General features: G+C 41.5%; 2 protein-coding genes across 4 annotated transcripts; one reads left to right on the forward strand and one right to left on the reverse strand.

The window, feature by feature from the left end:
- Positions 1–12,651: 12,651 nt before the first annotated feature.
- LOC306905028 (alpha-1-antitrypsin homolog) lies at positions 12,652–21,298 on the forward strand. 3 transcript variants are annotated; one of them, XM_079475359.1, is made up of 5 exons: positions 12,652–12,850; positions 19,432–20,141; positions 20,263–20,533; positions 20,628–20,772; positions 20,897–21,298. In XM_079475359.1, the coding sequence occupies exons 2-5, from the start codon at positions 19,469–19,471 to the stop codon at positions 21,083–21,085; spliced, it is 1,278 nt and encodes a 425-aa protein (XP_079331485.1). In that variant the 5' UTR covers positions 12,652–12,850; positions 19,432–19,468; the 3' UTR covers positions 21,086–21,298. The 3 variants fall into 3 exon arrangements, with proteins under 3 accessions (XP_079331485.1, XP_079331484.1, XP_079331483.1); XM_079475358.1 differs by lacking the exon at positions 12,652–12,850 and adding an exon at positions 18,985–19,240 and having other exon boundaries at positions 19,462–20,141; XM_079475357.1 differs by lacking the exon at positions 12,652–12,850 and adding an exon at positions 19,001–19,240.
- Positions 21,299–26,172: 4,874 nt separating this feature from the next.
- On the reverse strand, positions 26,173–51,734 carry psmc6 (proteasome 26S subunit, ATPase 6). The gene is made up of 14 exons (XM_079475361.1): positions 51,549–51,734; positions 51,058–51,137; positions 50,915–50,954; positions 50,785–50,837; positions 48,678–48,745; positions 47,349–47,463; positions 47,169–47,256; positions 45,647–45,708; positions 45,331–45,454; positions 45,183–45,244; positions 39,889–40,009; positions 39,728–39,808; positions 27,699–27,770; positions 26,173–27,507 (listed from the first exon to the last, which is right to left on the reverse strand). The coding sequence occupies exons 1-14, from the start codon at positions 51,631–51,633 to the stop codon at positions 27,389–27,391; spliced, it is 1,170 nt and encodes a 389-aa protein (XP_079331487.1). The 5' UTR covers positions 51,634–51,734; the 3' UTR covers positions 26,173–27,388.
- Between the last annotated feature and the right edge of the window lie 20,355 nt (positions 51,735–72,089).

Here is a 72,089-nt window from a genome sequence, read left to right on the forward strand (position 1 = left end):
ACAAAGGGACTGAGAATCCAGAGAAGAGAAATTCGAAAGATATACACCCGGGAATTCAGGGACATTAGATGTATATGTGCCTAACATAGAAGTAGTACCATTTGCCATTGTGCCAATGTGTTCACGAAGGTCCTCAGTCTTAGTGGTGAAAAATTCAAGAAACCTGCGACAAAGATGATCCGACCCAGGAATATTGCGGAGACTATTATTGTTGAGCAGGGTGTTAATTGATTTAAATCGTTTTTTGGCATTATCTTGATTTGTGACAATTATTTGGGAAAAATGGGCAGACCTAGCAGATGTAACTTCAGCCTTATATTCGAGTAGGCTGTCTTTCCAGACCCGTTTATGCACCATTAAGCCCATCAGATGCCATCTATGTTCCATTTTGCGACAAGACGCCTTCTTAGCTCGCAGGTCTTTGTTATACCAAGGTGCAGAGCGTTTGAAATAGACAGATCGTGATTTCAGAGGAGCAAAATAATCCAGGCCGGATGAAAGAAAAGAGTTCAATTTAAAAACTTTGTCATCTAGTGCATCGGACGGTAAAACACAACTTGAGGAAGAGTAAATAAAATCAGAAAAGACAGATGGCTTAATAGCTTTCCATTTGCGATAATTGATAATGTGAGGAGCAGAAGTATTAATGGACGGGAGATCCATATAAAATGAAATGGCACAATGATCAGACAGCCCTGAACCATTTGCAATCACAAGATCTAAAATGTGACCTTTGTTGTGGGTGGGACAGTCCACAAATTGGTTTAGTTCAAAACAATCCAATAAAGATGTGAAGTCTCTTGTCTCAGTTGTGACCTAGTGGTTAGATCGTTGGGCTTGTGATCAGAAGGTTGCTGGTTCAAATCTCTGTGCCAGCAGGTCATGACTGAAGTGCCCTTGAGCAAGGCACCTTACCCCTTTTAAGTCGCTTTGGATAAAAGCGTCTGCCAAATGAATAAATGTAAATGTACTCAGAACAAGACATTCAAATGTGTTGAACTGGGGCACCTCCACAGGACTCAAGCTATATTGATGTTTGTGCAACACGATGATACCCCTGCCTCTACCAGAAGATCGCGGATGATCACATAAGACATAGCCATCAGGAGTAAGTTCATTAAAAAGAAGACCATCTGACTCTTTATGCCAGGATTCTGCTAAGCATATTATGATCATATCTTGATCTAAAATAAAGTCAGATAAAATCGCAACTTTGTTGTTAGCAGAGCGTACGTTTAGCAGCGCCGATTTGAGTGGACGCGACTGAGCAGACGAGCCCGAAACCTCCTTTTAAAAAACTGCCAAGTTTGTAAGATTAGCCCTCGCCGGTCTCCACAGCGGTCTTTGCAGTTTGCACAGATATGTCGGGCGAGTGAAAGGTTTAACTAACGAGTGTGACAGACAACGCCGTGATGATCGATGTATATATCGCCTAACTTTAACTCGCAGGATTCCAACATTACTACAAGCGCGTCTGTCTTGTCCAAAAACAGAGTTACTCTTGAGGTTCAACAGCTGGCGAGCAGAGTACCTGAGAGCCATTCTGGGGGAATCCATGCCAGCAGCAGCGTCACGGAAGCGCAAATCCTGGTACACACAGCCGTTGATTAAAATTCAAAGGATATCCAGAGATAAAAGCAGTAGTGTGAATACAGCGGGTGCGACGCGATCCAACATTGCGATAATACAATAACTCCTGCAATAACTCCTGCGGTTAAAGAGCACAGAGGCCGCATTAAACATTCATAAAACATCAAAATGATCGTAGTAAGGAGCGGCAGCCAAAACGCTTCAGCGTGCCCTCACCACTGGACGTGTTGATCTTGATGACAAAAAAAAAATTCTCAGAATGACCGGGACCATATACAGCAAGGTGGATGGGTCGTCGGTTCGCCAAGGTGGAGAAATGCGAGTTTCACGCAGGGTCGTTTCTGTTTCTGGGGTTCATCTTGTCGCCTGAGGGTATTTGCATGGATCCTACCAAGGTGGAAGCAGTTGCAAATTGGCTGACCCCTGAGAGTCGCAAAGAGGTCCAACGATTCCCGGGGTATGCCAATATCTACCGGCGGTTCATTTGAGGGTTAAGTCAGATTAGTCTCCCTCTATCCGAGCTCACCTCCACTCTCAGACTGCTTTCTCTAAACTCAAGTTGCTCTTTTCGTCTGCTCCTATTTTGGTTAATCCTGATCCATCACATCAATTTATTATGGAGTTTGATGCTTCTGAGGCAGGGGTAGGAGTAATACTCTCCCAACACGCCTCGCCAGACAACAGGGTACATCCTTGCGTTCTTCACCCGCCGGCTCACATCCTCAGAGCGGAATTACGAAATCAGTAATAGGGAGTTATTGGCCGTCAAGCTTGCATTGGAGGCGCGTGGCACCACTGGTTGAAGGGCACCTAAATTCCCTTCCTGGTTTGTACTGACCATAAAAACTTAGAATACATACACTAAGTTAAACGGCTTAATTCTCGACTGGCTCGCTGGGCTCTTTTTATTTTTTACAGAGCAGATTTTGGATATCTCTTTTTTTTTCAATTAAAAAATATTAAAATGTGATTAGCGCCATATTTTTAACGCACAAATGGTATGTAAATTAGCTGAAAACATTTAATTGATAAATCCTTTTGTAATAACCTTCAGAATAGAACTAAGAATGAACATGAAAAGTATGGCCAAGGTAAGTGCTACACAAGTTGACATTTTTGGTTTAGAATGTTGAAAAAACTAATTTTGAGAAAACGTTTCGTTTTTATAGATTGAAAAAATATAATTTTTTAACAGTAACTCATTTAACATTTCCCCAAAGCTATACTACACAAAGTAATACATATAAAGACTGGGTTTGACTTCTTTGTGTCATTTATGAGAGGAAGGCAAATAAAGGAGTAGTTAGGAGCAGAAAGAGGATAGCAGTGGTGGAGAGAGGAGAGGTCCGAACTCAATCTGCCATGCCTGCCTCAAATTTTGGACCTTGTTTTAGCTCTTGCGTGAGTCTTTTGACTTTTTTGTCTATGTCACAGCTCTTTCTTTTACGTTTTGCACAGGCAGAAGTCACAGAATCAGCTTTTCTTATCCGAAGCTCGTCTACACTTTTGATTGCACTAACTGTGACCTCTGTGGTCTCAAGCCACAATCTGTCCATTACAGATAACAGGGCAGAAGCACCTTCATTGAATGTTGAAATAGCCATACTGGCTGCTGCCTAAAGTCTAATTTTGCCAACAAATACAGTTTTAGGACACCTTGAACAAATGACAGAATTTAAGCGCTCATTTGCATTTTGGGTACCCGCATCTTGCATTGTCTGCAGTAGGCTATCACTTGACATCGTATGATATAATGGAATAAGCTTTTTGCCAACATCTTTTTTTCTGAAAGCAGCCTGAATGCTTATTGTGACTCTCTGGTGTAACACCATTTTCCTCAGGTTTCCAGTACCAGCAACATGAGAGTTTGCATCTGTTATGCAGGGGATTCTCATCAGTTGACATGGAGTGTAGGAGGCTAGCCCAAAAAGCAGTTCTCATTTGTTCTACATTGCCCTGATTATTAAGTATTGCCCCTCTATAATAATTTTGCAGCTGTGAGCTTGCCTGCTCCTTTCCCGCCCAATTTACCCTGTGCACTAAGTTTTCTTAGAGCTGAACCCATACGTTTGTGTGCATGGTTGATGCATTCTAGTTTTGTTATTTCATGTCCCGGATAAGGATTCAGAGCAACAACCTCCCTAAATGCAGTTATGTCTCCATCAGAAAGCCTCTGAGTTGTAGTGCAGCTGATGCCGGCTTATAGATCTCCCCCACATGCGCTTAGCTGATTCCTGCTCCATGGCTTTACTAGAACCGGAGAAGTTCTTTGTACAGTCATCGTGCTTTTCCTCCTATATGTTGTACTCTTCCTCTGTGATGTTTTTTTCTCTCCTAGAATTTTTTATATTGTCTTTATTCATTGACTGATCATCTCTACTCCCCACCCACCTGGTCTCTGTTTTAGCTAATCAAATCATTGTCATTACTCACACCTGTTCCCCATAACGGTCTCCTTATTTATGCCACACGGTTCTCTCACTAGTTGTGGCGTTGTATTCTTTGCGCTTCACCCAATTGGATTACGATTAGTTTTTGGTTGGTATCCTCTGCAATGTTTGCTGAAGCCCGTTTGTACCTCTGGGATGCCGGTTTTGGACGTTTCTCTCCCATTCAGCTACTCCCTCTAGCATATGGACTCGCCGCATACTCGCCCTCTCTTGATTATATTGCTGTTTTGTTTTTTGGGTTTTCGGGTCATGAGTACCCTGTCCCCCTGTGTTCCGGATTATTCACCATTATTTAAATAAACCTTTTTGTTGCCTTCATAACGTTTCAAATTTTCTTTGCTATTCGCCAAATTTTTGTAATATATAAATTCTTTTCACTTGACCAGGATAATATACTTAATTATAACCTTTCTAATTATCTTGTTTGCTGCATATACTTATACCTCCAATACAATGTTGTCTACTTATTGGTGCAGTGTTAGGATATATTATAATTTGTTGATCCATTGTAATTAAAGTTTTAGGGATAGCCTTAACAATTGAGTTCGAATTCATTAACTTGGCAATGAGAATAAAAGATATAAAAAATCCTCCATACTGCAGCCGGTTACCCGCCTTATCCATTAACTGAGTTACCGACCAAATTTCTTTTTTCCAACCCTTCAAAAATTAAGATATTTTTTTACTTAAAATGTATCTATTGTTTCATAAGGGAGTATTTTGTGGGTTAAAATTATGTTTGAACATTAAATTCCAATACAAAATAACCTATTAATGAAAGTAGCAGTTTATAAAAATCATAATCACAGAGTAATAACAAATCCAAATTCCACCCATCCCTTTAAATATTGCATTAGGTATGGTAAACCAAAATGAATTTGCAAGCACAATGTCAGACACTGTAATATTCTCTGGCCCCCTCCCTGCTTACCGTGGTGATAAGATACATAGCAGATTATCATATCTAAATGGCTGGTTGTCTGAGTGGTGCCTGCAGAATGATATTGTTTGTATAAATAACTGGAAGAGAGCAGACCCGACCTGTTGAAAAGTGATGGTCTCCACCCCTCCTGGGCTGGAGCTTTTCTTCTGTATAGAAATATGGCACATAGTCTAAACGCTAAAACTTTGCTCACCTCACTGGGGCCCAGGTCAGGAAGCAGACAGAATGGCATAACCAACGGTCTGCTTGCCGTCTAACGTCGCAGAAGACACAAAATGCACAACATGCGATAATCCTTTCTCCCAAACATCATAAAATAGAGACTGTGTCTGTCCCCCGGATTAGCAAACATAAGATAATGTGTATACCTCTCAAAGGTAATTTATATAACGTTAAACTAATTAAACATGAACAAAATACAGATAATCATCTGTTACGACTTGGATTACTAAATATAAATTTTCTCTCTAATAAAGCACTTTTTGTTAACGAAACATCCTTAAAATGCATTCTGGCTATTGTATATAGGCCTCCAGGGCACCACACAGATTTTATTAAAGAATTTGGTCGGTTCTTCTCAGAACTAGTACTGGCTGCAGACAGAGTCCTTGTTGTTGCTGACTTTAACATCTATGTAGATAACGATACAGCTGCTTTAGGAATGGCTTTTAAAGACACTCTTAACTCCATGGGCGTTAGACAACATGTGTCAGGACCCACTCACCTTTGTCTTACGGTATAAATGAGGACAACGTAAAAATCCTTCAGCAGAGCGAAGACATTTCGGATCATTATCTGGTATCATGCTTGCTTCACTGGCCTATGGCTGCTAATATGGTACAAATATGGTAGAACAATAACTTCGACAACAAAAGGTGCATTTCTGTATAATTTGCCTGAATTGTCTCAAATCTCTAGCATGAGTAATAACGTTGAAGATCTTGACTTTACCATTGAAATTTTTAACGCCACCTTCTCGTAAACGCTAGACACAGTTGCTCCTCTGCGCTTAAAGAAGATAAAAAATGACAGCCCGACACGTGGTATAAAGAACAAACTCGGGCTCTAAAGAAAGCGGTGCGGAAAATGGAGCGCAACTTTAAGAAAATTTAATTAGAGGTATTTCGTATAGTATTATTCGAAAATACAGGAAAGCCCTAAAAACGTCTAGATCCGCCTTCCTTTTTTCACTAATAGAAGAAAACCAGCACAACCCTAGGTTTTTATTTAACACAAAAGACGCATCTTTTTAACCTTGCATACACTACACTATCATAATATATATACAGTCTGAAGGTTTAGGCTGCACTAGTTAGAGGTTACTAGAACGGGCAGGACACAGTCCAAGGTTACCAGAGCGGGCAGGACGCAGTCCATGCCCAGACCTGACAAAGGCTGTGATGATAGAGCTGGACAAAGGACGTGGCAACTCTACAAAATTATTAATTAAGACATTTTTTATATTTTGCCTTGTTGTGCAAGCACTGTCAAGCTTTTGTCAGAGGGGATATGGAATCCCCTGGTTAGACCAGTTTTTTTTCTCCTCCAATGGAGTTTTGGGTTCCTCGCCACTATTTGCATACTGTTTTGCACTGTTTGCCTGGCCGGGGGGGCTGCTAGAATTGGATAGTTTTATTTAATTAACACTGCATATAGGAATTTATAGTCCCGTTGTATATATTGGCCGTTGGTCTGCGAATAAAAGGAGAGGAGAGGCTAGCAGTGCCACCAATCTGCTTGCAGAATTTTTTCCAAAACTGGGAAGTGAGCTGAGGACCCCTGTCGGACACAACGTCAACTGCTAACCCATGGAGACGGAAGACATGATCCACCATCAGTTGAGCGGTCTCCTGGGCGGAGGGAAGCTTGGGCAGGGGAATGAAGTGGACAGCTTTGGAGAAGCGGTCTACCACTGTCAGAACGACAGTGTTAACCCCCGGAGAGAGAAGGCCGGTCACAAAGTCCAAGGCGATGTGAAACCAGGGGCGGGAGGGGATGGGCAGAGGACAGGGCAGAACAGCAGGAAGGTTTGTTTTGCGCACAGACTGAGCACGCCAACATGAACTGCCCGATGTCTTTGGCCAGTGACGGCCACCAATACCTCTGGACCACCGAAGCCAGGGTTCCCCGATTGCCTGGATGGTTGACTAACCTAAAGGAATGACTCCACTGAAGGACTTCAGGGCGCAGTCGGCATGAACAACCGATCCGGCGGCCATCCCCACGGCGCCTGCACCCCCTGTCTGGCCTCCTCTACTCGCCGCTCGAGTCCCTAGGTAAGAGCCATGACCACCCTCCCCTTGGGGTTTCAGTCGCAGGCTCCCCCCGAGTGCCACAAACAGACAAGAGAGTGCATCTGGTTTGACGTTCTTAGTGCCGAGCCGGTACGAGAGGGTGAAGGCAAATCGGCCGAAGAACAGAGCCCACCGAGCCTGTCACGAGTTCAACCTCTTGGCCGAACTGATATTTTCAAGATTCTTATGGTCTGTCCAGACCAAGAAGGGCTGCGCTGACCCCTCCAACCAGTGACGTCACTCCCCCAGAGCCAGTCGAACTGCCAACCGCTCCCTGTTACCGATATCATAGTTCCGTTCTGCAGGGCTGAGGCGGTGGCAGAAGTAGGCGCACGGATCCACCTTCCCGTTGTTAGCCGCTTATTAAGAAAGAAACCGCGCCTACCCCGACATCGGATGCATCTTCCTCCACAATGAACCGCCGTTCCGGATCTGGAAGACAAACCGGGATTTGAGATTATCAAAGGCTACCTGTACTTAAGGATTCCACTTGAACAGGACCTTGGTGAGCGTGGTGAGTGGCACAGCCACCTGGCTGAAACCCCGGATGAATCGCCGGTAGAAGTTGGCAAACCCCAGGAACCGCTGCGATGCCTTACGGGAGTCAGGGACAGGCCACTCAGCGACGGCCATGATCTTGAGCAGATCAGGTTCAATGCCTCTAGGGGACATTATGTGACCAAGGAACGAAACTGAATCGGTGTGGAATTCACACTTCTCCGCCTTGACAAAAAGTTGGTTCTTGAGAAGACCAAGATGGTGCGTGAGGGCGGTGAGGAAGTAGGGATGGCGCACATGCAGATTCCCCGAACTATGTGTTGGCGCATGCTTTTACTGGACACTGGATGGCTTGATGCCCCCGACTTCCGCAGTATAGGCACAACCCATGCATGATCCGGTGCTCCTTCTGCTGAGGAGTGAGACAGGTGCGCCCGAGCTGCATGGGTTCGGGTTCCATGGAGGGTGTAGCTGCGACCGGTGACAACGGGGTGTCACGGATGCACCAAGAAGGTGGCGAGTGTTGTCTGAGGCAACAGCGCTTGAGTCGGTTCTCCACTCAGAGGCACAGGTTGGTGAGATCCTCCAATTCCTCAGGAAGGTCGAGGGTGGCGACCTTGTCGGCGATCAAGTTGTGGAGCCCCTCCAATAATTGAGCCCGCAGAGCAGCTGCTTTCCAGCTGCAGGCCGCCGCCAAGGTCTGGAACCGAATTGAGTAGTCGGTGATGGACGATTTCCCCTGGGAAAGACGGGAGAGCTGGAACGCCGCCAGGTTAGGCCTGGTCTCCCTCTGAGGTTTTTTTTCTCCTCCAATGGAGTTTTGGGTTCCTCGCCACCGTTTGCATACTGTTTTGCACTGTTTGCCTGGCCGGGGGGGCTGCGATAATTTGATAGTCTTATTTAATTAACTCTGCATATAGGAATTTATTGTGTGTCTGATATTTGACCTGTGTTTTGACTTCCATAACCTTTTATGATTTACTTATAGTCAATGTTTTCTTGTGCAGCTGCTTTGTAACAATGAAAATTGTAAAAAGCGCTATATAAATAAAGCTGACTTGACTTGACTTATCACCTCGGGCTGATCGGTCGAAGAGACGGGTCATTTCGAACACGAGGCCACACTGGGCCATGGATGTGGGGCTCCGGTGGGATGGGCAGAGAGGTGGTGGTTGATTCTCAACCGCTGGCGATGGGCCCCCTGGACCTCCTGCAGAACGGCGTGTAGTTCCGTCATCTGACCGGACAGGAACTCCATCCCCTGGGAGGTGGCGGTTAGGCGAGTAGCTAGCTATCCAAATAGGACCCCCTGTTGCTGGATAGCCATCCGGGTGGGGTCCGCCTCCACTGGGTCTCGGGTGTGGTCGGTGCATTCTGTCATGCTGGACGAACGAAGTGAGACCCAAGTGCGGTGGTAAAAGATGACTTTATTAGACTCGGTCCACGGGTAACACGAGAGAGCATACAAAACCCAGAAGGGAGAGACTGCTGATCACCCCGAAGGGAGATTACACAGATGATCCCTGAGCGACAGCGTCCGCAGCACTGGAGAGTTCCACACCCGGAGAACCAGGGTTCTAGACGGCGGCTGCAGACGCAACGCTTGAGGCAGGATCAGGCGGTTGGCCTGCACGCAGGGTTCCCAGATAACGTGACTGGACCGGGTCCCGTGGACTGGTGGAAGATGTTAAGTGAGGAGCAGATGCGGGGTGAAACTGGAGCGCCAGTGGGAAACTAGAGGGCAGAGGAGGACAACGTAATAATAATGAAGCTAAAATGAATAATGAACACTAAAACTAGGGGACTAACTAGCCTAGAAAAAGAAGACACAATTGGAACAAAAAGCAAGAGCAATATGCTAGCTGCACAGGACACGACTAGACAAGTCAGCTTACTGCAGTACTCAGAGAAACACAGAGAAAGATATTTGGATGAATGCTTGTAACCAAACAGTTCTTGGAGCCCATTGACTACCATTGTAGGAAAAATTACAATGGTATCTTTTGCATTATTTTTTCTTAAAGGGGTAGATCACCCAAAAATAAAAATTATATCAGTAATTACTCCCCCTTAAGTACTTCCAAACCTGTATAAATGTATTTTTTGGTGGAACACAAAGAAATATATTTGGAAGAATGTTAGCAAATTGATTTCTGGGGCACCATTGACTAACATAGTAGAATTTTTTTCCTCTGTTGAACACAAAAGAAGATATTTGGAAAAATATATAACATTCCTCCAATTATTTTTCAAAATTCACAAATTCACATAATGTTTATACAGAGTTTGTCTTTGCAATCAAAGAATGACCATATGAGTGACACTAGACCCTAAGGTAGATAAAACAAGCTAAACGGTCCACTATGGTAGACAACAGCTTCTAAGAAAGTGTGATTGTTTACCTTTAAGTTCAGGGTCACTAATCAATGTCAATATCTTTCAACATCTCAAACAGGAGTTTGGCCAGTTACATGTATCACTATATTCTGCGTAAAAGTGCTACAAAATGTTTTGAAGTTGTGTTTACGCAACTGGCCTAGCTGCTAATCTTCTGTTCTTCAAGGCAATTGGGCAAGCATAAGATATAGCAGTTGTTAAATCAAATGAAGTACCTTGTGTTTGGTTTGTGTGATGCTCTTATGCTCTCGAAGGATAAACTGAACGAAAATGTTTGTCGACTGTGCTCTGCCCAAGTAAATATAACAAAGACATCTCATGGTCTCACATAGACTAAGAACCATTTGAGCAGTTGGGCTTCTGTTTACCAAATACTTTTCTGTTCCTTTCAAGACCTGGGGAAGCACAGAGTGCAAATGGCCAAATAATGTGTCCCGCTCAGTATTACAACAAACATGCTGCTGAATGAAAACTAAACCAAGAACATAAAAAGACTGCTGACACCACAGGCTCTGTTCTCAGTTACTAGAAATCATATGTCCATTCCAATAGGAAATTAAGGTTTTAAAGTTTGTGCCTCCAAAGCCACCTTTAGAGACTTTGAACACAGCATGTCAAATGAACTTTGAACATGCTGAAAAAGCGTTTATCAATAAAAATAAACTAAATGTAGGTAAGTGGGATCATTGGTGAATAAAGGGGAGGTGGTACAGCTAAGGACATTCATTGGACTACTGTATAGTGAAGCTTCTGCACACAGAGAGTGGCCTGTCTATTGCTGTGCCACAAGGGCTTTTTAACCTATAATAGCTTTTCAACCTAAAGCCTGAACACATGGATTATCTACCCTACACTCTACATGTCTGTGTATTAGAATAAATGAGGATGTAATCCAGTACAGAAGAAGCTGTATTAAATTGAAAGTTTTATGGCCACATGCAGCTCTGTAAACAGCCTTAACAAGCTGTATTGTGAATTCATTTGTTGTAAACATGGCATTCAAATAGATACAAACTAAAACTAGATTGTCTAAAACATTGATTTTCTTTCTTCCTATGAAATGTTAGCAGAGATCTGAGAACAAAAACTTAATTCAGGGACTCATTCAGAAGCCTAGCTGTTCAACCTATGTTCGCCAATCATACAAATGTTTCAGGTGAGGGGACTGTTTTTTAACCATTCTGAAAACTCAAGATATAGAATGAATGTAGTTCATGTCATAACATTTTCTTTCAAAGAAATGAAAGAAATAATTGAGTCAATGCTTTTTAAACTTATGATACTGTTTCTTTAGTTAATTTAAGTTTACTTTAAAATTTCAGGTAAATTATTTTCATGACAGACCCTCATGTTTAATGTGTATGGAGGCATTTATGGCCCTTATGGCTTGCCATACGCTCTCTCTGGTGTGGTCTCTGTTCCCGCCCTCTTGTCTCATTAGTTATTACATGCCCTGCACCTGTTCCCCTCTTGATTGGTTCCCTATTTAATACCCTTGTGTCTTCTGTCTTGTGCTGCATCACTTTTGCCTTGTGTGTCCCTTGTTGCCCTCCTGGTTTGTAGTGTTAATCTAGTTGATTTATTTGTAGTTAATTACTAGTGCTGTATTGTCTTGTCTAGTGTAGTTAGTCTATGTTCATGTTTACTTCATGTTATACCCATGTTATGTTGTTTTACCTCCTTGTGGGTTTTTGTTTTGTATATTATTAAATAAGTCTTGCCTGCTGTCTGCGCCTGGATCATCTGTCCTTGTTCCCTCCACGTTTGTGACACTTGTCTATTTATGACCAACTGTATGTCACTGGGAACTCTGCTGTTTAAAGGAACATTCAGTGAAATCTAGCGTCAAGGTTGTGAATTGCAAACAGCTCACTCCACCCCCTTTCAGAGCACTACGATGGCTGACACATGGCGAAATACATGCTAGAATAGAAATAGCTCATTCTAAGGTAATAAAAACATAACGCTTCATGGATGAAGTAATAATGGAATGTATAGTTGATATAAAAAACTGGATGAGTAACAACTTTTTATTGCTAAACTCGGACAAAACAGATGTTACTTATTGGACCATACGTAACAACCGAGAATACTGCTTTACTTATTGAGGGATGTTCCATAAAACCCTCATTGTCAGCAAATAATCTTGGCATTTTATTTGATAGTAATCTGTCTTTGAGAGCCATGTTGCCAACTCCTGAAAAATTTTGTTTTTCCATTTAAAGTGGCCCTGCAAATGTGTATCATGCATTCAGACTTATTTACAATGTTAAACGTGTTGTCTTTTCATGCTTGACATGGTCAACTCGTCAAAAAATAAGTTTGACTGTGACGTAGTATTTCTGTGCTCAATACAATCCCCCAGTGTTCGTAGAGGTTTCCAGTGGTTTCTTTCAAACATGAAAAATCGTTACTTAACCCTTATTGAACAATTCTCCTGGAAAAGCATGCATCAACCAGGAAGAGCGGGAGAAGCAGCATACGCACAAGTCATTTTCACTTGTGTGCAGGAGAGAGAGAGAACTACGTTCGCAAAGCTCAGCTGTGTTTGTCTGTTCACTGCCTTTGGGTGATGAATGTTATAAACGGTGGCTATTGCTGTATTTGGAAATTGTTTGAAACCGATAGATGGAGCAATGTTCCCAGCCCTAAACGACGCCGGACATGAACTGCACGCGGTAAGTGAAGTTTATGAGTGAAGTAAACTGTGTTTTGTAGACAATGTGTGGCAATTTTGTTCCACCTCCTTCTCAAGCCCCCCCCCCGTGAATAATCTTACAGCTGTATCTATCTTTTAAAAATTGGATCAAACTATAGAAACACAGAGTAGTGTAAACTTCAAATATCAGTAAGTACTCAAGATTAACATTAGATATGCAAAAACTGCATGAGTTATGGCCTCTTTAAGAATATATCTATTATCCTATTTTAGAAAGACAACATGACAAGCAGTGAAATATACAACTATCAGATATAGACTCCCACACCAAATGCCCGGTTAAGTAAATGTCCTTTTAAATTATCTTAAAATTATCTAAAGATGCACAGCGTCTGATTTCCAGTGGAAGGTTGTTCTAGAGCCGCAAACCGAAAAGGCATGGCCTGGGGAAAACAGTGACCTGTTTCTTGGTCCCAGTTAACAATCTAGTTGCAGCATTTTGTAATCGTTAAAGACTGTACTTCGGAATTCCTGTGGTTCTCATGAACAAAGACGTATGCTTTGAACCGCCAGCCTGACAAGCGGGTCTGTGACCAGCGCCGTCATGGCTGCAGGACCGGATGGCTGCTTGCTGGAGCTGGATTACTTCCCCTGTTGCAAATCTTGTCTATGGTGTATTGTGTGCTTGTTTTTCTCCTCACCTTCCCCATGTTATGCTGTATTTTTCTTCTTACTACATTTCGTTACACTGTACTTGTATATGTGTAATGACAATAAAGTTGAATCTAATCTAATCTAATAATAATCCAGTCTTGACATAATAAAAGCATGTATAACATGATTCAAATCCTCAAACGACAACATTCTTTTGCAATATTACTTAAATGGAAATATCCCGCCTTAACAGCAGAGTTTACTTGCTTATCAAATTTAAGCTAAGAGTAAAAAACAACAACCAGGTTTCTGACTTCCTTGTGCAGATTTGGGACAATAAGACCTAGATCAGAGAACGTGTGTACAGACAGTGTGATAAAACAAAATATTAGGCATCCTGTTTTAGCTTCATTTAATTGTAAAAAGTTCTGAGGCATCAATGGGTTAATCTTGTGACAGCAGGTCAGTAAATCACCTAACTCATCATCATGACCTACTTTCAGTGGAAGATAAGGCTGTGCATCGTCTACATAAAATGGTATGCAATATTGAATTTTTGACAGATAAACCTGAGTCGAATCAGACATTAGGAAAATAAGATGGGCCCCAGAATTGATCAGTGGGGAACCCCACAACAGGAAGCGCTAAAGTCAGAAAATGTATTTCCCATCTGAACTACAGAACTTCTGTTTTTAAGTAGGCACAGAACCATTTAAGAGCATTTCCTTGAATAACTACCAGTTGACTTATTCAATTTAAAAGAATATTATGATCAATGGTATCGAAAGCTGCCGTAAGGTTGAAGAAAATCAAAATAGCTCCCTTTCTTGAATTAGTAGCAAGCATTAAGTTATGTACTTTTAAAAGGGCAGTCTCTGTATTGTATTTTGATCTGAAAGCAGATTGAAATTCATAAAAACTTTTTATTTATAAAAAGAAGATCAGCTGATGATAGACAGCCTTCTCTAATATTTTTGATAGAAATGGAAGCTTAGAAATGGGACAATAATTATTTAAAACCAAGGGATACAAACGAGGCTTTTTCAAAAGAGGATGTGTTATGGCATGCTTTAGTCGTTGGCATGCTTTAGTCGTGATGGAACTATAAAATTTACTAGCCTACTGTGGATAATGTTGACAATGTCTGGACCAATGACATCTAAAACTTAAATAAATAGACGAGAAGGAATGACATCTGATTCACAATTTGTAAATGCTGAACTATGTTTACTAGATTACAAAGTGAGATTGGCTTCAAATCATAAAAAAACTGCGGATCCTAAGAAAGGGTCTAAAAAATAATCAGATTTAGGCCGAATGCTAGCTCTGATTGTCTTGACTTTACGGGTAAAGATTTTCAGGAAACTATCACAGGCTTCTTTAATAGGTTCTGGATAAGTGCCTGTTAATGGATTTAATACAGAATTTATTGAGCTAAACAGAACTCTTGAATTATTAGCATATCTATTTATTAAATCAGAAAAGTGACAACTTATCATAAGGTTTTTAACAATCTCATAAGATACTTGTACATTCATTAAACCCTGGTTGATGTCTGCTTTTTGGAGATACCATTTTTGCAGGGACACACACATTTATAATATCAGTACATGTTGCGTTCCATCCATCCATTTTCCATTCCGCTTTATCCGGGGCCGGGTCGCGTGGGCAGCAGTCTAAGTAGAGATGCCCAGACATCCCTCACCCTAGATACTTCCTCTAGCTCTTCCGGGGGGACACCGAGGCGTTCCCAGGCCAGCCGGGAGACATAGTCCCACCAGCGTGTCCTAGGTCTTCCCCGGGGTCTCCTCCCGGTCGGACGGGTCCGGAACACCTTCCGGGGAAGGCATCCGGAACAGATGCCCAAGCCACCTCAGCTGGCCCCTCTCGATGTGGAGGAGCAGCGGCTCTACTCCGAGCTCCTCCCGGTTGACCGAGCACCCTTTGGAGGAAGCTCATTTCGGCCGCCTGTATCCGGGATCTTGTCCTTTCGGTCATGACCCAAAGCTCATGGCCATAGGTGAGAGTAGGAACGTAGATTGACCGGTAAATTAAGAGCTTCGCTTTGCAGCTCAGCTCTTTCTTCACCACGACAGACCGGTACATCGACCGCATTACTCCAGAAGCTGCACCAATCCGTCTGTCAATCTCCCGTTCCATCCTTCCCTCACTCGTGAACAAGACCCCGAGATACTTAAACTCCTCCACTTGAGGCAGGAACTCTTCACCAACCTGAAGTGGGCAAGCCACCCTTTTCCGACTGAGGACAATGGCCTCGGATTTGGAGGTACTGATTTTCATCCCAGCCGCTTCACACTCGGCTTTAAACCGTCCCAGTGCATGCTGAAGGTCCTGGCTTGAAGGGGCCAACACGACAACATCATCCGCAAATAGCAGAGACGAAAACCTGACACCCTCCGGCCCCTGGCTGCGCCTAGAAATTCTGTCCATAAAAATTGCGAACAGAACCGGTGACAAAGGGTGTCCGACATGCACTGGGAAACAAGTCCGACTTACTGCCGGCAATGCGAACCAAGCTCCTGCTTCTGTCGTGCAGGGACCTGATAGCCCTTAGCAAAGGACCACCGACCCCTTACTCCCGAAGCACCCTCCACAGGATGCTGCGAAGGACACAGTCGAATGCCTTCTCCAAATCCACAAAACACATGTGGATTGGTTGGGCAAACTCCCATGAACACTCCAGCACTCTGTAGAGGGTGTAGAGCTGGTCCAGCGTTCCACGGCCCGGACGAAAACCACACTGTTCCTCCTGAATCCGAGGTTCTATCGGCCGTATTCTTCTTTCCAGTACCCTGGCATAGACTTTCCCGGGGAGGCTGAGAAGTGTGATCCCCCTGTAGTTGGAACACACCCTCCGGTCCCCCTTCTTAAAAAGAGGGACCACCACCCCGGTTTGCCATCGCAGAGGCACTGTCCCCAACCGCCACGCGATGCTGCAGAGGCGTGTCAGCCAAGACAGCCCCACAACATCCAGAGACTTGAGGTACTCAGGGCGAATCTCATCCACCCCCAGAGCCTTGCCACTGAGGAGTTTCTTGACTACCTCAGTGACTTCGGCTTGGGTTATGGACGAGTCCACCTCTGAGCCCTTGGCCTCTGCTTCCTCAGTGAAAGACGTGATGGTGGGATTGAGGAGATCCTCGAAGTACTCCTTCCACCGTCTGACGACATCCCCTGTTGAGGTCAACAGCTTCCCACCTCCACTGTAAACAGCGTTGGTAGGGCACTGTTTCCCTCTCCTGAGGCGCCGGACGGTTTGCCAGAATCTCTTCGAGGCCAGTCGATAGTCCTTCTCCATGGCCTTACCAAACTCCTCCCAGGCCCGAGTTTTTGCCTCCACAACCACCCGGGCAGCAGTCCGCTTGGCCTGCCGCTACCCGTCAGCTGCCTCAGGAGTCCCACAAGCCAACCAGGCCCGATAGGATTCCTTCTTCCCCTTGACGGTTTCCCTTACTTCCGGTGTCCACCACCGGGTTCGGTGATTCCTGCCTCAACAGGCACCGGAGACCTTACGGCCACAGCTCCGAGCGGCCGCTTCGACAATGGAGGTGGAGAACATGGTCGACTCGGACTCAAGGTCTCCAGCATTCCTCGGGATCCGGTTGAAGCTCTGCCGGAGGTGGGATTTAAAGATCTCTCTAACAGGAGACTCGGCCAGGCGTTCCCAGCAGACCCTTACAGTACGTTTGGGTCTGCCGAGTCTGTCCAGCTTCCTCTCTTGCCATCGGATCCAACTCACCACCAGGTGGTAATCAGTTGACAGCTCCGCCCCTCTCTTAACCCGAGTGTCCAAAACATACGGTCGCAGGTCAGATGAAACGACCACAAAGTCGAGTCATCGACCTGCGGCCTAGGGTGTCCTGGTGCCACGTGTACTGATGGACACCCTTATGCTTGAACATGGTGTTCATTATAGACAAACTGTGACTAGCACAGAAGTCCAATAACTGAACACCGCTCGGGTTCAGATCAGAGGGGCCGTTCCTCCCAATCGCGCCCCTCCAGGTGTCACTGTCGTTGCCCAAATTGGCTTTGAAGTCCCCCAGTAGGACAATGGAGTCCCCGATCGGAGCACTTTTTAGCACCCCTCCCAGAGACTTCAAAAAGGTCGGGTACTCTGCACTGCCGTTCGGCCCGTAGGCACAAACAACAGTGAGAGACCTAACCCCGACCCGTAGGCGCAGGGAAACGACCCTCTCGTTCACCGGGGTAAACTCCAACACATGGCGGTAGAGCTGGGGGGCTATAAGCAAACCCACACCAGCCCGCCGCCTCTCACCATGGGCAACTCCAGAGTGATGAAGTGTCCATCCTCTCTCGAGGTCGCTCCTTCGGGCAGAGCCCGGCCGGACCCCTTGGGGAAAGGCCCGGCCACCAGGCGTTTGCATACGAGCACCGACCCCAGTGTTACATGTGATCTAGAGGTTACAGAAATATTATATGCGTCTACAAACTGACTGGCAGTAAAGCCGTTTCCCTACAGGCTTGCCAATCTGACAGTGAAACATTAAAAAAGGTGTTAAGAATGACAGGTTTATGATCCGATAGAGAGGTGTCAACAGTGTTCACATTATTAATGGAAAAACCAAGAGATACAATTTTGTCTAAAGTATGCCCATGGATATGATTAGGCTCCAATACTGACTGCATAAGACTAAACGAACCACAAGATTTAAGAATTCTTTAGTCAAAAGTGTATCTGGGCAACAGACATGAATATTAAAATCACCCAGGATTAAAAGACTATCAGTAATAGGAATCACACTTGATAAAAAATCTGATAACTCCTTTATAATTGTTTAGCATTGTTGTGTTTGGTTGGCCTGTTAATAAGCGCACAAATGACTGGAATTACCAGATCCATCTTAAACATCTATACCTCAAAATTCTACAAAATCCAACTGGACAAATTCGACATTTGAAGTGTTATCTAAAAAAATGTGGAAACCCCTACACCCCTGCCCTCCTCCCTGGGAGTATTTAAAAAGGACATTGACAGGTGTCTTGACTTCACTCTCCTCGAGATGGGAAAGACACATTTTGAGCAATAATAGCTTAGAGAAGTCGAGCCAGGTAATGATGAAGGCATCTCACTAAACATCCGGCACGGCAGAAATCTCTCTGTGTGTATGTCTTCTGAGATTTACTGTTTCCAGTAATGCTCTTCCTAAAATGAAAAACACCTTTTTTGTTTTAACTTTAAATGTTTTGCTTAAAGTCAATATGTTTCATGTACAGCTGCTTTGTAACAATGAAAACTGTAAAATGCACTGTATAAATAAAGTTGACTTGACTTGAATACATAGTTATGTATATTACATTGCATATCTGTCAATAGATCATCCAAAAAAGTACACGCTGGTCCTTTTTTACCTTTAAATTTGACCAAATAGTTAATTTTAAGAAACTTCAAATGGCTTTTGATTGCTGGGCAATTCGTCATCAGGATAAAACAAGCAGACAGCTTTATAAAAGACTAGTTGATCTAAGTGGTATTGACAATCTATATTTTTCGAATAAACCTCAACAAACACACAACTTCAGCATTGAAACCCCTGATGCAGAAGTCCAAAACCGTGTTGCATCACTAGATGTAGAGTAGATAACCATTAGTGATTGTGTTCATAGAATGGGGTGGAAACTGGTTAATGTTTAAAGTTTTCAGTCAGCTGATACTTGAAAAACTATAAATTGACAAAGCACAGTCCAAAGAGTCGCCTGACAACAGGACTTGGTAAGTGATGTATCAAAATTGACAATACATGTTTTTTAGGTATTACCTACCACATCAAATATAATAGTTACATTTAGCAGATGCCTTTATTCAAAGCAATTTACAAAAGTGAGGTTAAAGGATTAGATTATTAGATAAATACTCTTTTTTTCAGATAATGCATAAAACCACATTACATTTTGTTTTTACAGTATTGTGCTGTTTGATTCTAAAACATCTAGGTGAAAAATGAGAGAAAAGGTATACTGCTGTGTAATTGCTGCGCTGCTTGTGGCAACTGCCTGGGCTGCACCCCATGATGGCCATGACCACAGTGATCATTCAGCAGATCACCACCACCATCTTCACCATGGGAAAGATGAACCCCACCCCAATCATGAGGGAAATGATGCCTGCCATCTACTTGCCCCACACAATGCTGATTTTGCCTTTGCTCTCTACAAGAAACTAGCTCTCCATCCCGAAGCCCAGGGCAAGAACATTTTCTTCTCTCCTGTTGGTATTGCCATGGCTTTGAGCATGCTGGCTCTTGGTGCCAAGAGTGACACTCATTCCCAGATATATAACAGTCTGGGTTACAGCAATTTGCAGCCTCAACAGGTCAATGAGGGTTATGAGCACTTGCTCCACATGCTTGGACACAGCCAGGATGCTATGCAGCTTGAGGCTGGTGCTGGTGTGGCCATTGGAAAAGACTTCAAAGTGATTGATAAATTCCTTAAGGACATTCACCATTACTTTAGCAGTGAAGCCTTCAGTGTTGATTTCTCCAAGCCTGATACTGCAGCACAAGAGATTAACAAGTTTATTGCCAAGAAAACCCATGACAAGATAACTGATATGGTGAAGGATGTGGACCCAAGCTTGGTGATGATGCTGATAAACTACATGTACTTCAGAGGTGAAACACTGTATATAATATTTGCTTTCAGATAAATTGTTAATATATATAGGCCTACATACTGATCTTTGTAGAAATCTTGTTCTGTTGACTGACTTTGAGTTGCATTTTGTCCTTGTAGGAAAATGGGACAAACAATTTGATATAAAGCAGACACACAGAGCTAATTTCCATTTGGACAAGGACACCACGGTAGAAGTAGACATGATGAAGAGAACAGGGCGCTATGACATATATCAGGACCATGAAAACCACACTACAGTTTTGATGGTACCCTACAAAGGCAATACTTCTATGATGATCATTCTTCCTGATGAAGGCAAGATAAAGGAGGTGGAGGACTCCATCTGCAGACACCATCTAAAGAACTGGCATGAAAAACTCTTCCGAAGGTATCACTAGCTATAGCTTTAAAATACTGCTTCTGTACTCTGACCTTTTCTTCGGTTTTAAATGTGTGACCATATATAACCTTTCTGCCTGTAGCTCCGTGGACCTGTATATGCCCAAATTCTCCATCTCTGCAACATTCAAACTAAAAGAGACTTTACAGGAAATGGGAATAGTCGATGCATTCAGTGACAAAGCAGATTTCTCTGGAATCACAGAGGTCAAAGTCAAGGCATCGCAGGTATGTTGGAAAAATTTGTCTCTGTTATTATCAGTGGCTGGTGGCGAATTAAGGTAAGATTAAACATAATTTGAATACACTTAAAATGTCTAGAGCATTTCTCACATTTTGACCCGATCTTCAGGTTGTCCATCAAGCAGTTCTCAGTGTGGATGAGAAAGGCACTGAGGCAGCAGCTGTAACTACAATAGAAATAATGCCAATGTCCCTGCCAGACACTGTGACCCTCAACAGGCCTTTCCTGGTGTTGATTGTAGAAGATAGCACCAAGAGTATCCTCTTCATGGGCAAGATCTCCAATCCAGCTAAATGAGATCCTTTTTAAAACAGAATGTGCTGCCCCTCACCATAAGCCTGCTAATCTTTGTAAAGATATCATTGTAAACCACAATAAATGTTTATGATGCTAGCCAAATTAGTTGCCCAAAGTGTAATATTTCAATTTATTATTTAATCGGTTAATGAGCGAGAGCAATTTATAACAGTCATAGGTGTTCTGTTGGTTGATAAAGGCACTGTAATTCTTTCTGTTGTTGGCTTATCTCCATTGCTCAGGTGTCAGGTATTTTGACTTGCAACACTCATGGTTTGCTGCCTATAGGCAGTGTCATTTACTTACTACATTTACATTTATTTATTTGGCAGACGTTTTTTTCCAAATACATATTTACAATAAGTTAACCGTAAAGTAAATACATATTTACATAAACAATTTCAGGAATATAGGTTTTGCTTGCACAACAGAGTGAAATTTGACATAACCCCTAGTTTATTCCCCTCTTTGAATTTTAACCTTTTAATAGAGCATTTGATAGAATAGTGTGCTCAATCAATACCATATCCTCAACTAATCCACCAGTGGTTGCAAAGCCGTTTGAAGCATGTCTTCTTCAGGTGAGAGATAAAATGCATAAAAAAGAATGCATCAATTATTGTGTGTGGTATGATAGAAAACAGATCACATCCGTTTTTTGAAACAAATACTGGGAAAATGTTCTGGGCTGTCTACCCATGTTTCTCAGATTTTAAGTAATAATAATAATTATACTAATATAAAGTACATACATACATTAACAAATATGTGAAAAAAACAAAAAACAATTCATTTTGTGCTAAACACTCGATAGCTTTATAGAATATTTGTTTCTGGACTATGAAACTCTTCTGTTTGGTGTTTCTGTCTGTATTGCAAAACTTACAACATAGCTACACTTGCACTCAAGCCTACCTTTGCACAAGCAAACACTACCCCCACACCAATGATTTTTCAATTGTAAAGTGACCTTTTGCTTTAAGCAAGTTGTGCCGGATCCCTTATATTAAATGCAACAGAATTTAATAAAAACAGATCTGATATAAATCAGATTTTTTTTCCCAGCCACCCCGTGGTGGCACAGTTGTTTCTTTCTTCAAGACACTGTAAACAAGAAACTGAGATCACGCTGGTCTCCTAGATCCGCAGATGTACATCTTTCTTCAGTTATTGTCTCAAGTTGTCAGTTATCCCAATTCACTAAGCATTTCAAACCGCTAATGACTTTCATGCTCAGTAAGGCTCACACACTGAGCATTAAGAGACAAACCCTCAATACCACATGGGACATGCCAGGTGAATAACACGCGAAGGCAGTTTTCCTGATGGCAAATTAATGAACTCTGCACTCACAGCATAGACTGCCAGCAGGTACATTCACATATGGGTATGGAGGTGATGGTCATCATATGGCCACAGCAGAGCACCAGCAACAAGCTACAAAAATCAAGTCCAAAATTCTTTATCACATGTAGATCATGAAAAACGTTTAATCCAAAAAGCTAAAGGCAGCGAATAGTCACCAGAAGTCTGCCGTAGTGCGTGAGTGCTATTTACCCTGCTATCTTGTTTTAACTGCTGAACTGGACTGTGGCTGTTGTTATTTAAGAGTATTACAGCTTGTTTTTTGAATTACTCGTTGACTGAGTGTTAAGGTGTTAGTCTTTGTTGTTTCGTTTGAGTACTGTGATACTGTAGTTACATTAAGTTGCCGTTAGCCGCTCGTTACGGCTAGACATTATAGTTTTTCACTTAAAAGCACAGAGCTAGTTGATTGCTTTAAATTTGAATAAAATTAAAATTAAAGGAATTTCAAATCACATGAGCCAATATTTTATTCACAATAGAACATAGATAACATAGCAAGTGTTTAAACTGAGAAATTGTACAATTTTATCCACTAAATTAGCTAATTTAAAATGTAATGCCTACTACAGGTCTCAAAACAGTTGGGACGGGGCCATGATTACCATGGTGTAGCATCTCCTTTTCTTTTCAAAATAGTTTGAAGACGTCTGGGCATTGAGGCTATGAGTTGCTGGAGTTTTGGTGTTGGAATTTGGTCCCATTCTTGCCTTATATAGGTTTCCAGCAGCTGAAGAGTTCGTGGTCGTATACAAGTATCCTTCCCTGAAATAGAAGTCGTTTGGAAGGAAGCATATGTTGCTCTAAAACCTTTATATGCCCTTTCAGCATTCTCTACTCCATACCATCAGAGATGCTGGCTTTTGAACTGAACGCTGATAACAAGCTGGAAGGTCTCCCTCCTCTTTAGGCCGGAGGACACGGTGTCCTTGATTTCCAACAAGAATATCAAATTTGGACTTGTCTGACCATAGAACACTATTCCACTTTGAAATAGTCTATTTTAAATGAGCCTTGGCCCACAGGACACGATGGCACTTCTGAACCATGCTCACATATGGTTTCCTTTTTGCATGATAGAGCTTTAATTGGCATCTGCTGATGGCACGGTGGATTGTGTTTATTGACAGTGGTTTCTGGAAGTATTCCTGGACCCATTTAGTAATGTCATTGACAAAATCATGCCGATGAGTGATGCAGTCTACTTCTGAGAGACTCTGCTTCTCTAAGACATCCCCTTTATAGCTAATAATGTTACAGAACTGATATTAATTAACTAAATTAGTCACTAGATGTTCTACCAGCTGAATCTCTTCAAAACTGCTTGCTTTTTTAGTAATTTGTTAAAAAACGTCCCAACGTTTCCGGAATTCGGGTTGTATTTTAGCACTTGTCATTTTTGGTTTAATGCTCTGCCCAAAATGGTCTTGAGTTCATCAATATTATTAAAATATTGAATAAAAATATTTAATTTGAATTATTTTTATTTTATTGAATGTTGATGGATGGTGGGTGACATTGCAGTCTCATGTTTGACTGTAATCATAATACAACTAAGACATAACTTAGTCTTAGAAATTGTCTCACTATATCACATTTTCTATGAATGTCTTAATATTTATTATTTTATATTAGTTGTCTGTAAACACTGTTTTTATGAAATTGGCAACCATAACAGCATACAAATGAGATATATTTTTTATTTTGTCCTGATACCAGAATCTATTCAAAGCTCTCTTACAATGCAGTATGCATTCTTCATGTCAATATTCAGATTTAAAATTGGTCCACTCTAAATGGATTCCTGAAACAGTCCTAATCATACCCTAGTTTTGGAATATTATTAATTTGAGGGACAACATGCATAAAAGAAAATATGTCCATGCCTAAATTCGCATAGAAAGCTTTAGATTTTTTTAGATTCTTTGCATTTAAAGCGTCACTAAACGAATTTAAGCTGTTGTTTGTATCATTTTCATGCGTTTTATTTTGAAACCGCTGCTTTTTTTAAATGTAATTTGCCTTTAATGTATTCAGTCTTATAAATTTAGGATTTGGGGATGTTTCTGCCAAGAAGTTGGTCGACTCCATGCAACACAGATGTGAAGCAATCTGTGAAGCAGTCTAAGAAACCGTGGCTATACAACTAAATATCAGTTCAGTGCTTCACAAGAGCTCTAAATCTTCAATGTTTTTCATTTTATATAGTACAGTATTTTTGACTTTGTAAAGAAAAAATCAGACACTGCTATTTTTTGAACAGCCTAACATTCTTTTTTCTTCACTTTCTGTAGTAATTACAAATCCGATACCGTTTTCTTCATGTTTTGATTTAGAATAGAATGTGCAGTGTTCCCAATGCATTTGTGTATTGAAATAAGTTATTATATGGATTTTGAGCTTTACTTACTTTTTTAAACACACTGCTACTATTTTGAACACAACTATATATACAGTGAGGGAAATACTTATTTGATCCCCTGCTGATTTTTTAAGCTTGCCAGCTTACAAAGAAATTAAGGGTCTATCATTTTTGATAGAAACCAAATATCAACCAAAAAATCTGGGAAAAATAGAAAGGTTATAAATTGATTTGCATTTCAGTCAGTGAAATAAGTATTAGATCCCCTACCAACCAGCAAGAATTCCGCCTCCACAGATTGGTTATGTGCCTATATGGACCACAGATTAGCCCTGTCATTTTAAGAAAGTGCTCCTAAATCAGCTTGTTATGTATATAAAAGATCCTACCAACAGAATTTGTATCTTCCATTTCAACCTCCACCACCATGGTCAAGACCAAATAGGTTTCAAGTGATGTCAGGGACAAGATTGTAGACCTGCACAAACCTTGAAGGCTACAGATAGAAGTTTGGTGAGGAGACGACAACTCTCAGTGCGATTATTTGAAAATAGAAGAAATACAATATAACTATCAATTGTCCTTGATCTGGAGCTCCCTGCAAGATTTCCCCAATGGGGTAAATATGATCATGAGAAAGGTTAAAGATCAGCCCAGAAATACACGGAAGAAGCTTATAATGAGTTAAAGATAGTTGGGACCACAGTTAGCAAGCAAACCATTGGTAACACCCTATGCCACAATAGATTGAAATCCTGAAGCACCCGCTAGGTCCTCCTGCTTTGGGAGGGGGGGGGGTTTGTACAGGATTACTTCACCGCATTGAGGAGCTGAGGCACGGGCACGTGTACCGTAAAATATTGGGCATGAACCACCTCCCCTTAACTAGATCACAAAAGATGGGTCATGGATGTGCCTTTAACATGACAACAACCCAAAGCATATCGCCAAGACAACCAAAGAGTGGCTCAAGAAGCACATTCAATTTCCTAGCCAGTCTCGAGACCCCAGTGCTATAGACAATCTGTGATGGAGGCTAAACTCCAATTTAGTGAGCAACAACAAAGAAAACCTTAAAGATTTACAGAGGAGTGGACTAAAATGTATGTGCAAACCTGAAATGACTTACCTCTGTGCTTGCCAACAAGGTTTTCTCCACTACGTACAAGGTTATGTTTTGCTCGGAGATCAAATAATTATTTCACTTACTGAAATTCAAATCAATGTATATCCTTTAAAATGTTTATATTCCGTTTCTATCAGTTAAAATAAACCGACCATCAAATTATAGACCCTTCATTTCTTTGTAAGCAGGCGAACTTACAAAATCAGCAGGGATCAAATAATAATTTCCCTCACTGTATGAAGAAAATGCATTTTATTCAACTGAAAATAGGTGCATTTTTTTAATAATTATACTATTATTTAAAAGTGGCAGGGCCTCATTTCAATACTAATTTCACCATCAAACTCCATCATGCTGATATCACAAGACCTTGAAAAGAAATCTGGTCACATTAAAATTTTGCGAGTAGACATCCTTTCGCTTTTAAGGACACTCATGGGAAAACTATTCAGTGTCACTATCAGTTGGCTAACCACTAACAACAAGTTATACAATTTTAGTATCTTCTCTTTACTGGACTTTAAAAAGATGTGGACTCTATTGTTGCAATAAAGAATGGAATATTTCCCTAATTATATCAGTCAAAATAATATCCTGCATCTATATATGTAACATCAAATTAGATTTAAATCAAAAGTAGTCTTGATGTAATCCTAAAGTAGTCAGATTACGTTACCAAAAATATATTTTCTAAACTATTACGTTACTGAATACAAATTGTGCCATTTGTAATCCGTATTCGATTACAATGCATAAATAATCTACCCAGCTCTGTGTGTGTAATATATATATACACACACGCACGCGCGCACGCACACCTTGATTACATTGTGCTCCTCCCAAACTTTTGAAAATAAACCATTAGCTTCAGTATGAGGCAAATTCTGTAGTTAGGGTCACAATCCTCATTTTGCAATCATCTTCGGTTTTCCTCTCACTTGTGACTTTCCTTTTCATCTAATTATCATTAAACCAGGGTTAATATATTTTATAAATGACCTCCAATAATTTATTTTCCCAATGGATGGCATGACTGGTCAAAAATATAGAACAAGATCATGTTAACACCACATTAAAAACAGCCCTAGGAAAACAGCATTATGTTTGAAGCCAAAACCTGAACTTGAAATCAGACCGCCTTCTTAGAAACAACATGGAAGTGCTTCATCCGTTACTCTCTTTTATAATGCAAGCAGCAGACCAGGCACACAGTGTTTTAAACGAGTCTTCACAAAGATTTCTAATATCATATTTTTAGTTTAACATACATGGCAAACAGGTGATATTTTTGATCAAATTGGAGCTACACAATTAAACAATTGTTACTTAAAGGTAAAAATGGAAATACAACATCAGAATGCTCTTAAATGTTGAAAATAATGTGTCCGTGGTCAGTATATTGATTACTGAACAAAAACCCTGACGTTTTTACTTCACACAAAATGTGGTTTTATACAGGTTTGTAGTCCAACTTGGACTCCAGCTTCTTAGAATCTGCCACCTTCCTAACAGCCTTCATGAAATCCTCTTGAGTCACATAATCACGATCAGCACGAATGGCAAACATTCCTGTTGGATGTAATGGACAAGGTCATTATTCATTCTGGGGTTTCAATAACTGATTTAACTAGACGTGTTTGGAAATACTAGCTATCTGCATGCTGCACCGCATGAAATATGACACTTGCTGCATTAGGACAATATAAAGTGTACAAGACAAATGTGGGAAATGCTATTCCAATGAGTTAGATATGTCTTACCAGCCTCAGTACACACATTCCTCAAATCAGCTCCATTAAAACCATCAGAGAGTTTGACGATTGCTTCATAATCTGGGAAACCAGAAAGAAAATGACATTTATTAAAAACAGGAAGCACACCAGTGAAAGAAGTCAAAGATGCAATATAAGGTGTTTTAATAAAATACAATTGTGCCTAGTAAAAACTGTGTTACACGTTAACATAAACATGTTAGAAAATTAAATCAGAGAAAATGTTTTCCATGTCCACAAAGTATTGTAGTTCAACTACATTAAAGGTTGACCCAAAATCTTTATTTATGCCATAATTTACTGGCATTAGATGATGTCCCATTTTTTTAAAAGTGTTTTTAAGACACAAAATGTGAACACTTAACGCGTCAAAGAGTGGAGAGCTATGGGGTCAAAATTGGTGGATTATCCTAAATAAATTTGTGATTTGTAGATCGCTCACAGAGCATTTGTAGATTTTGAAACATTTCTAACATCAAGGCGTGCACACAATCAACAAATACAGTCGTGGCCATAAGTTTTGGCAGTCACAGATTTGTTGTGCACAGTTTGCACCTACTGTATTTGTAGATTATTTTGTTTCTATGGTATACTGGAAAACAATGATAAGCATATCTCATGTTATTTCCAATACATGCCTTTAAACATTGACTCTTTGGATATTATCACAAAATAATTCATTATTATTATTGAGTAGTTTTGAAAATAGTTGAGGCAAGATCTGGTCCAGTAAGTGGCACAGCATTGTTACGTGATGTTAAAGGAAAATGTCCATTCATTTTCAGAAATTTTGCCTAAACTTTTATTTTTCACATTGTGACTTGAATCTGGATTTTTTTTATTTTGATTTATTACAAAGTTATATTTTCTTATAAACAAATTCAGTAAAATAATGTCCGATTGTTTTTGGTGCATCTCTGTTGCGCTGCACTTTGTAAATCAATAAATCCTTAATCCCCTTGAGTGGAGTGAGTTCGGTGTTTGACAAAGTGGGGTAAATCATTATTTGATCCCCTGCTGATTTTGTAAGTTTGCCTGCTTACAAAGAAATGAAGGGTCTACAATTTTTAACTGATAGAAACCAAAATGAACCAAAAATATCTAGGAAAATGTTTTTATATATAGGTTATAAATTGATTTGCATTTCAGTCAGTGAAATTAGTATTTGATTGGATATATGGACCACAGATTAGTCCAGTCACTTTAAGAAAGCATATCAGCTTGTTATGTATATACAGTAAAAGATGCCTGCCAACAGAATCTGTAGCTTTTGTGTCAACCTCTCCACTACCATGGTCCAAGACCAAATACATCTCAAATGATATCAGGGACAAGTTTGTAGGTCTTGCACAAACCTTGAATAGGCTACAGACAAATGCTTGGTGTGGAGACAACTGCAGATGTGATTATTTATTATTACTTGCTATTGTATATAGGCCTCCAGGGCACCATGCAGATTTTATTAAATAATTTAGTACTGGCCGCAGACAGAGTCCTTGTTGTTGGTGACTTTAACATCCATGTAGATAACGATACAGGTGCTTTAGGAATGGCTTTTAAAGACGCTCTAAAACTCCATGGGTGTTAGACAATATGTGTCAAGTCTAAAGTATGATTACGAAGGTGAGTGGGTCCTAATACTGTTTTACGGTATAAATGTGCAAGACGTTGCAATCCTTCAGCAGAGTACAGACATTTCAGATCATTATCTGGTATCATGCTTGCTTCATTATCCAATTGCTGCAAATCCATCTCCTAGTTACAAATATGGTAGAACAATAACTTCAACTACAACATGAGCTTTTCTTGATAATTTGCCTCAATTTATCTCAAATCTCTAGCATGAGTAATAATGTTGAAGAACTTGACTTTACCATTGAAAATGTTAATGCCACCTTCTCGGAAACGCTAGACATAGTTGCTCCTATCTGCTTAAAGATTAAAAATTACAGCCCGACACAGTGGTATAATGAACAAATTTGGGCTCTAAAGAAAGCGGCACGAAAAATGGAGCACAACCTTAAGAAAACTAAATTAGAGGTATTTTGTACAGCATGGAAGGATAGTATTCGAAAATATAGGAAAGCCCTAAAAACGCCTAGATCCACCTACCTTTGATCACTAATAGAAGAAAACCAGGACAACCCTAGGTTATTTAACACAGTGGCTAAATTAACGAAAAAATAATTTTCAGCGACTTCTGATTCTGTATACCAGCATAGCAGTGATGAATTTAAAAATCATTAGATCATCTAAATCAACTTCATGCATGCTAGACCCTAAACCTACAAATCTACTGAAAGAGATGCTCCCAGAAATTATAGATCCTCTTCTTATCATTATTAACTCATCTGTGTGCCCAAAGCATATAAGGTGGCTGTTATAAGGCCCCTTGTCAAAAAAACCCATCTCGACCCTGGAGAACTAGTTGACTACAGACCTATTTTTAATCTACCTTTCATATCTTAAATTCTGGAAAAAGTAGTCTCAAGTCCTCCTAAGGAATGACATTAAATCCAGACTGGAAATCTTCAGAATTGGAGCACATCACAGTACAGAGACTGCTTTGATCAGAGTTACAAATGATCTGCTTATGGCGTCTGACCGAGGTTGTATCTCCTTATTGGTGCTGCTAGATCTTAGTGCTGCATTCAACACTATTGACCACAGCACGCTCCTACATAGACTCGAAAATGATGTCGGTATTAAGGGAATAGCTTTGAAATGGCTTAGATTGTATTTATCCAACCGTTTTCAATATGTAGCAACATATTGAAAACAGCATGGTGTACCACAGGGCTCAGTCTTAGGGCTTATGCTCTTCGCATTATACATTGTACCTCTTTGAGATATAATAAAGCGACACATCATCAGCATAACAGTGAAAGCTAACATGAAGCAACTTTATTCAATGAAAGTTTCATAAGGCTTCGAGGAAATATAGTGGAATGCATAGTCGATATAAAAAAGTGGATGAGTAACAATTTATTATTACTGCACTCGGACAAAACTGAAGTGTTACTAAAACTCCATACATAACATCCAAGAATACTGCTCAACTCCTGATGGATGTTCCATAAAACCCTCATCTTCAGCAAAGAATCTTGGCGTTGTATTCGATAGTACTCGGTCATTTGAGAAACAAGTCGCAAACACCTGTAAAACGTTTCCATCTAAACTACGTCAGATGCAGAGAAGCTAATTCATGCCTTTATGACATCAAGACTATATTACTGTAATGCACTATTAGGTGGTTGCCCTGCAGGCCTATTACAAAAACTCCAACTGGTCCAAAATGCGGCAGCTCGAGTTCTTACTCATACAAAAAATATGAGCATATTAGCCCGGTTCTGTCAACCTTGCATTGGTTACCTATAAAGCATCACGTTAACTTTAAAATCGTGCTTATTGCCTATAAAGCCCTGCATGGTTTAGCTCCTCACTACTTGAGTGAACTTCTCTCGTATTACAGTCCTTCACATGCACTACGCTCTCAGGCATCCGGTCAGTTGGTAATACTTCCTATCTAGCACCTAAACTTTGGAACAGTCTTCCCCGCACTGTCCGGGAGGCAGACAGACTGTCAGTTTAAATCTAGACTAAAGACGCATCTTTTTAATCCTGCATGCACTACACTATCATAATATATATATATATATTCAGAAGGTTTAGGCTGCACTAGTTAGATCAACCACAACCAGGAACACTTCCAATAACAAAGAGCATCAAAAGAGTGCTGTGCTCTGCTCTGCTCTCATCATTCCAAGGTTACCAGAGCAGGCAGGACGCAGTCCAAGGTTACCAGAGCGGCCTGACGCAGTCCATGCCCAGACCTGACAAATGCTGTGATGATAGAGCTGGACAAAGGAGGTGGCGACACTAGAAAATTATTAATGATGATCTTAAATCTAATAATTTTTTCAATTTTGCCTTGTTGTGCAAGCACTGTCAAGCTTGTGCAGAGGCTGCAGCTTTTGCCAGAGGAGAACTGGAATCCCCTGGTTAGGCCTGGTTTCCCACGGAGGCTTTTTTTCCTCCTCCGTTTGCATACTGTTTTGAACTGTTTGCCTGGCCAGGGGGGCTGCTAGAATTTTTGAGTTTTATTTAATTAACACTGCATATAGGAATTTATAGTCTGTCTGATATTTGACTCGTTTTGACTTGCATAACCTTATGTTTTGCTTAGTCTATGTTTTCTTTTTCAGCTGCTTTGTAACAATGAAAATTGTAAAAAGCGCTATATAAATAAAGCTGACTTGACTTGGAAATAGAAGAAATACAAAGTAACTAAATTGAGAAAGGTTAAAGATAAGCCCATAACTACATGGAAAAAGCTTGTTAATGAGTTCAAGACAGTGGGGAACACAAACCATTGGTAACACGCTATGGCACAATATACTGAAATTCTGAAGCACCTGCAAGGTCCTCCTACCCAAGAAGGCCCGCCTGGCTCATCTGAAGTTTAACAATGAACATCAAATGATTCAGAAAGGGCTTTGGAGAAAGTGTGTGGTCAAACAGGAAGAAAATTGACTGGAGGTAGAGAAATGCTGACCCCAAGAACACCATCCCTACAGAGAAACATTATGCTTTTGGGCTTTTTCTCTGCTACAGGTACAAGATTACTTCACCGCAGTAAGGGGCCGAGGGACGGGCCCATGTACTGTAAAATATTGTGCAAGAATCTCCTCCCCTTAACTAGATCACTGTCATGCTAAAGGAACATCCACGACCCATCTTCAAAGACCCAAAACATATTGGCAAGACAACCAGAGAGTGGCTCAAGTAGAAGCACATGAAATGTCCTAGCCGGTCTCTAGATCCTAGACCTACAGAAATTCTGTGGAGGAGGCTAAAACTCCAAATTGCTGAGCGACAGCCAAATAACCTTAAAGATTTACAGAGGAGTGGACTCAAATGTATCCTGACACATGTGTAAACCTGGTGGTCCGACACTAGCGGACATTGATGTTTGTGGTTCAGTTTTTAGGAAATTGCAAAAGATAGAAGTTAACATGGAAAACACATTTTTCTTTAACACTTATCAGGAAAGAAAAGGCAACATGTTTTTGAGCACATTCACGCCCAGCTGTAATTCAGGTAAAAAATATTCTCAGAATGGGCCACGTGAAACATGGATTATGTCTTCCGACCTTGCTTTTGAGTAATGTGTGAGGGGGAGAGACCGTTGTGTTCGACTTCGTTAAGCACTGCACAGAATGATTGAATATGAAATCAATGTTCCATGAGAGCATTTCAAAAGCATATTGAGGAGTCTGTCCCAAATTGCTATTATGCCAATTGGTCTGCGCGACACAGAATATAGTAAGAATCACACTTTAATTTGAAGACAGAGTGAGTGCACTAGTTAAATCAAATCACATTTTAAAGGTGGGATAACACGCTATGTCATGCATTCTGACTTTACACGTTTGAACGTGCAGGCTTCTCATGCTTAACATGGTCAGAAAATGTTAAAAAAATTTGTTGGACGTATGACATAGTATTTCTGTGCTTGATCCCCAGCACTCCAACTTTCAGAAACAATTTTTTTTAAAAACTCTGGATGCCCGTTTTGTAAAAGGTATCCTATTCTTTTTATTGGGCAATTCAGCAGGAAAAGCAATAGTGACACAGGGCTATAGACTCATTTTTTCCCACTGGTCGAACACAAATATAACCAGTCACTCTTTACAAACCTTCTTTATTGTCCTCTTTGCAAAAAGCTGAAATTTTGCCACTGGCCTTCCCAAAAGATAGAAGTTAACAAGGGAAACACAGGATAGGATTTTTTCTTTATGTCAGCTTTATGTGCGGAACACTTGCCCATTGCCAGCTGCAATTCAGGTAAAACTATTCGCTGAATGCGCCACGTGAAACATTGATTCTGTCTTCCAACCTTGCTTTTGATTAAAGTGTGAGGGAGAAAGACAGTTCAGAAACCGACATGTTTAACTTCATTAAACGCATAATGATCGGAATATGAAATCAATGTTCAGTGAGTGTTTTGAAATGCGATGCGGTCTCTTGATGATTTTAGGCTGTTCGATCTACGCAACACCAAAAAAATCTTTCCTGCACTAATCACAACCGTGTTCATAGCTAAAAAAACACATAAAATGTTCAAATAAATCTTTGGCGGGGCAAAACTTTGTTTTAAACACTCAATGCGTCTGTGATGGCCCCGATGTAGCCACACATCAGTGAGCAGTGATGTTGCACACGCACATACCTACAAACCCCATTACTCATTATGTTTAGGTAATTTATCTTGCACATTCTTTAGTATTTCGTTTTATTTCAATAGTTTGTTTATATATGTATTTGGCAAATAAGACGTAGACACTGTGTATTTCTCATTAAGATATTTATTAGTTGCATCACTGACTGGTTGAAGTGCACACAATTCTAGTTGGTGTGGTGCAGTACACGCATCTATTAATAATTCTTTGAGTTTAAGTTACCGCTGTGTTGGCTAAAGGCTGGATGATTGGAGCTTCGTCTGGCGATCGGCTAGTTCCGTTTGTGGCCCGCTCGAATTAAGGGCCGGCAGGCCGTTTCACCTGCTATTTTAGTTCCACTTGCTGCTACCAACCAGCAGATTAACTGGGGGGTTTCTCGAATTATTGTGTTGGTATTTTCTTTTCTAGTTGTTTGTTCTTTTTCCTAGATTTATTATTTGTGTTAAAAGATGCACTTAATTATAGTGTAATCATTTAATAAGCGTGGGTATTGACTTTGTCGTTGTATGAGTGAAGTTGTTGGTTTTGTCTTCCCTTATGTGTTAATGTGGACTAGTCCGTTTGTATAAATGTGTCCCTGATGTTTAGCATGGAGATCAGTTCAGTTTGTCTTTACACATACTCAATTGTTGGAGTTGTAGTTTGTTCTGTTGATCTCTTTTATAGGCCTGACATTTGTTTTGATTATTTGGACTTTGTTTCCTTGTTTTTTGAAACTTTTGTACCTGATTTTTGTGAGTTCAGTAAAATATATATTTATTGGAAATCTATTTCTATGGCCCTCATTCCTTGACTGCTTGTGCGAGGTTTAATGTCACAGGGATGCTGTGAGAGACCGTTATAAAAACACGATCGCATTTTGGTGCATTTTGGTCCCAGTCTAGAGCCCCGAGTGACAAGTTAAGATGTGTTTGTTTGTTCACAGCATTTCAGTGATGGATGTTATATTAACGGATATAACGCTGGATTTGGAGATCATATGAAACCGATAGATGGCGCAGTGCCAGTGCTAAAACATGCCGGACATGAACTGCACGCATTAAGCCAAACTAAATGACATGTCTGTGTTTTTTTGGCAATCCTTGCATACGTGAAAAATATAAACACCAGGAAGGGATAATGCAATGATGTATTGTGTGCTTGTGCTGTAGTTCCGTCCCTCTGCCTTCCTCCAGCAGCTGGTCTTTTTCTGGAAATTATCATACAGCTTTACAGTAGGTAGTCAACCAGATTGTCTACTACCACCGCCGCGTTTAGTGCCGCTGATGGGGTCTAGTTTTAAGTAGACAAGTGTCAGTATTTTTTTATAATTTATAATAATGCATGTTTTATTTAGTTATTATCTTGTTTTTGTCAGTGAAAACATGTTTTTGACAAATAATTTTCATTATTTTTTTTTCAACGAAATTAACACTGTTCTACAGAATCCCTAAACAGATAAACTGCTCTACTGAACGCGTTTCATAAATACGTCATCTCTTGTGGGAAAGAAGCGAAAACATGAAGGCATCCCTCCATAGTGCAACACAGCATCTTTAAATGTCAAAGATGTTCTTTTTAAAGCAAAATAAATACTTGTTCATATATGTATTGGAACATGCAGAACAACTAACAATGAGACAAGACTGCAAACTACTACAACCCAGCCAGCTTAATCTGAAAATACGAATTAATGTTAATATATAAAAGCAAATTGTTTAGGCTTATTTGGTGCAAATTAACAGAGCCTCAGTACAAACTGAGTTAAGTGTACCATCATAATTTGTATGGATGCTTTGTAAATTTGCATCCTATGGAGAATCTTGCGAGCTTCTTCGAGGGGTAGCACGAGCACCGCAGATACACAGATTTTTACAGCTGGTAAGCATGATCAAGTTTACTAAAGCACTTTATATTTTTCTGTTCGAACATTCAGATTAAAGAAATATTAAACTTAAAACTTGTGCACTACAAACTGAAACACAGTATTCACTGTAAAAATTATTATTAAAGCTACAAAAGTTACTGTCAAGCTTTTCCCATTTTTTGCACAGTTTTCCCCACTTGAACGGGAAAGACACCACCAATGCAGATCTGAAGTGGATTTCACTCCTTTTTTTATTCAAGGTGAAAAACCTTTAAGCAAACAATATTTTTCTTTATCATATTAGGGATGGGCGATATATTATTGTTTGCGATATACCGTAGAAAAATTCTCATTGCGGTAAAAATGTGTCTCATCGCGATAATAATGATAAGTCTAGTTGATGACGTAGTTTTGTGCGTGACTGACTCACTGTTCAGGGGCCTCATTTATAAAACTGTGCGTAGGAACCTTACTAAAAGTGTACGTACGCACAAAAGCCAAAAATAGCGTACGCAAAAAAAAAATCAGATTTATAAAACTGTGCGTACGCACAACTGCACGCAATTTTCACTTTATAAATCACAGTCTACCTGATAATTTGCGCACGTGAAAAAAATCGACATCCCGCCCTCAACCCGCCCCTTTTCAACCATATATAGCACATGCAAATCACCTCATGAATGGCCGTGCATCTTAATGAGCAAGAGGTTCTGTATGCGTGATAATAGCAGCAATGGAAACTAAGGGGAAAGAGAGAAATTTCACAGACACAGAAACAGAGAGGTTCTTGTGACTGAGGTGGAGGAAAGGAAATTTATTTTGTTTGGTAGCCATAGTATTGGCGTCACGAACAACTTGCACATTTATGTAATGCACGTTTCGATTCACATAAATGTACTCGTTCTCATGTGGAGATCTTATAGCAATATGAGTGCAGTCAATTGCACCGATTACATTTGGGAATCCGGACATTGCTGCAAATGGCCTTTTGATATTGGCCTGTTCCCGAATAGTGTAAGGAAACTTTATGTATCGATTTGTCATTTTAATAATCCCTTTCAAAACAGCAGGCATAAGGAGCTCAGTGATGGCTGTGAAATCCCAGATTTATGTCAAATTAACAGAATTATAAATTTCCAAATCAAGCTTTGCGCATGAAAAAAATCCCGGTTGCCAAAAATCCTAAAACTGACAGGACTTGTGATGGTACCGGGATGGCGCGGTTTCGTGTAGTTTGCCTTTGTAATGTTGGCCCCAATTCAGCACACAGATCCAAAAGCATGGCTCTAGGGAATCTAAATCGGCTTATTAGTCAGTCATCATCGTGGGCTGGAAAATCTTCGCGGTCTCTAAACACCCTTTCCCTCCTAAGTCTGCCATTGGCATAGTCCTCCAGCAATGCCAGCGCATCCATCATGTCGTAGATGGGGTTTCACCGTAGTATTTATGTTTACAGCGATCACATTCAAGCCTTTACACCTGTCATAGCAATCAGACAATGAGTGGTAAACCCATACGCCCACCCTTAGATCATTAGCAAATGAAAGTAAAATAAATTAAATTGATGCACTTTTATTTGATAGATTATTACCATTTATTTATATAAATTGGTATTGTGGACATGCATGTTTTATGATTAGGACGCATAATGAGGGTTGAAAGTGATTAGTATGTTTATGGTTATATGGATAGGTCTATATGCGCAATTTTTCAAGTTCAATGTGTTTAATTTCATTAATCTACCGTCAATCCCTCAGCTCACCATCAGTGTCGCCAAACTGCTTAGTCTTCAAAATGTGCGTACGCATGGGTCACAGTTTGCGTGGATGTGCGTATATTTTCACGTCAAGTTTTTCTTTATAAATCCCACCTTTTGCGCAGGAACTGGCGTACGCATGTTTTCAACCCCGTTTTGTGCGTACGCAAGCTTTATAAATGAGGCCCCAGGTGCGGAGTGAAAACGAGCATAGCGGAAGGCGGACGTGAGGTTGAGAAGGACCTTGTTGTTAAGCGAAGAGCTACCGCTACAATCTGGAACTGGTTTGGTTATAGAAAATCAGATGCAGAGCAAACTACCGTAATATGCAAAGTTTGCAGAAAAACGGTGGTAACAAAAAGTAGAAACCCGTTCAATTTGTTCCACCATCTAAAACACAAACCAGAGTATGAAGAAAGTTTGAAGCTACGTAATGCAACAACTACACAGGAACCTAGGGGTAAATAAATCCCATCAAGACGAAAATTGCCAGCGCATTTGCTAATTGCGTCTCTTATGATAAGCAAAGTAAAGGATGGAACGAATTGACATTTGTAATACAATCCATAAAAGGAAGGAGACAGGACCCGCCGAACATAAAAGCACTTTTAATTAATAAAAGCAACGTAAATAGACAGGCGACGTTTACATTCAAAGAGAGTGTTGTTCTCACTTAACTTATTTTCTATATCTATATATATATATATATATATATATATATATATATATATATATATATATATATATATTATATATATCTATATCTATATCTAGATATATATAGATATAGATATATATAGATATATAATCGTCGTTATCGCAATAAATACCTGAAATAATCGGGATAAATGTTTTAGGCCATATCGCCCATCCCTATCAACCACATAGAATAGCAGGAATACAGTCGTGGCCATAAATTATAAATTTTATGTTTTGCAAGATTAGCTGCTGTATTTTTTTAATTCTTTGTTCAGGTTTCTATGGTATACTGGAAAACAATGATGAGCATATCTAAACTAATTAGCATAATATATGCAAAGAGTCAATATTTACAAAGGCATTTATTGGCTTAGATATGCTTAAGTTTCAGTGTTGAGAGAAGGGCTGTACGATTTGGGGAAAATATCTAATTGCAATTTTATTTTTCACAGACATTGCGATTTATTTGCCATTAATAAGTCAATAGTGTGAAGCACAGTATGGGTATAGTAACTCTGCTGAAATAAAAGTAGGGATGCTCCGATCCGATATTTGTAATTTTGCTTTAGTGACTAAAGCATTAAAAAGAGCCGATTCCTGTTATTTCGAATATCTAAGGCAGTAAAGCTAATGCTTTTTTTGCTCAATTTGATTTTTAAATTCTATTTGCACTTAACAGTTATAAAGAGACTTTGTTTCTATTTATACCTGTTTATCAAGCTAGTGAAGCTATTGTTTTATTCAGCTGCCTAATTTGGACTTTAATTTTGATTGTCAAGTTCAAGAATGTAATTTTTTTTACGGGGTCAGGAAATTTATGTTAAGTCGAGCCTGATGTCTTGCACAGCAATGCACACAGTTTATTAAGTAATTGTGCGCTTAAAAATGTTTACCTTAGTATCGGATCGGTACTCCGTATCAGCCAATACTGAATCTCAGGTATGTGCACGGTCTTCTGTATTGGAATTTTCTTAAATATTTATTTGCCTAATATGATCACTATGACACAGCAGACGCCATAATCCCCCTCGCTCTCTCGCTGTCCTGCTTTCTTTTTGTTTTTTTCTTTCTGTCTAATGACAGGTGTTTACGCAGTTTGCTAGGGCAGTGCCGATTAGGCAAAACGGAGGTGTGCTCACTCATTTGGTTAGAATGAAAAAAATGCCGCTCAAAACGGGCTTGGAACAGACGTGTTTCATATTTTTCACATCGCATCCTCTAGCAATTAGCAAATCGCAACATCTCACATCGCGATTCGATTTCGATTAACCACTCAGCCCTAGTTAAGACTTATTTTACAACCTCCATTGAAGCTGATATTAGCTTCTAGGGCTGGACAATAATTCGATAATATCCATCACGATTGAATTAATTAATATACATTACACGTCTGGGTCTGAGCCCTCGCTCTGCACCAGCAGAGTTCATTTACATCCCAAAACAAAATGACAATTGTGCATTGATAAAGACGTACCTATATCGCCATGCTTGGTGATGGGCCCGGAATGGATCTTCATAATATCCAGTCGAGCCTGTTCATTGGGCAACTCAATATCTGCACAAAAGAAAATGAAAAGCATCATTTCTGCAATAGCATTTCAATGAGTAAAGAGAGAGGTAAGAAAAATATCGTACGGATCTTTCTGTCCAGTCGGCCAGGACGCAGAAGAGCAGGATCTAAGGTGTCTGGTCGGTTGGTGGCCATGATCATCTTGACTCTGTGCAGGGTGTCAAATCCATCCATCTGATTCAGCAGCTAATATTAACAGACAATATAAAAAAGTTCTTATAATATTTGTTAAAAACAAAGATAAAAACATGATTTGGAAAGAAAGTAAAAAAGGAAATTAGATATAAATTTTTTTGCCAGTCAACACAGTAATAATTGCCATAACTTCATCGCATAAATTAGATTTAATGAGAAACATCTATTGATGGGCATTTTTAAGCATTTTAAATTTCAAGTACTAGACAAGTTTGAAAAACGATAACTGGGGCGGGGCATTTCTTTTTCTCGGTTTGTTCGGTTTTTATTTTCTTTTGCCGCCTTGCATCACAACGTTCGCACGCAGTGTAGACAGAGTGCAAGATGATAACGATTTAAACTTGTTGTAGATTTGTAAGCAGCTTGGCACTGCAAATTTTGCACTTGAAATATATTTTTAGACCCAAACAAATATATTTTTTATCGCATGTGTATGGCAAGCCATTTTGACATAAAATACGCCTGGCTGTACTAGTCATAATTTAGTTTTGACTAGTCAAAATTCCAATTCCAGATATCTCTTCTGTAATTTTGAGTCGTCACAATTGGAATTAGTATATCTACAATGTCATTATTACTAGTTATAACAGGCAATGAAGATATCTATAATGTTATTCTGGCTATTCATAATATACATTTGAGATATCTACAATGCTGTTTTTACTAGTCATATTCTTCCATTGACTTCCATTGAAAAATATTTTCAGATATCTACAAATGTGTTTTGACTGGTAGAAACTGCAATTAAAGATATCTATAATTCATTTTGTACTAGGCATAATTCCAACTAGAGATATCTTGAACTAACAAGCAGTTTGCTGATCTTTGTATTTATTGAACATTACACATTGTTTGGTCCGCTTTGTCACAATTAAATCTCAGCGCTATGCAGACATGCATGTTGGACATCTTTTACCACATGAATGCATCCAAATATAATTTAATAATCACGTAAGAAGCCTACTTCATTCGGTTCTTTTCTCTCCTTGACAAGTTACAAACGCTGTCTACTGTTGTTAGCCGTTAGCACTAGGTATAAGGAGGGGTAACCCTTATTTTAGTTAGATGGAAGGGTCTTTAATACATCCAACTGGAGAAAGCGTAACAGCTAACAAACCCATTGACATCCATTTTAAAAACTAGCCTGTTGTCTCCTTGCTGTGTTCCGATGAAGCTAAGGTGATAGCATTAGCCATTGCGCTTTTGGCTTTGGCTCTGGTGTAGGGGAGGAGCTGAGGAGATTAAATCTCACGTCACACAACAGCAGATTCGACTAGGTGCAGGCACAATTCAGATATCTTAAAATATAATTGTGACTAGTCGAAACTGAATTCGAGATTTCTTTAAATACTTTGCGTATGTGTGATGAGATAATTTTAGTGAAATTATAATTATGACTTGTCGAAATACAATTGAAACTATCTAAAATATATTTTATGGAAAAATGGATAAAATGGACAAGAGAGTAGCCGTGGAAATGGAATGCGGTTGCTCGCCCCGAGACTAAACAATCAATCTTATCTTTTTCGACTCCCCCGTATCAGCCTTGGCCAAGGCTGCTGCTGGAATTCAACCCTGAGTGGAGCAGTACGGAGAGACGCTCTTGCGTCCCTCCCGCATTCTACTGAAACACCTGCACAGACTATCGCACAGACTATCGCACAGACTATCGCACAGACTATCGCACAGACTATCGCACAGACTATCGCACAGACTATCGCACAGACTATCGCACAGACTATCGCACAGACTATCGCACAGACTATCGCACAGACTATCGCACAGACTATCGCACAGACATAGGCCGCACTCGAGGGCGGTCTCCCATACCAGATCCATCGCCTCCGTCGCTTTGACCCGCCAGCCTGACAAGCGGGTCTGTATACGGTGCCACCATGGCAGCAGGATCAGATGGCTGCTTGTCGGAACTGGATTACTTATCCCTGTTGCAAGTCTTGTCTATGGTGTATTGTGTACATATATTCTCCTCACCTTCCCCATGTTATGCTTTATCTTCTTCTAAAAATACATTTCGTTGCACTGTACTTGTATGTGTGTAATGACAATAAATTGAATCCAATCCAATCCATATGCTTGATTTAGTTTTCTCTCATGGTTTAAACATTGGAGCTGTTTGCATTGAAGATATTCATGTTAGTGATCATAAATGTGTTTTATTTAAGCTTGCGTGTATTGAGGATCCACTGCCTGTTAAGCTGGTGTCCTGCTCTCGCATTATCAGCCAATTTGCTATGGATCATTTCTCATCCGCTTTTGATTTAAATTCGGTTTAAATCCGTTTACATATGATAAAAATAGTTTTTTAATGATTAAAATGTTTTTATTGTGTTGGTTAGCTGTATTTTATAATATTACTTTAATAAAACTGCAGTTGGGTTCTTTTCATCACTAATAGAAGGGAACTGGCAGAACCCTAGGTTATTTTTTAACAAAGTGGCTAAATTAACAAATTCGTCTGATTCTGTATGTCAACAAAGTGAAGAATTTAAGAACTACTTCACAAATAAAATCCATGATATTAGAGAAAAAATTACTATGCAACCAGAAGTCAAACCCGCTGAACAAATAACTAACTGCAGCGCCCCTAAGGAGAAATTGCTATTACATTCTACTTTAGATCACAATGAACTATCTAATATAATGAAATCATCTAAATCAACAACAAGCATTATTAACTCATCTCTGACACTAGGACATGTGCTTAAAGCATATACGGTGGCTGTTATAATGCCCTTTGTCAAAAACCTCAACTTGACCCTAGAGAACTAGTTAACTACAGAACTATATCGAATCTACCTTTCATATCTGAAGTTCTAGAAAAAGTAGTCTCAACTCAATTATGTTCCTTCCTCCAAAGGAGTGACATCAATTCTAAAGCAGTCTCTTTACTGTGATGTGCTCTAAATTCAGAGTAACAAATTATCTGCTTTTGGCTACTGACTGAGGTTGAATATTACGTCTGCATTAAGGGAATAGCTTTGGATGGTTTAAATCATATTTATCTGACCAGTTTAAATCGTATTTATCTGACTGTTCTAAATATGTAGCAATAAACAATGAGGTGTCAGGCAAATCGCAAGTCCAGTACGGTGTACCATTACATTTACAAGACGCTTTTATCCAAAGCGACTTACAAAGAATTCAGGGAGAAATAAGCGATATGTCATACAAGAGCAAGAGTAAGATAGGTGCAAATACAAAGTTAGTAGTTTCAACAAAAGCTAGACCACTACTATGAATCACAACCAAGAATACTGCTTAACTATTGGCAGATGTTCCATAAAACCCTCGTCGTCAGCAAACAATCTTGGCGTTTTATTCTAAAGTACCCTGTCATTTGAGAACCATGTCACCAACACCTGTAAAATTGCGTTTTTCCATCTTAAAAATGAATCTTAACTAAGTCATATGCTGTCACTATCAGATGCAGAGAAGTTAATTCATGCATTCATGACATCAATAATAGATTACTGTAATGCACTATTAGGTGGTTGCCCTGAAATTTTATACAAAAACTCCAACTGGTCCAAAAACAGTATGAGCATGTTAGCCCGGTTCTGTCAACCTTGCAGTGGTTACCTATAAAGCCCTACATGGTTTAGCTCCTCACTACTTGAGTGAACTTCTCTCGTATTACAGTCCTTCACATGCACTACGCTCTCAGGCGTCCGGTCAGTTGGTAATAACTAGAATTTCAAAATCAAGTGCAGGTGGCAGACCCTTTTTCTATCTAGCGCCTAAACTTTGGAACAGTCTTCCCCACACTGTCCGGGAGGCAGACACACTCTGTCAGTTTAAATCTTGACTGAAGACGCATCCTTTTAATCTTGCATACACTACACTGCCATAATATAAATACTCCGAAGATTTAGGCTTTTAGGATTTGGATCCAAACAATTTAGGTGCATTCCGGTGAGTTTACTGAACATTAATTTGAGGGAGGATCTAATCATTCAAATGTGTGACATGAAAACAATTTCCAGAAATGTCTGAGCTCTGGAATGTCAAAGAGAATATCTCCTTTTAGAGTTGACTTTGAGCTTAATAACTTTGCAGACCTTTTTATGCCCAAAAAACATTACAAACTAAAAGGGGTTAAAAAAGCTAAATTATAGGGATGCACCGAAATGAAAATTCTTGGCCAAAACCGAAAAAAAGAGCAAACCAAGGCCGAAAACCGAAATAAATTATGCGAATTCTTAGTACCATGGAATGTATAGCTGTTACCTTGTACTAACTTTACGAAAATCAAGGCATTGCAATTGCATAAATTAATATTAAAGTTTCAAAGAATAAATCAATTACAAATTATGCAAATATTTATTAAGCACATTGCAACAATGCACAGTATAAAATAAAATTCAAACTTAAATGTTTAAATTTACCCTACTCATTAAATAATAATGTACAGCACTTCTGGGAAATTCAGACAGATAACCATCTAGCGGTTGAGCTAGTCATCTGCATGACATTTTAGAAAGATTTGAGCTAGTGTATTTAAATAGGGCCAGTGCATAAACATTTTTATCAAAAAAAAATATATCTAGCAGAAATATGGCTACAATCTTAGTCACATATATAGAAGCCTAAGAACAGAATAGACTACCTATTATTTGAGGCATTTTCTTGCAGGATTTCACTGAACATATCAGACAACGAGGGTGCATGTCCCTCATCTGGTGCAGAGAGACGAGTCTTTTTTTCTCCGCTATGATCTCCTTCTGCGCTTTGCGCTGACCTACCTTTGTAAATTCGTACCGCATTAACCAATCAGGACCTCCCATGGCGCGAATTCTGGAATTTCACGCGCGAATGATGCGAGTAAACACAAAGTGTACAAGCGTCCACTTAAAGCGTTTGGTGTGAACACCCTATAGGAGTATATACAAGATTTACTGAAATACGTCCACACCGCAGACTTGTCGCTTCAAACAAGCACGTGCAGGTCGCGGTTTCTGGTTGCGTCATCACATCATTTCGGCCGTATTGTTTCGGTGATAAAAGTCTTTCGGGCCGAAAATCTTCGGTGGCCGAATATTAGGTGCATCCCTACTAAATTAGCATCATAAGTGGCTCTTTAATTCTTTGACTTTATGTGACCGATAGTAAATATTCATGGGAAGGTGCGACAAAGAGCCTTTACCTCCATTAGTGTCCTCTGAATCTCTCTATCTGCTGAAGTTCCTTCAGAAAACCTACGGCCACCTTTAAAGACAAGCCACATTTCCCATTAAATTTCAATGCATAATTTATAAAAATTGTTTGGACTTCAAGATGGGGAACAGTATTACCAATTGCATCAATCTCATCCATGAATATAATGCAAGGCTGATGGTCTCTGGCATAGTTGAACATCTCTCTGATAAGTCTTGCACTTTCGCCAATGTACTTATCCACAATAGAGCTGGACACAACCTGGTCAACAACACATTTTGTACAGTTTTATTAAAGGATCTTGTGTTATTTACATGCATTAAAATCATGGTTCAATGATTGAACAATCTACCAACTGTTCCACGTCCACTTCGTACAAATTACATTCACTTCAAATTAAATTAAATTTAAAAAATGCAGGAAAACTTTTTGTTAGAGGTCAAACAAACATACCTTAAGGAAATTACAGTCTAGTTGGCTGGCCACAGCTCTGGCAAGTAGAGTCTTTCCAGTGCCTTTAAAATACATAAATTAAAGCTGTTTGTTACAACACACGTCCTGTCAAAATTTAGGTAAAAAGAGCAGCCCTTTAAATGTGCAATTTTACATGTTTAGACCTCTATTTAGAGTATACTCAAAGCATCACTGCTATTATCACTGCTTTTAATGATTAAATGTTTGCATATTAAAACTAATTATAAATTGGGATGTAATTGTAACTTTTTTAGCAACATGGTGCAGATGTTATAAATCATAGTTGGCTCACTAGCTGTATAAGATCAGAGGTCCCAATTGATGATTTTCTTACCAGTGATGGAGATATTTGAAGGCCATCAGAAATTTTGACGTATTACAATAAGGGCAAATTGTAGCCAAAGTTCTAGTTTTGTCGAGTTGGTAGCATTTAATCATTTCATTTTTGTTGCCAACGTGATTGTGAGAGGCCGGATGTACTACCTCTACCCTGAACGCGTTTTTGCAAAGGGTTTCCCATTCATTACTTATAAACGCAGGGCTCTAGACTGTGCCCAAATGGTCTCATTTTTCCTGCCGGTGTGACCTGTTTGTCTTAATGGCTGCACAGGTACAACTGCCAAACTGATCAAATTAGAATTTTTATTACAAATTTAATGCGCAGAAATGTTATATTGCGGGAGCAGTGCATAAAGTCACTCAGTTTCGTCTCCCCTCCCCTGCCCTCCTGATGTGTTGTTAGCCATTCTAGCCAGTATCAATATCAACTTAAAGGTCGATTCAGTAATATCTAGCGGCAAGGTTGCAAATTGCAACCAAACACTCACTCCACCGCTACCCCTCCCATTCGACGGCTGAAAGAACATGGTGAATTACATGCTAGGAGAGCCGCGGTGTATGTAGATAGAAGTAGCTCATTCTAAGGTATTAAAAACATAATGCTTCATTGTGTAAGCTCTTTATACAACTCTGAATTTTATGTAATATTAAAAAAAATCTTTTTATTTGGAATTCACAAAATTCCAAACATCTGTGTAAATACTTCAAGTCTATGAAGTCTTCAAGTAGTTGCAATCTCTATATAAAAAAAATTATAAAAGCAGCAAAAAAGTTACTTGTCCGTAATGTAAAATTATCTCTCACTTGCCCATACAAAGCATTCACTTGTCCTGGACAAGCTTTCATGTCGAGCTCCGCCACTGTGCAGGACTTTTTCTTTGACATTGAATGTTTAAAACAGAAATTAAGCATCCAGTCAGATGAACATTATTTATTAAAGGGGTTTAAATTTTTCACCCTCTCAGTCGTTATCTTAATCTTGTTTATTAATTTTTTTTATTTGAGTGGAATCCCATCTAATGCTAATTAAATGTTACCTTGACCGTATGTTGCACTTCCACTTCAACAATTTACTGAAATTGAAATGGATTTCATGCACATATCCACAACTAATTGACCAAAGTAAAAATAATTGTCACCAAACAATAATAAGAAAACTCACCAGGAGGTCCGTAAAGGAGACAACCTTTAGGAGGGATTATGCCTACCCGCTGGAACAGCTCAGGATTGGTCAAAGGTAGCTCAATGACCTTTAGAAAAAGTTTGTACAGTAATAAAGCAGTCAGACAGATCTTTCCTTAGCTGACAATTATAAACTGCTCGAGTGAAACTGTAAGCTAACCTCTCTCAGCTCACGGATCTGCTCGGACAACCCACCAATCTCAGAGTAAGAAACACTGCCAGGATCTTCATGGGACATGTTGTACACAAGTGGGTCCACCTCACGTGGCAAATACCTTAAAGTGTTGGAAAAACATGTGTTGACAAAAGCATCTTCTTATAAAAACTTTAAACAATTCTGTCATGATTTCTTCAAGGGGAGGGTTTATGGGCGTGTAAACATATGCACTTTATCATCTTTTTTTTGGATCAAATGGACAAAATAAGAGCGCACCATTTACATATGAACACGAGACAGCAGAAAACCGTATACGGTTGCATCTCAATTAATTAGAAAATCATGAAAAGGGTCAAAAATTTTTGTGACTCATTTCAGAGCATAAAACCAATATATTATATAGATTCATTACACAGAGTGAAAATTTTCCATTATTGTGGATTCCTTCATAATTGTGGCTTATAGATAATGAAAACCGAAAATTCTGTGTCTCAGAAAATTTCAATATTACATAAGATCAATAAAAAAAAGGATATATTAAACAGAAATGCAAGGCTTCTGAAAAGTATGTTCATTTCTATGTACTCAATAGTCGGTTGGGCCTCCTTTTGCATGAATTACTGCATCAATGCGCCGTGGAATCGAGGCAATCATCAGAACTGTGTTTTCTTAAGTCCACAGTCATCTACCAGGACATTTTAGAGCACTTCATGCCTCCTTCTGCTGACAAACTTTATGGAGATGCCGATTTCCTTTTCCAGCAGAACTTGGGACCTGCCCACACTGCCAAAGGTACCAAAAGCTGGTTCAATGACCACGGTGTTACTGTGCTTGATTACCCAGCACATCCACCTGACCTGAACACTACAGAGAATCTATGGGGTATTGTCAAGAGGAAGATGAGAGACACCAGACCCAACAATACAGATGACCTGAAGGCCGCTATCGAAGCAACCTGGGCTTCCATTTCACCTGAGCAGTGCCAGGCTCATAGCAATAAACAACTATAAAACTTTTATTTTAAGTTTTCTACTACCTCTGGAAGTGGTTTAAAGTGGGCAAGCTCAAAATGTTTCACATACCATTTATACCTGTATTTAGCATCGTCCACTTTTGATACAATTAACCAAAACACGTCTTTATACCAGGTGTAAACAGGGTCTTAAATTCAAGTCAATTTATGTTACGCTTTGCACAGTTTAGCATTTTCGCAAAGCAGCTTTGCAGATATTATAATATACAGCAAGCAGCAAAACCAGCATTGAATTAGAAACATAATTTTATTCAAAAAAATGTAAAAGAGGTATAGTTTTACAAAAAACAAAAACTCACCTCATTATAGTAAGAGTTGTCATGTCCAGGGCCACTCTGGTCCCTGGTTTTAACTTGGTTTTATCGAGCTGTAACAAAACATATGATCAAAAAGAATTTTTGCATCTTGAATTTAGAGGCGGCAACCTCCATCAAATTTCCTGCAGCCTCCGACTGTCGACAAAATTATATCAAGTCAGGTGTTTTCACAAAAAACGTTAACAACAGTTAAACTCTGTGGATTATTCATTCTTAACTGCAATTGCAGAATTATGTCACAAAGGTGGCGCTGGTTGGTTATCAGCACATTGACAAAACCAGAAGTCTCCGGCTCAATTTATTTTTCCAGAAGTAGCTCAGTGGTAAGAGCATTGCGTTAACAACGCAAGGTTGTGGGTTTGATCGCAGATACCTATGTAAAATGTTTACGATAAGGCAATGCAAAAGCGTTTGACAAATGCTTAAATGTAAATGCCACCAAATTAATAGCTATTAAGTAATCAATTAAGAGGTAGATTGTTAGAGGGGGGAAAAAATTGAATTTTTTTTGTGAAATTTGGAACCATATTAGAGGGAGAAAAAAAATGACATGAGAAATATTCCAGCACCATAATTACATTTTTACATAGAACCGGTTCATCTGTTAGTAAAATCAGTTAATTTGAGCAATCCTTGCATTTAATGCCAATGGTGACCACTCAAAAATGAAGGGCATTTTTATTTTCTTTAAACAACATTTGCATTTCTTAAGAGACACCTTTGTGTCCTTTTAGATTCTTGTACTTGACCGTTCTTTTGGGACCTAAATTTGTAAAGCCCTGTAAGGTTCAGTCCTAGAGATATGAGGATCTAAATATGGCTTCATTTACACTTTGAGTCAACAAAAACCAAATGTGGCTACATTTTTATAAAAATCTAGTACTTAATTTAGTTTAAAGAGGAATGTCTGAAGAACAAATAATGTTGAAACTAGGAATGTATACATGTTCCTTCTATCGAAACAACTGCACTAAAGATAACCAATTCAGTGTCCTTTTGGCACGGAGTTACTGTTAAATCGGGTTTAGGCACATTATTTTTTCATAAGGGTGTTGCAATTGATTGGTCTCTATAACGGTTGATCAAAAGACACAAAACGTGTAGACCATAGGTATGTTAAACTGCCGCGCTGTATATGAGGTCTGGACCACTCACTCAATCACAAAGGAAAGTAACTCAATGCAGCAAATCACAGAAATACAAAATAACAGAAGAAATGAGGATATGGTAGAAACCGGCATGTATCCTATTAATACTTTTTGAATCTGGCCTTCAAAGAAAAGTAGTTGAAGACCCCTGCTTTATACCTTACAGATGTCAGCGTAAACATATTTTTGTGATTTTCGATCGATTTAGCATGTTTAAATGAACTGACCTGGTGTTTGTGAGTGTGACTAAAGAAGCTTTTGATGATTGTATCTAAAAATAGGACACCACAACTTTTGCAGTATAAGACAATATAATGTTATGCTTAAAGATATATTTATTTATTGACAGAGATGAATACACATTCTGCTTTGAATACTCTATATTGTGTTTAAGTTTTTGGTTATTTATTTCATTCACTTCAGTATCTAAATAAAATGTATGATGTACAGTGCTGTGTTAAGTTTCAGCCTATTAATTGTTATACTTTGAATAATACATATTTAACTAGACATTGATTCAAATTATGTATAAAATGTAATCTTAAATGCACAGTTTCCATCTCAAATTAATTGAATGTAAGTTTCATGTGTATAATTAATACAATTATTAAAATTATTTTAACTTTTAACTGAAACATTATTTGGTACGTTGCTGCGACCAATATGGTCCATCGCATTTACATCTTCAGGAGGTAATCGCCACGTCCCAGCAATGTCCAATGTTAAGTTGTCACAACGAATATGATAATAAGTAACATCGTTCGAACTTTATTTGGTCAGATAAGTCATTACAACGTCACTGTTAGGATTTATTGTCAGTATTTGGCTCACAGTTCAAGAGCAGGCTACTTTTATCTTTGGATGACCATCAGTCACAACAAAAGTCCATTTGTGACCCTGTAAAAACTGACCATAGAAAAATATAATGAATTGTTATGTACCTGTCTACGACATCCTACAACATAGCGTGGGCCATTGGTAGCTTTCACAATAACTGCAAAATAACAAAACATTAAGATCAGAGCTGTGGCAAATTCACTTTCAGCTGCACATCAGAGGAACATAACTTACACTTCTCCTCCGTTAGTTGTTTCAGCACCTCACCCACAATCTACAAAGACAATTAAAGATCATGGTACAAAAACGCAGATGTTTCACGTTTAGTGTTGCTACATAAAACGTCTAACGTTAGGCACATTCTCAATAATCCTTACCTGCCCCACACTTTGCAAAGCCTTTAGATCGTTTTCAGACTTCTCGTACTGTTTCGTCAGCTCCTTCAACTGTTCTCGTACTGGAACACACATTTCACAGCATCATAAAGGAGACGATATTTTAAATTACTTAATATAATATAATTAAAGTTGCAAAGACCATTAAAATTCAGATATGCTAAATAGTCATTGGGAGCTAGCTTTCTTTTTTCATTGAATTAAAAACACTGTTCTTTTCCCACTCGGAATCTATTCAAATCTGACGGAATCCTTAAAAGCGTATGCTATGTATTGTAATGTAATATAACATAACATGTGCATTATTTGTTCATTTTAGCCGTTATCATTAGCAGCTAGTGAATCTCAGTACTGCATGACTAAGCGCCTTACAAGAGAAGTCAGCTGAAACAAATAGCAAGCACGCAGATAAGCTACCAAGCTGATCAAAACCAGTCTGAGCTAATTAAAGCCCAGCTACAGAACATACTTACGTTCTTTAAGACGTCCATCGATCTCTTTGTGTTCCAATAATTTCTTCCTGTAGTCTTGTAAACCTTTCTCCCTGTTTTCCGCCATGTTTGCTGCCGCGCTGGCTCTTCTTCGGGTGTTTAATGGCAGTTGGCAAACGAAATTAAATGGTGCACTCCCGCCACCTCTTGGCTTGAACAATGAAGCGCACGCACAATGGTAAAGAAACATCCTAAAAATATATCCTAAATTGACTACATGCCGTCACTTGATTAAACTGTTTTAATTGATTACTAAGACTGATGTGGCGTAAACTGGTTTTAATATGGCTTTTGTGACAGATCTTAAATTAGCTCGCCTCGTAATATATTTTATAAATGTATACTCAACTCCTAGTAAAAAGCATAAGGGCTATTTCACATACTCCGTTTGCGGTAGGCCTACATAGGGAAAGTGTGGTGAGTTGTGCCAGTTTTTACTCAAAGTGACTTTAAAGTGTTTATTCAAAGTGACTTTAAAGTGAGGCCATGACCGTAATGCCTTCAACTTAAGAATGTACATATATTTCAGGATGTGGTACATCCCTGAGAACAATAACTTTCGACCCGAAATCAATGGTTTCAGAAATACAGCTTTTGGCCAAAAAGTGGTCTTGTGGCACAGCTTAACCCTGTGCGGTTTGGATCTGGCCTACTACTCAACATCCCACTTCTCAATGCTGCAAGGGAATATAAACTTCTGCTCCCTTCTGGCTGTACCACCAAGTTTAGGGGGTGTGGGTAGTTTCTTGAGCACATCACCTCTAGGGATGACTCCTTCATAATTTTCTTTAAATGTAAAGATGGGCTTTCCATCCACAGACTTCTTACAACTTTGCCTTAGAAACTTTGTGCTGATGTCTCTACCCTCAACCTTCTCCACTAATCCAACGTAGTTATAGGATTTGGTTTTACCTGCAAAGCTCACAATGACAAAGTCACCAGCAGACAGATCCTTGTCACCATCATCATCATTCTGGACATCTGGGCCCGTATCCCTAATGATTCTGAGAATCCTCTCAGAGAGCTCCTAACTTAACCTAAAAATTCCTTGCCAGGAGTTTTAGCTTAGAAGTGATTCCAGAACATTTTCAGTGAACTTTGAGCAAGGAATGGATGGAAAATCCTATTTTAGGGAAGAGGTGTGGTTGACCCCGTTGCTAGGTATGAGTCATCATTTCAAAAGCCGTGATTACAAGTTTGATGAAAATGAAGTTAGCTGTGGCCTAATGGTTAGAGCGTTGGGCTTGTGATCAAAAGGTTGCCGGTTCTAATCTCAGTGCCAGCAGGTCATGACTGAAGGGCCCTTGAGCAAGGCACCTTACCTCTGATTGCTCTGCAGTATGTGCCACTGTATAAAACAACTTGTAAGTCGCTTTGGATAAAAGCGTCTGCCAAATGAATAAATGTAAATGTATTTGCTCAGATTAATATCCTAGCTGGCATATTTTGTACTTTCACTACCATATGGACCCCATTGAAAACAAGATGGCCTATCTCAAGGGGCTGTCCTTAATGAAGTAGAAATTGCAACGTTACAACTCAGTGTTACAACGAGGGTAACACGGCTCATCTTTTATCAATGTCTGTGATTGCTGGCTGGTCTATTTATGAAGGCTAGTTAACAAATATCCTACAAACACAGAAAATGGAGAAAAAAGGAATCGCAAGCCGAACTGGACTGAGGAGCAAGGTTTGTTGCTGGCCCAGTTGGTGAACGAACATAAAGGTATGTTACGAGGAAAATTTGGCCCAACTGTCACTAGCCAAGGCAAGAGGCGCGTCTAGGAAACAATATCCCAAACAATCAATGCCTCTTTTCCACTGGTGGTGCGGACAGGCGACGATTGTGAGAAAAGGTGGTATGTGCTGCAGTCCAAGGCAAAAGATGAGATTGCAGCACCCAAGCGGGAATCCTCACTCACAGGTGAGCAAAATACTATAGCCTACCACATAATCTGCCAACTTGCTCCTGCTGGCAAAGTTAATTTACATGCCTAAGTACTGTGTTCATTGACTGTTTCTTTCTAGGGGGTGGACCACCTGCAAAGCGGCTGTCCCAAGTGGCCGACACTGTCTTTCAAGTCCTGGGACACTCTGAGGTCAGTGTCACCGGGCTGCCAACAGGCATTGACACGTCAATGATGCAGGCCCTTGAAATGCAGCAAAGGTAGGACACAGGGTTATTCATATCAACAGTGTTTATTCATTGCAGAAGCCATTTCATGTGTTATCCATGCTCACTGTATAAAATTAATTTAATCAAAACAATAATTAAACTAGGCCTATGTATTTCTGTAGCATGGAGCCATCACAAGAACCGGGCCCATCAAGTTTGCCGACAAGATTGCCGCCTGAACCATCTGCAGCTGCTACTCAGGATAGCCCGGCGGATCAAACACCATTCCCATCCGAAGCACCTGCTCCGTCAGCATCCCTGCAGGAGAGAAGATTGCAACTCACAATTGATGTGTTTGAACAACAAAAAAAGTCCTTACCCTTTAGGAGGAGTACTACCGCCTTAAAATTGAACACCTAAAAAATAAACCATTTAGAGATTGTGTTCTGTGTCTTGCATTTAACAATTGCAGGTGATGTGCAGTAAAACTGTGGTAGTTCTTAATACCATCACAAGTTCTCAAATGACATGGGGCTACAGCTTGCCTGAAATGTAAATTTGTGAAGTTTGCCCTGTAAGGCAGTCCACTCTGGGCTAGGTTCCCCTGTGGAATGTGACTATCTTCTTCACCACCATCCTCATCATTGTCTTCATCCTCATCCTCATCGCCATCCTCCAGAGGTTCTGCAATCTGTCTAACCTTGCAAATATTGTGTAATATTGCACAGGCTATGATGACTTTGCTGACTTTTTCAGGCCTCAGCCGCACCTCTCCGTGGAGAACATGAAAGCGCCTCTTAAGCTGGCCTATGCCACGCTCCACCACCGCTCTTGTTGACTTGTGGGCCCTACAATAGAATACAGACCTTTAATTATTTAATGGAAATATTGCACTACTTGGATGCTCTAACATATTGCTTGCATTTCATTTCCATGATTTTTGTATTGTTTGGCTTACCTGTTATAGTTTAGTTGGGGCCCTTGGCGTGGCTGGAGGTAAGGTGTAAGGAGCCATGGTTTGCATGGGTAGCCACTGTCCCCTAACAAGTGGCAATTAGCTGGCACATAGCGTCTCTCAAAAAGCTGTCTGATGCCACTCTCGGAGAGCACTCTCGCATCATGTGTGGAGCCTGGCCATTTAGCCACAATGTCCAAAATCTTACAGGCCGCATTGAACACTATTTGCACGTTGATGCTGTGGAAATTCTTCCTGTTAACAAAGACAGCCTCGTCCTCTGATGGCGCAATTATTCTCACGTGTTCCATCAATTACACCCACAACACCAGGGAATCCTGCAATGTCCATAAATGCCCTTTTATGTGTGTGTAAAGTGCGGGCATCCAGCGGGAATGAAACAAATTGTGTCACAATATTAGGTTGTGACAAAGCTGTCAGTGTTTGGGTGATGACTCTGCTGACGGAGGATTGGGACAGACCCAAGTCATCACTGCTGCATTGTTGCATTTTCCCTGTTGCCAAATACCTCAGGGTTGTGATTACTTTCTTCTCCGGTGTAATAGCGTTGTGGCGTTGAGTTGGTGAAGTAATTGCATCTCTAAGGAGATCCACCACAAACATGATTCCTGCACGATCCAATCTGTAGCGTCTCAATAATTCCCTGTCATCCAGTGTTTGCAGGACATCTCTCCTGCCTCCTCTGTTGGCCATTTTGTGCAGCAGCTTAGGGGAACTCCTAAGCCACTAAAAGTCCTCTTCCCTGCTCTTAGCAGATCTCGCCTTAGGAGCCCTTTTAAGCGCTAGGAATCTTGAGGAATAGCTTTTATATTAACTGGGATTTTCGTGTCACTTTTAGGGGAAATTCTAAGAAAACGTCATGACTCTGAGAATTTTCTTAGAATTTGGCCGCTAGGAGCCACTTTTTGCACACAAATTATTTAGGGATACGGGCCCTGAACTCTCATAATCAGTGGTGCCATTAAGTGGAATGGAGATGTCACTCTCTACTGTAGACAGTATTGTGTCATTTCTGGGTCGTTTTCAGTACTGTTGTACACTGTTATTAACCACATATATACTCAAAGTTGTTTTCAGTAGTTTTACACAATGTTCTTAACAACTTATATATATTTTAATAGTACACATGTATACTTTCACAGTATTAAGAAGTATTCATACGAACAAGAATAATTATGTATATGTCGATTTAATGTCAGAACCATATAACCATAAGATTATACGGATGATTTAATTCTATAATCAGTATACTTAGTCAATTACTTATTATTAAGTCAATTAATGATCAAGCATGTTTTATATTCAATAGTTAGTTGCTTACACTCACTTGTGTTTTAGAGCACAGCAAGTGTCCAGGGATGTTTGAAAGCTTGGAAGTGCCTGACCACTCTATTTGAATTGAAGCAATGTGTACATACAGGAGGCCTGAGGCATAAAGGCAAGTAGAGGGCCCAGACTCTCTGTATGACTTGTTCTATTATGATCAATTTTTTGCCCAGATACAGGCAGGTTATTCAAAAGACCAGGGGCCTCATTTATAAAACTGTGCGTAGGAACCTTACTAAAAGTGTACGTACGCACAAAAGCCAAAAATGGCGTACGCAAAAAACAAATCAGATTTATAAAACCGTGCGTACGCACACCTGCACGCAATTTTCACTTTATAAATCACAGCCTACCTGATAATTTGCGCACGCAAAAAAAAATCATTTACCGCCCTTTCTCCGCCCACATTCAACCATATATAGACAATGCAAATTACCTCATTAGCCATGCATATATTAAAGGAGCAAGGAAATTTGTGTTTTAAAAAAAAAATCATGGCAGCAATGGAGAGCAAGGGCAAGAAGCGAAATTATATATACATATAATTTGCACATTTATTGAATGCACATGTTTACGATTCACATAAATGAATTCATCTACATATGGAGCCCTTTACATATGGAGCAATATGAGTGCAGTCGATTGCGCCGATTACATTTGGGAAACCGGACATTGCTGCAAATTGCCTTTTGATATTGGCCTGTCCTCCAACAGTGTAAGGAAACTTTATGTATCGATTGGTCATTTGAATAATCCCTTTCAAAACTGCAGGCATTAATGAGTTTAGGGATGGCTGTGAAATCCCAGACCTATGACAAAGTAATAGGAATGGTAAAATCAATAAGGTTTTGCTTAAAAAAAAGGTACACTTAGTTACCTGTCGCCTATTTCCTGCTGATATGTCCCGGTTGCCAAAAATCCTAAAACTGAAAGTACTTGGGTTGGTACCGGGATGGCGCGGTTCCGTGTTGTTGGTCTTTGTAATGCTGGGCCAAGTTCAGCACACAGATCCAAGATCATGGCTCTAGGAAATCTAAAGCGGCTTATTAGCCACTCATCATCATGGGCTAGGAAATCCTCACGGCCCCTGAATACTCTTTCCCTCCGAAGTCTGCCATTGGCATAGTCTTCCAGCAGTGCCAGCGCATCCATCATACAATATGCACTTAAATGTTGCTGCAGTAGGCAATTTATGTTTTCAGCGATCAGATTTAATCATTTACACCTTATCACATTAATCACATAATGAGTGATGAGGCCTACATCCATTTAAGAATGGAAGTGAAAGAAATAAAATTTACGTACTTTTAGCATATAGTTCCTTTTATGTCTTTAAACTAAACATACATGTATGTATCTTTAGGACCCATAATGGTGATTTAATGTTATTAAGTTGGCTTGAGAAAGCCAACTTACTGAAATCCTATGTAAACTTCTTCTTCTTCTTCTTTTTCTTATTCTTCTGACCCAAAATTTTTCAACTGTAACTCCTCCTAGAGCTTTAACTCTACAAACTCCAAACTCGGGTCAGACCTTCAGACTGTTCTGACTTGGTGTGCTATATCTTTTCAAACTGATTTGATTAAAAATTAATATTAAAAATCATAAAAATCCCATAGACTTACATTGCAGAGTGCTCAAATTGAGCCAAAACTACGGTGGGCCATTAGTGTACAAGCCAAAAACTAAAATCTAAAAACTCCCTGAAGCCCTAGACTCAATTAAACTACCATTCTAAATATCTATCTATCTATCTATCTATCTATCTATCTATCTATCTATCTATCTATCTATCTATCTATCTATCTATCTATCTATCTATCTATCTATCTATCTATCTATCTATCTATCTATCTATCTATCTATCTATCTATCTATCTATCTTTCAAACTAACTTATCTTTCTTTCTTACTAATCTATCTATCTTTCTAACTAACTAACTAACTAATTAATCTATCTTTCTTTCTTTCTTACTAATCCATCTATCTATCAAACTTTAACCTACTTTAAACATCAAACTACTTTAAACTTCTTCAAACTCTCTTGTCCGGCTTTCTCAAGCCAACTTAAAGTTTGTCTCAACAAACTTTTTTTCTAGTTTGTATTTTCTGTTGTAACCGGGACCTATGAGCAACTTGTAAATATTGTAAATATAGAAATATGTCAAACTTAATTTTGCCATTTTGCAAAGGGTTAATTCCCTTTATCCACAGTCAGTTCCTCAACTCACCATCAGTGTCGCCAAACTGCTTTGTCTTCAAAATGTGCGTACGCATGGGTCAGAGTTTGCGTGGAGGTGCGCATATTTTCACGTCAAGTTTTTCTTTATAAATCCCACCTTTTGCGCAGGAACAGGCGTACGCATGTTTTCAGCCCCGTTTTGTGCGTACGCAAGCTTTATAAATGAGGCCCCAGGTCCTCATCTTCCGAGGATCATGGGTATTCCCCCCATGTATAAAATGAGCCATGTTTAAAAAAAAGGGGATTATTGATAGGCTAACCACAAGTAAAAACGTATTTGACTGCTGGAAATCTATTGGGGGAAAGCAAAGTCAAGTAATGTAAAGATAACAGGAACATATCGGATTGGTTTAAGAGAAGCCCCCCTTTCAGAAATGTCACTATAACTATGTGCTGGAAAACACTGTAACTTTAGATGCTTTGGGAAGATCTCACTTTATTTGGCTTGTACACCTGGACCCTCTCTGTCTGAGCAATTTTTTGAAGTTGCTAGATCAACTTTCCACAACAACAGTCGCTTTCTTTTTGGGTTTGGTTGGTTTGGACACTTTCAAAGTCCCTCGACTTATTTTCATTCATTTTCTGTTTTTCAGCCCTACTATTTTCTCTGTTGTGTGCGTATGTCACATAGTTTAAGTGCTAAAATGTACAATGTACAATTACAAATTAATTATATGTTGAAAATAAACATAAGTTGTGCCACTGGCACAACTTAACCCAGGCCCTTTGGCACAAATCACCCCACACCCACAAGTTTGAAAAACTAGCATGATGCAGCAGTTAAGAGCTAACATCATGCTAACGGTATAAACTCATTGTGTAGCCTGCTTAAGCACTAAAACATGTGTGAAATGTTTTTCAAACTTGTCTATAATTGTTCAGACACTACAATAAAAAAACCTTGATCACAGAAAGTTTCTCTGAAAGGAAAAAAACATCTTTCGAGCTAAAATGTGCTTACTTCTCATGCCACGTGTCTCTCTTCTTTGGAGGATGAGTAAAATGGATGGCTTTTCAAAATGATGTGGTCACATGACCAATTAGTTTCTATAGTTTTCCAGAAACAAGGGGTGAAACTACTTCCCCCCTGGCACAAACCACCCCACTTATCTATCCCATGATGCCATGGGAGCTGAGCAACGGTCAAATTTAAAAAGTACATCAAATAAATATAGCGGAAAACTTAAAAGGAGAGATTACCCAAAAATCAACTTTGTGTGATTTTCTTTATCACCTACATGACGTTAAACATTTGAGAATTTCCGGTGTCTTCGGTGCACAAATACAGATATTTAGGTGACATCCAATAGATTTCCAGGCCTCCTCATAGACATCATAGTGTCAGTTTTTGGCAAGGTCCAGAAAAGTACTAAAAACACCATTAAATTGGTCCATCCGTGCAAAGTGGAGTTGGTGCCAGCTGTGCGGCGTCCTGATGACGTTCGGTGGGGTCATTCGTCCAGCCTGGTCTGCCATCCAGGAATTCGTGGAACGATGGCTGCCAACAATGCAAGCCGCTTAAATCACCCTCCTGCTGGTCTCCACCACCCTCTGCCCATACCCTCCCGCCCTTGGTCCCATATAGCTCTTGATTTCGTCAAAGGGCTTTCCCCGCCAAGTGGAAACACCTGTAACAAGACCAGGTGATACTTCGGATGAGGACGTCAGCAGGTAGAGTTCGGGGTTAATTTATTAACAAAAGTAATCCCACGAGTATCTTCAAACCTCAAATCAGGTAAGTTTCTTCAAACCTAAAATCAGGTAAGTTTCTTCAAACCTAAAATCAGGTAAGTTTCTTCAAACCTCAAATCAGGTAAGTTTCCAGTGAACAAGAATGGGTAATCCAAAATACGGGACAACAGAACTGGGACCCGTTTCAATAAGGAGGTTCAAGCAACACTGAGTTAAAATGTGAACTTTGAGTTGATTTACTCAGATAATCGCTACTCTGAGTTTTCTGTTTCAGAACAGCTGGTTTCAATGAGTAAGTTCACTCGAGGTTACGCGCGTTCACTGCGGCTTTAAAAAGCCATCATCAATTGAGCGAAGATAACACGATTCACAATGGCAACGGCACGTGACAAAAAGCGCTCCGTTTATTTCTCGCCAATAGAATAGGAGGCACTGTATGTATATATTCATATATACCTACGATTTTTGTCATGTAGGTGCAATCCTTCTGCAATAAAAAGAACATGGCAGCAGCTGAAAATAAAATATAAAAACATCCTTCAGTCCGGTGAGTTTAAATGCTCTTGCTAGTAGGATGCCAGCTAGTGAAGAGCTGTGCAGTGTGTAAGCCTCACTCCCCGACCAACAGAGATGCTCTAGCGACAGAGGCTATAGGGACTGCGGTCTTTAGGTTCCTCGTTAGAGCGCTCGTCTCTCATTCTGACCGATGTCGGTTCAAAGCCCGCGCAGAAAGGGGCGAGTGGGACCTTTTAAATGTGCACCCAATCACATTGGGAAATCCTAATAGGTATTTGAATTATTATCTAATTCCAGAGGTGGCAGCAAGACCACATTTATTTGATCAGCCTAATTCAGAAAGACGTTCACCATTCACCTGCAGTCCTATGAAACTCAGCTTTGATGGCTCTCACAGGAAACTTAAAACAAATGTATAAAAAGTGCTTGAGAGCTATGCACACTTTTCTTACTGCTCTACATACAGTTGCCTTGCTAACGTGTTCTGCATCTCTGGTGTTATATAGAAAGCTTCCATTAGCAAAGAAACGTAAGGCCATACAAAGAATCTGCTCAGATGTAAGAGCGCGACCACGACGAGTGAGGTTTGTGATGTAAGGATGAAGCAGATTGTGGATATATGTAACGGACTGTAAAGAACAATAGTATCGCTCAAATAAAACATCCTCCGGATATGATAAAACATCCAAATGGGGCTTCACCATATATTCTCTCCCGACGTAAATTTTACTCTCTCTGAATGAACGGACATGCCATTTTAATGTCTGTGTTACGAACTTGTGCGCGATTAAGGAAAACGAATTAATAAACAAACGGCGAAGGCAATTTCAACACCGCTCGTGCTTCTAAAGGGGCGGAGATTGTAACAAACCTCGGGTTAATGCAGTGTTTCTCAAACTTTTTCTGCCGTTCCCCACTTTGGAGGTAGGGAAGGGGTCGGAGCCCCACCTGTCTCCGATAGCCAAAAACAAAAGGGTAATAAACTTTAGGTCCACTGTCTGTCTTGGTTTTCTCTGCTGGTGCAGATAAATGTAAGGCTTACATTTAAATGTCATTGTTTTGTTTTGAGTGTATGGTCAATAATAAAGTAATTAATAGAGATAGGCAAAAGAATGACAAAATGTCCACCCATTTGTCGCGCCCCACTTGTCATGTCTCTATTCCCCACCAGTGGGGCCCGCCCCACACTTTGAGAAACACTGGGTTAATGGAATAAAAGCTGCTCCCGACCAGGTTAGGTTCACAGAGTAGGTTACTATGGTTACTCACTCTAAGTATAAGATACCTTGATTTCTGAAACGGGCTTGACTTACCCCGCGGTCACAGGTTTGATATACCTCGTATTCTGAAACTGAAAACCCAGAGTATCCCGTTTTCTGAGGTTAACTTACACTGAGTTTGCACTTACCCTGCTTTCTGAAACGGGTCCCTGAACATCACACAACAACGCTCAATAAAACACAAGTGAAACAGTCCAATATAAATAGTGTGAAACCAAACAGTGACGGATGAGCAATCAAAGATGTGCGGTGCATTCTGGGTAATGTAGTGTTCTAAAGTCCAGGGATTCAGAACGGGTGTAAACTGGGAGAGGTGAAGGCCTCGGGGCCGTGGTCTGGAGAACTGGTGTGCTTACAACACCGTGGTTCTCACGGATCGCTTCTCCAAGGCGGTTCACTTCATCCCCCTTTGTAGCTGTTATTGAATTAAAGTGTTTTGTGAAAGTCTGTCTGTAAGAAAAGAAGAAGAGTTACATGCGAAGAGAAGTTGAGTAAAGGCACAAGTTCAGTTGTATTAGACATAGAATCAAAACATTAGTGGTGGTGAGGTGATGTCATGATTCTCCACATCACGCCATGTTTCTCTTGGTTTAGTGGCAGGATCATGACAGAGTCTCATGTTTTGTGTGGAGAGAGGCATATTTGGCCCTTATGGCCTTCCATACACTCTCTCCGGTCTCGTCTCTTCGTTATTGATTCATACCCTTCATCTGTTCCCCTCTTGATTTGGTCCCTTATTTAGTCTTGTGCTGGTACATTGTGATTTGTTTAGTGAGTTCTTGTGCTTGTCAGTTTAGTCATATGTAGTTATTTGTAGCTTATGTCAAAAGTTAATATTAGTTTTGTTTCAGTGTAGTTAGTCTTAGTCCTGTCTTGTTATTATATTGTATCCATCCCGTGTTTTATGTTACCCCCTCGTGGGTCTTTGGTTTGATATTAAATATCTGTTAACCCCTTTGTCTGCAGCTGGGTCCTCTGTCCATATCTTACCACCGCGATCCCGACAGATGAAGCCTCATGAAGCTTTTTAGCCAAGTGGTTCACAAAAGGGTTCAGCGTGTGGTTTGAGCGGGAGCTCATTCAAATCTAATACATTGTCTATTCTTGTTATATCTTGAAGAATTGTCTTAAATTGTTATTAAGCGAGGGTGAAACCTATCCTTAAGTATATCATAAACAAAAATCGTTGTTAAATGTACTGATAAATAATTTTTATCGGATCCTTCTGTGTTAGCCTTTAGGCTGTTAGCATTACCAGCCTGCATGCTGCTTGACTCGCTGTTCTCATTATTACATCACTAACAATGGCTAATGCTAATGCTTCAGACCTGTTTGTACTTTTGAGTGCAGATGAGGAAACGCTTGCGCTTCAGTCGGAATTGGAGGCTGTGGAGAAGCAGATCCAGGATTTACTTGAGAAGCAGACACGGCTGAACATCCCGTGCTGAAGCTCGCAAATCCGCGGTAAGTTTTCATCACGATTATAATACTTCTTCCACCTCTACTCCGCGTGTTTCTCTGCACAGAGCCCAGGCTTCGAGAACACGATGAGCCCGAATGAACTTCACTCCTGCACCGGCACACCCACGGCGAAAGGCGCAAGCCAGGACCGGTGAGATGACTCAGCTGCCGCCACCGGTCTTCGAGATCCCGACCAGGAACCGCTTTGCCGCCCTCTGCGAGACCGAATGCAACGCTGTGATCATCGGAGACTCGATCGTCCGGAACGTACGTGCTTCCTCCACTAAAGGTAAGGTGCGCACTCATTGTTTTCCCGGCACTCGTGTTCTTGATGTGTCTGCGCAGGTACCTGCGATCCTGAAGGACGACGCTAACGTCGAAGCTGTCGGGCTGCACGCGGGGTGAACGACGTCAGGATGCGGAAGTCGGAGATCCTGAAGAGGGACTTCAGGAGTCTGATCGAGACGCCCTCAGTGAGGATCATCGTATCAGGACCGCTGCCTACCTACCGATGAGGGAATGAAAAGTTCAGTAGACTTTTTTCGCTTAATCAATGGTTGATGTCATGGTGTATTGAACAGAAGCTGCTCTTTGTCAATCATTTTGATCTGTTCTGGGAGCGACCTAGGCTCTTCCGCCCCAACGGCCTGCACCCCAGCAGCATCGGAGTGGCTGTCCGACAACATCTCGAAGGCGCTACGCACCTGTTGACTATGTCTCCCTCAGGTAAGTCAAAACTTTAACTATAGTCTGTGCTCCTCAATTGCTATAAATGTTACTGTTTCCAAATATATAGAGACCGTATGTCCCCCCCGAATAATACTACAAAGTAAATATTTTGGTAAAAGTCAGAGAAAAAATCTGATCGTGATTAAACCTGAAGACAATGTAATAAACAACCAAAACCAATTCATAAAGTTCGGCCTACTTAATATTAGATCACTAAATTCAAAGGCAGTTATTGTAAATGAAATGATCACGGACAACAGTTTTGATATACTCTGTCTTACCGAGACCTCGCTTAAACCAAATGATTATTTCGGTCTAAATGAGTGTACCCCACCAAGCTACTGTTATATGCATGAGCCACGTCCGGTTGGTCGTGGTGGCGGCGTCGCTACAATATTTCGAAACTTTCTTACTGTAACTAAGAGAACAGAGCATAAATTTAAATCATTCAAAGTGCTTGCGTTGAACATAAGTATTCCTACCAAAAGTAAAAAAACATTGCTCTCTTTTACATTGGCTACGGTGTATAGACCCCGTGGGTCCTATCGGACCTATTGGTTAACGTTGATAAAATACTAATTGTCGGAGATTTTAATGTCCACGTGGATAGCGCTAACAATGCATTAGCAGTGGCGTTTACAGAACTACTACAATCTTTTGGGGTAATACAACACATTAAAGGACCCACTCATCGATTTAATCATACACTAGACCTGATTATATCTCACGGAGCCGATCTAACCAATATAGATATTATGCCTCAAAGCGACGATGTCACCGATCACTATCTTATAACGGGTACGCACGGCAGGAATCAGCCCTTTAACTCGTTATCGACAGGGTAGAACAATTACCTCCGCTACTAAAGATAGTTTTGCAAAGACCTTGCCAGATCGATTCCTTAAATAACTATAACAATAAATAAAGAATCGCTCGATGACATGACAAGCAAACTGGGCACTATTTTCTCTAATACATTAGAAGCTGTCGCACCTACGAAGTCAAAAAAGATTAATGAGAGGCTGACATTAGATATTATTTACTATAATAATTTAATTTATTATATAAAACACCATGTAGCGTGTTTTACCCTTTTTTATTTTTTTATTTTTATTTTTTCTGTAAAGCTGCTTTGGAACAATGCAAATTCTGAAAAGCGCTGTATAAATAAAGTTGAATTGAATTGAATTTGACATTTGCTGAATAAAAGTCACAGTAATAGGATGAACAACTGAATTCACACTTAGCCAAATTCAAAGTGAGATTAGCATCAGATTAGCATTTGAACACTTTATCTATGCTTCTAAGTGTCATGATCCTGCCTCTCCTTGTCTTGGTTTTCGAGTCTTGTGGCAGGATCATGTCAGTCCCATGTGTTTTGTGTGGAGAAAGAGCATTGTTTTGGTTGGAGAAGCCATGCTCTCTCTCCGGTGTCACGTCCTTTAGTCCCGCCCCCTTGTTTCCCCGGTTAGCTGTCCATTAGTGTTAGTCTTGTCTCCAGCCCTGGTCCATCTTTCCCTTAGTGTTTCAGTCCCCTCACCTGCCTCGTGCAATCCTCCTGTTAGCTTTCCCTCAGTGTTTCATCCATGTCACCTGTGGCCACTCTCCCTGTGTCATCAGTCCTTGTTAGTGTTTCCCTTTATCAAGCCCCAGTTTCCCCTCTGTCCCTTGTCGGTTCATTTTGCACACTTTGCACATTTACCCTTCCTAGTCTGTCTGGATTACCCGTGTTCCTGTTCCCTGGACTCAGTTTGTGGACTTATAGTTTGTTGTTCTTAAGACCTTGTTTGTTTTGTTCCCCTTGTGGGAAGTTTTAGTTTTCAGTCTTGTTTGTGTTCATGTTTTCCCCATCGAGGGTCTTTGTTTTAATAAAGGTTTTGTTATTTAGCAAACCGCTGCCTGCGCTTGGGTTCTGTCTATACACCATAACACTAAGATGATCTTCAAATGCATCATCATAACAAACAACATCATCAAAATACGCTTCGCAATTTGAAACGTCGGATAACACATGAGACATCAGTCTTTGAAACGTAGCTCCCGCATTTCTCAGTCCGAATGGCATTACCCGATATTGTAAAACAATATCATACGCTCTGTGAGGGGCACCTGCCAATAACCCTTCAATAAATCAAGTTTGATCACAAATTTAGCATTTCCTACCCGATCTATACAATCCCCCATGCGCGGCATGGGATAAGAATCAGCCCTAGTTAGTGTGTTAACTTTCCTATAATCTGTACAGAATCTTGTTTGGGAACGAGGAGACAAGGCGAACACCATGAATTTTGGGAACACCACTAGAACTTGGGACCGCAAAACCATGTTCTAATAAGAATTGGGTCTCTTGTCTCATCAAGTCTCTCTTAACTGGATTAACGCGATAAGAACGTTGCGTAACAGGCGAATATGAACAAACATCAATGTCATGAGTTAAGACATGAGTCGTAGCCGGTAAATCACTAAAAAAAGCGAGGATATTTCTCAATCACACTTCGGATATCAGACTGATCAGATAAGGGTAAGTGAGACAACTTAGATGAAAGATTAGACAAAGTCTCTGAATTTAACAAGCGCTCTCCTCTTCAGTCACTCACTGCACTCCTAGCGTAAGTCTGTTCGTCTCTGGGAATCATTGTGCTGTACATACTCGATTCCCCCAACAATACTATTGTCCTTTGGCATCCGTGGTTGATACAGCATGGTCCTCACCAGTGGCAGTACTACATTGAATTGCACCATGGGCGAGACCACCTTTGAGATAACACTTAATGATATTTTACTGACATTCCATTTGTACCGCTGGAAAAATAAGTGGTCAGAAAAATAAGTGGTCAGAAATTATGATGTATTGGATTATGTAGAGTTGTCAACAAAGACCTCAAATAAACAATATTTGCATTAAAACATATTTGTCATAATTGAGCAAATTACCCTTAACGACAGTTGTCATAAACATGCATAATGTCATTATCTTGCCTTCCCATTTTAGTTTTGTCAGTGTTTTCCCCCAGTGGAGCCGCCACTCTCCGCAGGGCGTCGACTGACGAGAGAGCGCATCGGCTGTCTGGTTCAGGTCGCCCGGGATGTGAGTGGCTAACAGGGAGTTCGTCACCTGCTGGCTCCACAGGAGGAGGCGTCGGGCGAGTTGCGATAGCTGCCGTGAACGAATACCACCCTGTCGGTTGATATATGCCACGGCAGTCGTGCTGTCCGACCGGACCAGCACGTGCTTGTCCTGCACGAGGGGAAGGAACCTCCTCAGTGCAATCAGCACCGCCAACAACTCTAGGCGATTGATATGCCAGTGCAGGCGGGGGCCCGTCCAGAGACCCGACACTGCGTGCCCGTTGCACACAGCACCCCAACCCTGCAGGGAGGCGTCTGTCATCACCACGACGCGCCTCGAAACCTGCCCAAGAGGGACCCCTGTCCGCAGAAAGGTCATTGAAGACCATGGGGTTAGGGTGCGCCGGCAGAAGGGCGTGATCGCGACGCGCCTGTTGCCGGTGTGCCACGCACTCCAAGGAACTCTGCTCTGTAGCCAGTGCTGTAGCGGTCTCATGTGCATCAACCCGAGGGGGACCACCCCCGCCGAGGACGCCATGTGTCCCAGGAGCCTCTGAAAAAGTTTCAGAGGGACCGCTGGCTGCTGCCTGAAGTTCCTCAGGCAGGTCAGCACCGACTGGGCACGCTCGGAAGAAAGACGTGCAGTCATGGAGACAGAGTCGAGTTCCATACCAAGGAAGAGGATGCTCTGCACAGGGGAGAGCTTGCTCTTCTCTCGGTTGACCTGTAACCCCAAATGGTCTAGGTGCCGGAGCACCAGGTCCCTGTGTGTACACAACAGATCTCGCGAGTGCGCCAAGATGAGCCAGTCGTCGAGATAGTTGAGTATGCGCACCCCCTGCTCCCTGAGGGGAGTGAGGGCGGCCTCCACGACCTTCGTAAAGACTCGATGAGACAGGGACAGACCAAATGGGAGGACGCGATACTGATATGCCTGTCCCTCGAAAGCGAACCGTAGGAACGGCCGGTGACGAGGGAGGATGGACACATGGAAGTATGCGTCCTTCGGGTCGATCGCCATGAACCAATCCTGACGCCTGACGGACGTCAGAATGCGCTTCTGCGTGAGCATCCTGAACGGCAGCTTGTGTAGGTGCTTGTTCAGGGTACGCAGGCCCAAGATGGGGCGCAGCCCGCCACTTTTCTTGGGGACAATGAAATACGGCTGTAAAACCCGGAGTACATCTCGGCCAGAGGGACGAGCTCGATCGCCCCCCTCGCCAGAAGGGTAGCGACCTCGGCCCGAAGCACGGGAGCATCACCCCTCCCACTGAGGTGAAGAGGATGCCCCGAAACTTGGGTGGGCGCTTGACGAACTGAATCGCATAGCCGAGACGGATCGTTCGCTCTAGCCACCGTGCTGGTCTGGGAAGAGCCAACCAGGCTCCCAGGGACCGAGACAGGGTGACCAGAGGTTCGATCTGATTCATTGCCCCCGTGGGGCTCGGCCAGCACAGCGCAACCGAGGACAGCAGAATTTCCAGCACAGCAGAGGGTGACAGTAAGCTTAGCACAGCAGCGGACGACAGCAATGCAACAGAGGAGGAGACAAACCCACACAGTCGACAGCGGAACCGGCACATCAGCAAAACTTCAGGCTTCGACACAAGCAGACAATTATCCGTGCGATGATCGTGGTAACAACATAAACAATCCAGCAATGACGTGGGGACAGAGTTGCAACAACAGAGTTCCCTTTCTGTCGGTCTCTCGACGTTGTGTCGACAGAATGGGGTTTGACTTGAGAACCTACCTTCTCTGACTGACTTGAACAGGCCAATGAAAATTGGCGAATGAAATTTGCATGCCGGACTCCGCCCCCGGATATCCGGGTATAAAAGGGAGCCGGCGTGCCGCATTCATTCACCTTTTGTTCTTCGGAGCCTTCGCATCCTGATGCTGACGACTCTGCAGATACATTCTACGTGTTGCTGGTCTTACGACGTGGTGCAGCGGACTGTCCCTTTTCCTGTGACTTCCCCTGGGCGTCTCGGCAACTTCCAAGGCATCTCTCTAAAGAGCGAGCCCTTTTCAGGGCTTAATATTTCTTCAGCGCGGCATGTCCCGCTGTGCTCGTGGGTGCGGCGCACTCATCGAGGAAGGGGACGGACACGATGTCTGCCTCGTGTGTCTGGGACTCCAGCACGCTGAGGCAGCGTTTGTGGATACATCTTGCCCGCACTGCGGGCGGATGGTAATTCAGACGTTGCGTTCACGGGTAGCTGCGTTCTTCCGAGAATCAGCCGCCACCTCGAGTGCTTCCCGTTCTGCGGCAGCAGTGGCATCAGCCCTGCCGACCGCTTCGGCGAGCACCGAGGGTGATCGGGAATTACCGTGAGCCTCAATCCGTCAGCCATCGGCTCGCGGACCGTTCACGCCCCGCCTTGCTCGTCTGACCGTCCCGGAAAAGGCGGTACGCCGCCTTGTTCCTCTGTCACGTACTCGGACACGGGGCGTGACGACGATGAGATGTCGCTCGCAGCATCGGAGGGCGACCTCTTGGCATCCGACCCCGACGATTCCTTAGAGCTTCCCCCTCCGGGGGGTCGAGCTCAGGATGAAGCGGACGTCGAGATGTCAACCATGCTTTCCCGGGCCTCCGCGAGTATTGGGCTGCAGTGCACCGCACCGCCTCTTCCCCAACGCTCGCGGTTGGACACGTGGTATCTGGGGACCGGCCGTGACTCTAAGCCACGGTCGGCGCCGGTACCATTCTTCCCGGAAGTGCATGAGGAGCTCAGTCGGACCTGGAACGCCCCCTTCTCGGCGCGTGCACGTCAGACTGGCTCGGTCGCCCTGACTTCCCTCGATGACGGGGCAGCTAAGGGCTATGTCGCCATCCCTCAGGTGGAACGTGCAGTCGCGGTGCACCTGTGCCCGCAGACAGCTGCCACCTGGAGAGATCGACCAAGGCTCCCTTCCAAGGCTTGTAAGTTTTCGGCATCGCTGGTGTCGAAGGCTTACAATGCTGCGGGTCAAGCTGCCTCGGCTCTTCACGCCATGGCCATCCTGCAGGTCCATCAGGCTAAGGCGTTGAAGGAGTTGCACGAGGGAAAGTCCGACCCGGGGCTAATGCAGGAGCTCCGCACTGCCACTGATCTCACTCTTCGGGCGACGAAGGTGACGGCGCGAGCCCTGGGTCGTACGATGTCCACACTGGTGGTCCAGGAGAGACACCTTTGGCTAAACCTTGCGCAGATGCGGGACGCTGAGAAGGTTCGCTTTCTCGACGCCCCCATCGCGCAGGGTGGGCTGTTTGGTGATACGGTCGAGGACTTCTCTCAGCAGTTCTCGACTGTAAAGAAGCAGACGGAGGCGATTAAGCATATCCTGCCCCGCCGCGACCCGGCCGCCTATCGTCCGTCGAGGTCCCGCGCGGCGTCTGCTTCCCAGCAGCCCCGCCCCTCTCCGACTCAGACTCCGGCCCCAGCGCCCCCTGCACAGGCGGCCTCCCGGAGAAGGACGTCGAAGAGGAGAGCACCATCCCGTCACCAACCTCCGCGGAAGCAGAAGCGTTCCTGACGGGGTGAACCCAGGGAGATCGAGTTCACCGGGCCCGACCCTGGCAACTACATCGCTAGAGGGTCGGACTGGGACGGTGCCTGCCCCGTCCCAGCAACACCAGCCGGGTCCTTTTCAGGGCCTGGCGCCCACATTCTCACAGAAAGAGCTTTCTCTCTCCCTGGGTCTTCTTCACAGTCGCTCTCACCCTCTGCAGGACGGTGTTCGGCAACCCCACGTTGTGTTTCGGCGAGACACACGGTTGGGTATACTCTCAGTGGCCACCAGCACCCTCAGTCAGACCCAAGTTTCGGGGCATCCTCTTCACATCAGTGGGAGTAGATGCTCCCGTGCTTCGGGCCGAGGTCGCTACCCTTCTGGCGAAGGGGGCGGTCGAGCTCGTCCCTCTGGCCGAGATGTACTCCGGGTTTTACAGCCCGTATTTCATTGTCCCCAAGAAAAGTGGCGGGCTGCGCCCCATCTTGGACCTGCGTACCCTGAACAAGCACCTACACAAGCTGCCGTTCAGGATGCTAACGCAGAAGCGCATTCTGACGTCCGTCAGGCGTCAGGATTGGTTCATGGCGATCGACCCGAAGGACGCGTACTTCCATGTGTCCATCCTCCCTCGTCACCGGCCGTTCCTACGGTTCGCTTTCGAGGGACAGGCATATCAGTACCGCGTCCTCCCATTTGGTCTGTCCCTGTCTCCTCGAGTCTTTATGAAGGTCGTGGAGGCCGCCCTCACTCCCCTCAGGGAGCAGGGGGTGCGCATACTCAACTATCTCGACGACTGGCTCATCTTGGCGCACTCGCGAGATCTGTTGTGTACACACAGGGACCTGGTGCTCCGGCACCTAGACCATTTGGGGTTACAGGTCAACCGAGAGAAGAGCAAGCTCTCCCCTGTGCAGAGCATCCTCTTCCTCGGTATGGAACTCGACTCTGTCTCCATGACTGCACGTCTTTCTTCCGAGCGTGCCCAGTCAGTGCTGACCTGCCTGAGGAACTTCAGGCAGCAGCCAGCGGTCCCGCTGAAACTTTTTCAGAGGCTCCTGGGACACATGGCGTCCTCGGCGGGGGTGGTCCCCCTCGGGTTGATGCACATGAGACCGCTACAGCACTGGCTACAGAGCAGAGTTCCTTGGAGTGCGTGGCACACCGGCAACAGGCGCGTCGCGATCACGCCCTTCTGCCGGCGCACCCTAACCCCATGGTCTTCAATGACCTTTCTGCGGACAGGGGTCCCTCTTGGGCAGGTTTCGAGGCGCGTCGTGGTGACGACAGACGCCTCCCTGCAGGGTTGGGGTGCTGTGTGCAACGGGCACGCAGTGTCGGGTCTCTGGACGGGCCCCCGCCTGCGCTGGCATATCAATCGCCTAGAGTTGTTGGCGGTGCTGCTTGCACTGAGGAGGTTCCTTCCCCTCGTGCAGGACAAGCACGTGCTGGTCCGGTCGGACAGCACGACTGCCGTGGCATATATCAACCGACAGGGTGGTATTCGTTCACGGCAGCTATCGCAACTCGCCCGACGCCTCCTCCTGTGGAGCCAGCAGGTGACCAAGTCTCTGTTAGCCACGCACATCCCGGGCGACCTGAACCAGACAGCCGATGCG

The sequence above is a fragment of the Barbatula barbatula genome (assembly GCF_947034865.1).
Source record: "Barbatula barbatula genome assembly, chromosome: 15".
NCBI classification, from domain to species: Eukaryota; Metazoa; Chordata; class Actinopteri; order Cypriniformes; family Nemacheilidae; genus Barbatula; species Barbatula barbatula.

Excerpts from the sequence above, each read along its gene's own strand:
- LOC306905028 (XM_079475359.1), top strand. The coding sequence starts at position 19,469 with ATGAGAGAAAAGGTATACTGCTGTGTAATTGCTGCGCTGCTTGTGGCA. Across the intron at positions 20,142-20,262 it reads AAACTACATGTACTTCAGAG|GAAAATGGGACAAACAATTT; the intron begins GTGAAACACTGT and ends TTGTCCTTGTAG. Across the intron at positions 20,773-20,896 it reads TCAAAGTCAAGGCATCGCAG|GTTGTCCATCAAGCAGTTCT; the intron begins GTATGTTGGAAA and ends CCCGATCTTCAG.
- psmc6 (XM_079475361.1), bottom strand. The coding sequence starts at position 51,633 with ATGGCGGAAAACAGGGAGAAAGGTTTACAAGACTACAGGAAGAAATTA. Across the intron at positions 50,955-51,057 it reads CTTTGCAAAGTGTGGGGCAG|ATTGTGGGTGAGGTGCTGAA; the intron begins GTAAGGATTATT and ends TTGTCTTTGTAG. Across the intron at positions 45,709-47,168 it reads TCTCCTTTACGGACCTCCTG|GCACTGGAAAGACTCTACTT; the intron begins GTGAGTTTTCTT and ends TGTATTTTAAAG.